The sequence below is a fragment of the Lolium rigidum genome, chromosome 4, assembly GCF_022539505.1.
Source record: "Lolium rigidum isolate FL_2022 chromosome 4, APGP_CSIRO_Lrig_0.1, whole genome shotgun sequence".
NCBI classification, from domain to species: Eukaryota; Viridiplantae; Streptophyta; class Magnoliopsida; order Poales; family Poaceae; genus Lolium; species Lolium rigidum.
In genome coordinates this window covers 17,047,493-17,118,290 of record NC_061511.1, presented here as the reverse complement: position 1 = coordinate 17,118,290, position 70,798 = coordinate 17,047,493, and the positions used below count along the sequence as shown (strand labels likewise).

Genomic DNA, 70,798 nt, shown 5'->3' with positions numbered 1-70,798 from the left:
CGACAAGACGAGCTTTGTAGCGCTCGATAGAGCCGTCAGCATGTTTCTTCACCTTGAAGACCCACTTCGAGTCAATGATGTTGACACGTGGAGGAGGAGGAACAAGCGTCCAGGTCTCATTCTGGAGAAGAGCCTGATACTCCTGCTCCATAGCAGCCCGCCAATGTGGGATGGTCATGGCGGCTTGATAATTGCGAGGTTCAGCAGTGGGATCATCCACAGCATGGGCCATGCAAGCTGCCAGCCAAGCAACGTTGCCGTCGGTGCGCTCCTTAGGGCAGACAATGCCACTGCGACTGCGTGTATGAGGACGCGAAGCAGCAGGTACGGGCGGAGGCGGAGCCGCCGGTGGTGAAGACGCCGACGTGGAGCCAGGCGCAGTGGGAGGCGGCGAGGTGGACTGCCCAGGCGTCGCAGACCTGGGCGATGCAGGCGGTGTGGACGTCGAAGGCGACGAGCGCCCAGACCCAGGCGAGCGAGGCTCGGGCGACGAAGAGGCCGGGGACGACCCAGGCGATGGAGAGGCGGCACGGCCCAGGGGCGATACGGGCCTGGCCGTGCGTGCCGAGGCCGTGGGCGTGACCGACGGGGAGTCGGCAGGAGGCGAGCGCGCCACGTCAGGCACAGATCCCGGTGCATGCACATGCATGGCCGGATCGACGTGAGACGCCGGCGTGGGGGCGCTGTCCGGGAGAAGCTCAAGGCGGGCACCGCGACCAATACCTGCACCATGATTAGGCAACAATACAGGCGCATATGCAACATCTTCAAATTGGCCAGGCAGAATGGAAGATGAATGCAATGGTGGATCACTGGTAGATGGTTGTGGCATGGTAGAGAAGGGGAAGCTGTTCTCATCAAAAACAACATCACGCGATATGTAGACACGATTTGTTGGTACATGAAGGCACTTATAACCTTTGTGAAGAGAACTATACCCAAGGAATACACATTTTTTAGACCGAAACTCAAGTTTGCGACTATTGTAGGGGCGTAGATGAGGCCAACAAGCACACCCAAACACTTTAAGAAAAGTGTAGTCAGGAATTTCATGCAAGAGAAGCTCAATAGGAGTTTTCATATGAAGCACTCGTGTAGGTAGACGGTTAATAAGAAAGCATGCGGTAGCAAATGCATCACTCCAAAACCGAAAAGGTACAGAGGCATGAGCAAGAAGAGTGAGTCCAGTCTCAACTATGTGCCGGTGTTTACGCTCAACGGTACCGTTCTGCTTTTTGAGGAAGATTTGAACTAAAGCTCTGACACTTTTTATGGATCGGAGGGAGTATTTCTGGTGGAGGCAATGAAAATTGAAGCATTTAGGTTCACTTTCCAGTAAACCCTGAGCCTTTTTTTTGATCCAACTGTGCAATTACACGCTCAATTACCAATTGATGAATTAGTAGTTGGTCATTAACACTATCACATGCTGATCACGCCAAATTTTAAATTTCTTTAGACCTGCTTTAATTGATCAAACATTGCAGATCTGCCCCCCTTAGGTTGTTTTATAGTGTTATAGATTTATCGGTCAGTTTCACCATGGGCCCATCAGGTAGGTTCAGCGACAATGACGGCGCTGAACACTTAGAGAGGCTCCCAATACTGGGAGCTTAGATCTCTTTAGAGATTTTCTTGTTGTGTGTTCTTTTAGTTTCAGCTGGTTATTAGGAATTCTAATATTACTAAAATGTATTAGTACGGCCATATCCATAGTCAGCTGTGAAGAAACGTTAGCAAATAGCAACATTGTGTTAGCAACCGGGTCCATGCCGAAATTGCCGCATTCCTATCTTCCCGTCCTTACTTCGACACAAGCTGAAGGATGAAACCGCCAAAAGAAGACACGGGAAGAAGTTGTGCCAACGTTACCACCGGTGGAAGGCTCAGTACACATGCATTGGGTGTCTACATACCACCTTCTTCACATCACCGCCGTCCCAAGGCGATGCCTCCGAGGAGGAAACGACGCCAGAATGACGCTGCCCAATCCGAGGGATTTAGGGTTTTCACCTAAGAGGGGAGGAAGGGGATGGGGGTTGGCCTCGACATTGCCTCCAAGTAGGGTAAATCGCTTGAAGCATCATCGTCTACGCGATCGTCACCGCCACCACTGGTCAAAGGTTTTCCCCGGGACAAAGCACCCAACCCTAACCACCTCGACTATGCTTCATATCCGGCAAGGCCAGATCCGAAATCAGCATGGTGGGAACAACACTGGCATGGGACCCACCGCACCGCGACCACAAACCATCATCTCCTTATCGCCCCCGTTAGCCGAGGAGAAGCCTTCCAACACCGATGAAAGCCTCCTACCGTCAGATCGATGTCGCCCTCGCCTCACAAGCACATCGCCCCATATGCCTGAGCTCTCCGCTTTTGGAGGAGCAAATGTTGGATAATTAGGGAGTATTGTCATGATTTAATTCTAGAATATTCAACATGACAAGAGCAACTACTATTGTGTGAAACTCAGACACACCAGATGCACTAATCAATATGATCAACAAGAGTGCAAACAATACAATATCCATGACTAAAATGAGGATCAGATCATGTCGCACGTACCAATTTTTGTAGACGGAGTAGTCGTTGATGCGGCGGTAATGCTCTTGACGACAACGTTGGTGAATACTTGTCTAAATAGACGACGATGAAGGCAGTGGTACGCATAGCCTCCCGACTTGAATGGAAGATGACTCGTGATTAAGACCGTGAATAGTTGCGTGGAGCTCTTTCCAAAACTAATTTTCCCTCTACCGTACATGATTACAAAAGGATTGGTTCCGGTGATCTGCTCTCTCATTTACCAGTGCACGTTGGCGGGTGGGCTGAAGTAGACGACGAGACAAGCGATCGGGGCGGAGGAGGAGAAGTAGTGTGCATACCACTTCTCTTCTCACTCTCTTAGCAAGTGATGGAGCAACTAACTTCCTTCATGTGAAACTAAACTTTACACGTGCACCTCTTTCTCACTTGTTAGCAGCCACCAACATGAGCTAAACTCACGCGGCTGGAGATGCTGATTGGAACAAATCAAGAAAAACTCTAATTGAAGACTTTTGATCCGTGGCTCCAGTCAAGTTATTAGTTTCAATGATATATCTTTTGGTGAAGGGTAGGATTTTTGTAATTATCTCTCAATGTTTGATGGACGCCCGTATCTTGCTGTCTCTCAATGATATATCTAGCTAGTATTTCAATCGCACACAACCAGAAGGCCTTGCGGGTTCCTACCTAGTACTACCACCATGCCATGATTGATCAAACCATCTCAAGAAGAAAAAGGCATCCTCATTGATCCTAGTTTAAAGGGATTGATCCAGCTGAGAAAATAAATCTGTCCGTGGAGGGAGCACGGCACGGCATCCGGTGGCGTCCGCGCGCAAAGGCGCGCGCGCCAAGGACGACCCTGCGCGCCTGGCTCAGCGCCGCACTGGGCAACCAGGACACCTGCACGGTGGGCTTCCACGAGACGAACGGCCGCCTGCTGCGCCGCGTCAAGGCGTACGTGGCGCAGCTGATCTGATCGATGCAGCTGGTGAGCAACCTCCTCGCCATGCACAAGAGGCTGCGAAACATCATGCCCCTGCGCCCCCGTGGCAAGAACGTACAACACAGCAACGTCCGGCGCCGATTCAGAGCTGCGTCCGTCGATGATGGACATCGCCGGCGGCATTATTAATGAGGAGATGAGGGGGTGGCAGCGTCTGTTCCCGCAGGCGAGGAGGACAGCTGCAGCTTGCTAGCGTGACGAAGATCTTAAGGCACTGCGACGTTCGTCCTTGCCACGGCTGGTGCACCGGAGTGGATGTCCATAATGTTTAATGGGCTCCCATCGGCGTGGAATTAAAACTTGAAACTCCCAAGACCGACCTAAATGAGTAACTCGCCGCTCGGCTCGCCTAACTCCGGTGTATAAGAGCAAATACAATAAAATCTAGTCAGCTAGCTACAAGAATTAAAATGATATATTCTTGTTTGGTTGGAGAAGAGAGAAAAAGAGTGGGTTCTAATGCAAGAGTTAGCTCTAGCACGTACTCCTAAGCACTTTGTGAGAGTAAAAGATAGACCATGTATTGATAAAATAGTATAATTTTATAGCTCACTATTATAGATATTGCTCTATGTTGACTATAGATGACATGACACTTTGCTTATAGCCGCTATACTATTGAACTAGCTCTAACGAGCCGAGCCGAGCCAAGTTTTAAATTTTTTCGTTAAATAAGTTCAAGCTAAACGAGTCGAGTTTATCGAACCCTTGAGTAGCTCATTTATCTCGGTAAAAATAAATAGTAGGCTGTATAATCTGGCGAAACAAATTAATCTAGCCTGAAATGAGAAAGTAGTGTCGTGTCGGCCCAAACCCATCATAATGGGCAAGTATATTTGTGATTTCTCGATATGGCGATCTTATGCTCATGATATATTAATGGTTGTAGTTTATATTGTTCTGAGAGTGGACACCCATGCGTGGGTGTACAAAAGTATTTCCCATTGTTCTGATGCGATAATTATAATGATTGTTGTGCATCATTTATGCCCAAATGTTCAGAAACAATGTATTATACGTTTTACATATTTTTTTGATAATTTTAAAGGAGCTAGTCGTGAGTTACTCGCGAGCTTTGCGAGTCAAGCCGAGTTTCAAATTTAAACTCAATTGTTAAACGAGTCGAGTCAAGCTAGCTCGAATTCCATCCCTGCTACCGATCGGTAGGGTAAAGTTTAGTTGACCGTTGGCACGTCGTGAATCATCATACTAATTTGATAAAAGATATCAGTTGATTTAATCAATAATTTAGACTTGATGGAACCGTGCCAATCACAATAAAAGAGCTCTTAGTTTCCATACGTATGAATTGTACCAATTAGATACATTTGTTAAACCCTGGCGAAACATGGACATTCAACTAGTATGAATATTAATGGAGAAATTGCATCACATTTTCGAAAAAGTACAACCAAGAAAATTCCTATACGCAAACATCAGACACGGTCATTCTTATATGTCTACTTGCCCCACACTAACATAACATTCTGGATTCGCCACACTAACATCACATTTTAGTTTGTGGGCGAGGACTGGTTTTGCTTGATTGATTTTAAGACTGGAAACTTTTCGTCACTTGCAGTCGGTTTGATTCTCTTTCGTTCTTATGCCCAATTTATGCCTTGCATATTTTCTAGGTGCTGGTATGCATGGCTAGGGGAATTCTGGCGACGACGACCACGGCGAATGCACCTCCCGACGTCAAGGATTCAGAAACGGGGGCCAAAAGTGGTCCAAGTGGGTACCGCTTGTATTTATACTCAGTGGTGGAGGATGTTCTAAAAAAAATTCATAAGCATAAATTATTATTTACTTTGAACCATGGGTAGTTTGGGGGGGGGGGGCAGATGCCCCCTCCCCTATATTTGTATTGTGTAAGTCAGTTTTTTCAACCTTTAAAGGATTTCAATCAAGATTTGATTGCATCACCCAACGTAAAAATTGTTTATTTGAATTGGTATACTATTTACAACGTAAGGTAATAGCAACGTTTTTAACTAGAAGTAGAACCTATGAACATACCAGAAATGTAATTTTATTTCCATCCAAAAGTCGTAGGCAGTAGAAAAGCTATACTTCTTTTTAAAATTCTTTCTTAGTTTCAGCACGATCAAGTCTTTTGAATATATCTATGTAGAACGCTCATATGAAACATATATATGTATTTTGATGTTTTCAATTTTATTATTCATGATACTTGATAAGTATTATTAACTGTCCTCGCTCGCCGCATGTCTGACCCAGCCGTGCTTGCTGCAGCCGTCCTCGCTCGCCGCAGGTCTGACCCAGCCGTTGGTGGGCAGATGCGTCGTGCTCGTCGCTTCCGCAAGCCTGTGTTGGCGTATCCTCCCTGCGAAGAGTTGCGTGGTGGTTGAGGGTCTCGGATGCCTGTCGCTGCTGCCGCTTGAGGTGTTTCCCCAAGCTCCCTCACCATCGCTGTCCGTCATGAACGACGATGTCTCCGGTGTTGCCCAATGCTCCGTCGGGGTGTGCGATGGGGAAAGAGCGCCGGAGAAGGTGGCTGGTTCCGGCGTTTTGCGCTCTGAGGAGATGGCGCCTGAGAAGATGAACGATGATGAAGAGTTGGCCCCGCGGACGCCATCGGTCTCCAACGGTGTTGTCCCTGGCTCGGTTTGCGATGCCGCTGATGTGCGCCATGGTGGGAAGATGCTAGAAGAGCTCTGCGACGGCCTCTCTCCTGCAGCTGCGGCTCTTGGTGTTGAGGAAGGTTGGGTGCAGGTGGGTCGGGGTAACCGCCCTGGTCATGAGCCATTGTCGTTGCTTCGTAAGGAAGGTCTTGAGCGCAGCTTCGCTTTCAAGCGTTGGGCTCGAGGGAGATGCTTCAGGTGCCTCGAGCGTGGCCACCAAGTCAACTCATGTCGTGAGCCCTTCAGATGCATCCGTTGTCGTCCTGGTCATCGAGAGCGTTTCTGTCGTGCACGCTTTCCTGCCGCTCGTTCTCGCTCTCCGGACACTCGTGCTCGCTCTCCGGACGCTCATGCTCCTCTCCAGCCGTCTGCTCAGCTCCGTCGTCCCATGTCGTCCCGGAGTTGGGCTGAGGTCGTGTCCCAATCTCCGTTGTGTGCAGCGGTGCCGCCAAGTCCCTCTCCTAGGTGTTGCGGGGAGTTCAAGGTCGACGCCAGTTTGGACTCCCTATTTCAGTCACAGGCTGCGTTGATGCGCTTGGAGCTCCTTCAGCTGGTTGAAGTCCGCATCGAGGAGGTGGTCCGTCCCCTTCGTGAGGAGGTGGCAACGCTTAAGCGGTTGTTGGCACACGATGGTGTTGCTTTGGAGCCGACAGATGCGCATGCTTTGGTTCCGCTTGATTCCGCTGAGCAGAAGTTGTCTGGAGTTGAGGATGAGCATCTCTACGGTTGTTTCTCTCCTCGTGGTAGTTTCTCTCCTTGTGTTGGTGCGAGCTCGACAGTCACGGCTCCGACAGATGTTGGCGCTGCAGTCTTGTTTGGTGGTGTGCTTACGCCTCCTCCGGTCGAGGAAGTGAGACCCGGCTCACACGAGTTCTCGGATTTGGCTTCTCCACCGTGTCAGGCACTTGCCTCTGAGAAGTGTGGTGATCTTGACGTTGCAGTCTCTTCCTCGGCTGAGTCCGGCGGACAGGTGGCTCTTTTTGATGGTATGGTTGCTAAGTCGGGGTTGTTGCCAATGGTGCCCGGAGCTATCGTTGCCAGAGAGGTTTCCGAGTTTCTCGCCACCTTGGCCGTTGCCTTCCAGGGATCGGCGGTTGGTTGACGGGTGCCTCCCATTGCCGTGGCCTATCTTCTTCGACGCGGTGTTGGAGTGTCGTGTTGAGTTTGTTGGGGTCGCATTATGGTCTATGTGGGTGTGTTGTTTGTGCAGACTTGGCCTGGTTGTTGTAGGTTTTTGCCCGGTTTTCTCCTAAAAACCGGGCACCCTCTTCTTAATTAATGGATGAGGCAAAACTTTTGCCTCCGTTTCAAAAAAAAAAGTATTATTATATTTATTAGGACTAACATATTAATAGTTATAAAAGTGCACAACTTTTTTAATTACACTTTGATATGTAAATATGTAAGGATTGCATAAATATTAGAATAATCACCAAGTTTTCTAAAAAAGTGTGCACAAATATTTTGTCGCTGCTGTCATGGCCAGATAAGGCCTTCCCATGGATGGAATGCCTGACACACGATACATAAGAGGATCGTACCTACCACTCCAACCTCCACAATGGAAACATAGTCGGTCTCATATTTTTGATTGGTAACGCATGGATATAAGGGCATCTCCAATAGTTCGACCCACTTCCGACATGATTTGTATTCATTTTTGTTTGTTTGGGTTGACCAAGGACAGGAAAATTACCATTTTTTTTTGTTAGAAGTTGTCTATTTGGGTCGAGGCCTGACGCATTTGTCCACCAATATCTTTTTTTAATAGAACGTAATTTACATAGTGCCAAAAATATTTAAAAAAATTAAAACCCTATCTAGGGTTCGCGCCATGGCCGCCTACTCGTCCTCGTCAGTGTCAGTGAGGTCCTCGAAAGCCGGAGGTGCCCACAGCCAGGGCTAGTGTGGAGCTGGCGGCGTTGGCGCGGGCAGAGTCGGAGGAGGTGGTGGTGGCGCAGCAGCTGGTGCGGGCAGAGATGGAGCCGCTGCGCGCATAGGAGTTACTGGCCGCATCACCGGCCTTCCCAGCGCTAGTGCGGACTGCCGTGGTGGATGACAAGACCATTCCAGCGACCGAGCTCCTCAAGATCGCTCTGGCCGATTGCCAGCTTGAGGGCCTCTTCCTTGCTCAGGTCCGCCGGTAGGATCTCCAGGTCGATGATAGGCTGAGAAGGCGCCCCTTCATTGGCAAACATGGCGTCCTCATGACCCACCTCGTCGTCGATGTCGTCATCTTCATCCTCGTCGTCGTGGCCGAGGCCGACGTCGAGCTCCCGGTTGAAGTAGCCCATGTCGCCGAGGTAACCCGCGCGGGTGGAACTCCCATGTCCTAAACGTGATCCAATTATACGAGTTCAGAGCCGAAGGATGAATCGTCGTGCAGATCTAGCGGCAAGATGAAGAGGCGGCACCGGATCACGCCGTGTCGTTCTTGTCCCTCGTGCGACACCAGTGGCACCCGCAGACGCCGGAAGTTGACATACCACCCGCTCAGCAGGCTAACGTCCCGCTAGGGGCACCGACATGTTCGTGTCGAATAGTTGGCGTGCGACGTCTACCTAGACGTACGTTGTGTCACCGCCGTTTTTTCTTCTTCTTGCTGGCGGAACGACCAACCCTTGTCAGGAATCTCTTCTCGAGGAAAACTTTTGAGTTACCATCATATTCTTGTGCTACTCTGACTTGTCAACAGGAGGAAACATTGTTTCATCGGTTTTGATATGTCTTTTTGCTTCAGTATGTTGGGGCTTCGTTTCTCCACAGAGAACAAGAAATCTTTGAGTATTTGAATCTGACCGGATCACAAAGCACCATGCTCCAGATCATGAACTTTTAACAAACGATGCATCAAAGTTGATTTTCACCCACTCGCTCGGTGGTTTTGTCTAGACTGTCGTTGATGGACGAGGCACAGTACTGGGCATTTCCTTCTGAAATTATATTTTCCATAGTGTTTGTTTTGAAAAATCGACAAGGTGCCGGTTAATTATTCCACACACAACCTCTGGTGGCCTCTCCATCTCACCAGCATTGAGCTTATTACGAGTAGTCCACCAATCCCAAAGCAGAATCAACACACGATCACGTTCCTCTTTTGGCAATATACAAATGGTATGAAGTATGACCATCGGGTTTGGTCCTTCAGCCAAAGTGATGCGCACGTCTTCGAGGAGGTACTGGCGCCAAACTTGCTTCACCTTTTTTACATTTCAAAAACAATTGCCCACTTTCTTCGTCAACACGGTAACACATTGGACATCGTGTATGAAAGTCAATCTTCTTTCCTTTTATATTCATCTGAAGTGGTACACTATTATGTGATAGCCTCCAGATGAAAATTTGAACCTTTGCTAGGAGTTTCAAATTCCATATTTTAGCCCACAACGGCGGCACATGTGATGGGGATGTCGATGAGCTTGTACCTCTTGCTCAATGATGATCGTGTAGGTCAATACCTAGCATGTATGCTGATTTTACTGAGAAGACCCCCGGCCTTCTTGTCAAAATGCCAGTCAACCGTATCCTCCATTCCCTGTCGCACCGGGATCTGCAGGATATCATCAACATCTTCCTGAAAAAAAATAGCCCGCGGAACTTCTCCATCCCACTGCCCGGTGGACTGATCGATTAGATCAAACACTAGTAGGTGTCATCCATTTCATTCGGCATCTGAACTCAATGAGTAGAACGTCTTGGGATCCATGGGTCTTGCCACACATCAATCTCCTTACCTGATCCCACTCTCCAAACAATACCTTCTTTCAACAAATCCAGTCCTCGTAATATACTCTTCCACATATACGACATCCCTTGTTTCGGCTTCGCCTCAAGCATGGAGGCATCAGGGAAATATTACAACATAGTGAGGCTGGGTTCTGCAGCAACCTCCAGCTCTGTCTTGCCAACATTGCCATATTGAAAATGTGGAGATCGCGAAAACCAAAACCACCATTTTCTTTCGACCGTGTCATTTTTCCAACCCAATCCAGTGGCTCTTATTCTTTTCGGTACTGACATATCACCGCACTTATATCCTCCCAAAGAGACTTGGTTAAGTCAAAACATGACATTGCATACGTGGGTATAGCTTGTGCAACAGCCTTCATCGTGATATCTTTCCCAGCCTTCGGTAGTAAATTTTCCTTCCCCTGGATGCACTGCCATATTCTTTCTTAGGTACTCAAACTCTTTACTTTTTGACTCCCCCAAATGAATAGGGAGTCCTAGGTATCTCTCATTTCTTGATTCACGCGGGATGCCAGCACACCAATCACGGCCTCCTTCACCCTAACAGATGTGCCTTTACTAAACATCGCGGAGGATTTATCTTTATTGATCATTTGTCCAGAAGCTGCTCCATACACAGCCAACACATGCTGTAACTTTGCTGCATTTTCCACATTTGCTCTCATGACATATGACAATAAGGAAATCATCCGCGAAAAAAAAAAGATTTATCTTAGGAGCATTCTGACATAGTTTGATCCCCTTCAGCATGGTATAGAAGAGCCGTGAGCCCTTCCTCACACAAGATTAATAGATAGGGTGACAAAGGATCCCCTGTTGGAGGCCTCTCTCCAGTAGAAAAGGATCCATCAGATTTCTACTAACTTTGACCCGGTAAGACATTGATCTAACACAGTTCATGACCACCTGTATCCACATATCAGCAAAGCCCAACTTCCCCCATGATCCTCTCCAAAAAATTCCATTCCACACGATCGTATGCTTTGCTCATATCCAACTTGACTCCAACCATGCCATCTCGACCACCTTTCTTTTTATGCATCATATGCGTAATCTCATAGGCTAACAAAATATTATCAGTGATCATTCGGCCCGACACAAATGCTGACTGTGTAGGAGAGATAATATGAGGGAGTATCACTTTAAGCCGGTTTGCCAGGACCTTGGAAATGTTTGTACAACACGTTGCACAGGCTAATTAGACGAGACTGGAGTTTCGGGTTCTCCAAATCCTCTGTTGTGTCACAACACAATATCTTGAATTGATCTTGATGGTTCCAGAATTGATCGCTTTTGCTTCGACACGATACGATACATTAAGGAAAGATCAGTGGTCAGTCACTGACCGTGTTAGGAGAAATTTCCTTGAAAGAAGAGACCACCATTACAAAAGAAAAAGAAGCAAGCAATGCATATATCTTGTGATAAAGTTCATTTCTCATATGCCGTTGGAATGTCCAGTTTTCCAAATCATGTATTGTGTCCATGACAAGGTGGCTTCAGACCCACGTGTCATCGGATGGATAGAACGAGTGGCCTGCAAATATCTTGTTGCTGCGGAATACTCAATTGGACAGCACAGCATCCTGAATTAATCTTGATGGTTCCAGAATTACTCACTATTGCTTTGACACAATACATTAATTAAGGTAAAGAAAAAGGCCTAGAAGACAGAATCATCTCTTTGTTCTGATCAGAAAATTTACATGATGTGGTGGAAGAAACCATAAACTGAAAAACCAAAATGAAGAGGCTCTAGGGCCTGTGACAGCGCAAAATTGGCACTAGGACTCGTTCTGATTATGTGTTGCCTAAACTTCAGATCCAAATGGACTCCCATGATTACTGAAATCATCGTCGAGAGATCTCCTCGTCGCCTCCCACAGCTGAGACTCGACTCCCAGCTTCTTCAGCTCATGAAGTCCTCTATCAACTTTTTTACATAGTTTACCAGAACAAGAAAATAAAAAAGCATGATTACTGTTTTTTAACAAGACATTAGCACAAAATAGTGTTTAGCAAGGTGATGGACTAAGATCATGGTACTTCAGATCATGGTTTAAGTCGATACTCTGAACAAACAAACTAGTCACATTTTCTTTGTTTAGAATATTATGCAAGCTGTAAAGAATTGTCGATTATGCAGAAGATGACCCTGATCTTGGTTGTAGTGGGAGGGAGGCTACCTTCAATGACATCACTTGTAGTAACTGGATGATTGCCTTGCTCTATCCAAAATTGTAGCCGCTCGTCAGCTATATCTTCCTCCACATCATGATTTTTGGCCCGCCTCCAAAAGTATGTCAACCATGCCTGTTGCATAATCGTTAGCTCTTCGACGTAACCTTTACTGGAAGTCAAAGCAAATGGGACATTTTTTTCCGAGAAAACGCAAAGCAAATTGGAGCACTGACAAGTACCAAGACACGCATCAGAGGAACATGAATAGGTATATGAGTTTCCATAAAAAACTTAACTTGCATATCCCTATGACAAACATAATTGATCATGTTTTGTCTTTGATACACAGAACCCCCAGAAAATACTAATTTAAGTTAATCTACAGAAAAATTGTCTAAACACATAGCATGGATGACAGATTATGTTTGTACCTGCTTGAAGCGTACATCTTCCCGCTCTTCCTCACTTAACTCTGGGAAAAGCAACATGACAGCACATAGTTAGGAAAGGGCATTGATTTAGGAGTAGTGTTTTTCACAGGTCATAGATGCCTAAGGAAATTAGTGAAGACAAGAACTAACCGAGTGGCTCTGAAGAGCTGTGATTTTCAGCGGGATAAACTGGGCCTGCAGAAGGGAGCTTAGTAATCATAAAAATGGCTACATTTATCTGTCCAATGCCATCAACTAGATTTAGCAGCATGAATTTTCAGGACATGTGACTTGGCATGGTTGATTCTAGGAACTTGCTCTAAACACACCAACATAAAATTGTTGGACTAAACAACTATTTTTTGTCCAGTAGTTTTCCTGGAGTGATTTTCATGTGCATCAATTATATTAAGAGACTGTAACTGCGCCTTTTTACCCTCTCTTTTTTTGCACTGTCAGCTTGCTGTAGCATTAGGAATTTGACGAAATCGGCAATTGGATGCGCATAGATGCTATGTGTTACCAAATTGTTAACACCGCCACCTAGAGTCCTGGAGTCTTTTGCGGAACTTTTACTAGTTTATCTTAGTAGACATATCATACAGTAAAATATTAAAGATAAAAGTATAAGAAATGAGTACATTTTGGAGAAGCCACCTGAGAGAGGTCTGAAACGTCGATGTTCTGCTAAAGCGAGCATGATTGCATCTTCTACCTTCAAAGGAAACATGAGATTATTGCTCCCGCAATAGAAATCAGAAACATAATACAGCTCTCTTCTTTATGAGAATATGTGAAAGCAAACTCAGTGACACAAAGTAGTAACTCTAATAGTTACAGGGCTCTGAAGATTGACAAGCCACTTTCTGTTTTAACCAAGTAGAACTGATATGATACATCAATTATTTTCTGTATCACTCGATGTAGTTAAGAAATAGTCAAAACAATGAACTAGACATCAAGATGAATTAACAGAAGATGACTTTCATCTGGGAATTTGCCACACCAACTTATACACTATCGACAATAATTTTGTTTATTATGTACTATGAATCTCATCAACTTCGATCAGTTAGGATACCTCTGAAAGAAACCCATAGATTGAGACAAGCATCAAACAGAGAAAGTATTGAGAAACACCTTGAGCGAAGCTAATTCGCGCAGTCCTTTCTCAACTAGAAGCATGCTTTCAATATTTCCGTCTCCAGCCGTATCATTTACGTCATTATCTGGTACCACATGAACAAAACATGAACAGAAGTGGTGTGATTGAAATCATGATATTATAACATCTCTGATATAATTAAAAAATTATACTAAATCCCTTTAAAAATGTCAGAAATATATTAAACCCTCCAGATGAGATCTTTTGCACCTACGGGCAAAATGTAACTAATTTACTCTACTAGGCAAAAATGTATTTAGAATTCATCTTTTAGTTGCATGTACAAAATACGAAGGGAAAATCCATATCTTCTGCGGCAAAAAAATATAATGTCCAACTATATGCCACACAGATTTATATATGTCCTTTCCAGTTTCATTTTTAGCTAGAAACCAGAATCCTTACAGGGATTTTTAATTTATCTATGTTATATCATGTCAGGGATTTTCAACTTGTCTACTGTATGTTATATCATGTCATGCAATCTGGCCTTCACCTCCATGTGTCATGACATAATGTAGAGTAATCTAAATGTTAGCTGCTTGTACCAACAGCTTCATGGTGGTACAATAATCATAATGAAGAGACCAAAAGATGGATTTTGAAAGGGATTCTGACCTGATAAAGTTCCATCTCTAGCCTTTTGTCCAATTGATAGGACAACTTCAAGTGCAAGTGGTGCAACTGAGGACCAGTGTTCTAATTTTTGCTCAGCTATATCAGAATGTATCCCTAAGATAGAAAAGTTTGCATTAGCCAACCATTTTAATACTTTCGACATCAAATGTTCTTACAAACTTGACTGCACATTTATGGATGAGAAACCTTTTCTCATGAAGAATATCAAATTTGTCCTGATAATAGTTCATAATAAAATGTGACAGGCCAGACAGATATACTAAGCTTCAGAGAATAATCATAGCCAAGTAATGAGCGAATATCGATATGGATACACCTAAACAAAATTCACTTGAAACAGGAGATAATGCTAGAGGACACACTCTTTAAAAGACAAACTATGTGAAATGTTTATGGCAACATTAGCTTCTGAATTCGTATGGACAGAACAAGCAAGGGAAATAATGCATCCTTTAGCCCTTAGTTTCTCAATGTCAGCAATTAAAATGGAGGAGATTTGCTTTCTAAGGTTTGACAAATATGTGTGTTGCCTGTTGCTTTTTTGTGCTGTAATTGAACTAGAGAAATTCAAGAAATTAATTAGACTGTACATTACAGGAAGATTATCTCAGTACCAAGTCTAACAGATAATTTCCAGTAGCGCGCAAGCCAACATCTCTTTAGCACCACCTCCTCCTGATAAAGGATTTTCATGAAAGGCAATAGATCTAAAAACAACGAAGCGTCAGAATATGAACAGGCTAGGAAGACTACACACCATTTCTTCTTGTGACAACATCATTCTATTGGATGTTGCATGAAGAGATCTCTGTTCTGATCCAGCACCTTTTACACGCCGAGATACAGATGTGACCAACTCGCTAGCAACCTACCAACAGTATAAATAAAAGTTTAGGCTTGCAAAGCATGACTCTGGAAAAATAATTCAGCAATGAGTCACCACATTTGGTAAAGTATTCACCTTTGCTTCTGATCGAAGGGCTGTAATCTCATCACAGCTTGCACTGTTAACCCTTCTTGAAGCAATTCTCATTGAAGCCTAAGAGAAAATAAATCTCAAGTTCAGAAAGAACTAGTAAGAAAAATCTTAGAATTTTTCAGTTATTTTTCGCCGTAATTTCTAACTTTGTTTTATGAAATGAAGAAAATTCAGTATTCCTGAAGGCCAACAACCAAGGCCTAACTGTGGGGATGCAATCAGCTTATCAAAGGGTTAATCATGAGGCAAATGAACCAATGGGGGCTGACTGCCTCCAATAGGCCCTAGAACATTACCCAAGAGACGCGGCTAAAACGCTTCGCTCGGCCCCCGCGTCGCTCCGCTCTGGGGCGACTCGGGTGGCGACGAAACCCTAGCCGCCAAGCCCCTCCTCCTCCGCCTTCCTTCCCCTTGCTGCCGCCAGAGGAGACCGCCGGAAAGCTGGCGCGTGCTGCCAAGGAAAGTGGCGGCAAGGATCTCGCGGCTCTGCTCTCGGGCGGAGCGCTTCGGCACCTGGGGCGGCGGCCTCGTCGGGTGAGGGCGGCGCGGATCTTGGCGGTGGGAGGCGCTCGCCGGTGCTTCTGACCATCCTCCTGGGTCGCGCAGGCGGCGAGGGGATGGTGGACGGCGGTTGCAGCGCGGGGGTCACCCCGGTTTGACCTCAGCCAGATCTGAAGACGGCACCTCCGCAACGCGTGGATCCCACTCCCTTGGCTCCGATTCTTCCGGATCTGGAGCTCTCTCGGGGTGGTGGGGCGGGGGCTCTGTCCGGGAGAAATCCCCGGCCGGCGGCGGCGGCCCGGCGTCGGTGACGTCTTTGACGCCGCTTTCCTCCTTGGGGGCTACGTCGAGGTACATCCCTTACCCCTCTTTCCTTTACCCGGGTGAAAACCCCAAGTCCTTCGGACTGGGCAGCGGGCAGCGGCGGCGCTTTGGCGTCGTTCTCCTCCTTGGAGGCACTGCCTTGGGTATGTGGAAGGTGGTCGGTGCCAGTGTGCGATTTGGTCTGCCTGTAGCGGCAGAGGAGCTACGGTGGCGTGGATCTTCTTGCCGTGTCTTCGGTGGTGACCTGGTCCAAAGCTTGTGTCTTGCCAGCTGTTTGGTGTGGTGGCCGGCGAAGCTGTTGGTGGAAGCTCACCTCCAGAGGTGGTCGTGCTCAAGTCTTTCTTCCCGGGCTACTTGGCCTATGTTGTGCATCCGTGCTCTCGGGTGAGCGTCTCTACCTCTCGATGGTGCGGCGCCCTACGAGCCAGGGCGAGAAGGCAGGGACCTTCTTCGGAGGTGGAAACGGATTCCACATCGGTGGTGTCGCGGTGGAAGGTGACGAAGGCAAGATCTTCTTCTGGCGGTGTGCTCGTCTTCACAGCATAGTCTACACCCTCTGTTCATGTCAGCAGTCAATGGCCTTGAAGCCCAATCTGTACTCCATGTTTATTTCTTTGCTTGCTTGTGGCTTTGAAACCTGTAAGCTGTTCGTTCAGCACCATGTACTTGCCGTTGTGGCGTTATTAATTTATCGCAGGGCTACGGCCTACTGTTTAAAATAGGCCCTAGAAGGGTCGACAGACCCGTGTGGGGGTTGAGTCGACAGTTGCTTCCAGTCAATCACGGTCTGGCAGCAATCTGCCGGCCTCCCATATGCCTACCTACGTCTTCTTTATACAGCTCCCCATTGGCCAATTGCCCCAGTCGGCCATTGATTGGCATACAGAGCTACATTATGAAATTTTGCCAAGAAGCAAATTGCCAATGGTGTGAACTGTGAAGAATCTATTTGTTCCTTAAAACGAACGAAGTATTGACCATCGAAAAACAAGAGCTTAGCACCTAAAGCAACACATCACGACACAAAACGGGACTAAAATTAAAATAAACTTTCACTTTTAGTATCTGCGCAAAGGGTTGAGCAGGAGAAGCTTGGTACAGAAATATACCTTTCTCTGTTCTAGTGCTGCAGCCCTTCTGATAGTCAAGACGGAAAACATGGTTTAAAATATGAAGAACATATTGATAAAAAAGAAATGGTGCGGTTTAGTAAATCACATACCTACTAATCAAATTGACCTCTGGTTCTATAGCATCACCAATAATAGAAGCCTGAAATTCAAATAGCAAAGCTCGATTGACACAAAACATGGATATAACAAAACGTGAGTGCCAACATACTGATGCAAACTGCTTCCATAATGTAGAAATTGAGCCAATGAGTTTGCATATTTGGTCTTGGCTCGAGGAGTAGGCCTGAAACTTGGTTTTCGTTCGTCGTACAGCTATTGACCACAGGCCAGTTCGATAGTAACAAAATCCCTCCTCTCTGTTGAAGCTTCTGGTTTGTTAAGTTATTTCTTTGTTTCGAGAACATTTGAGTTAAAGGGCCAAATGCCATAGTTAGTTTTGAGCAATTGAAGGAAATTCTAGAAGTTTTGTCTTTCTTAGATCTTAATTTCATTTCTGAGTCGCCACGTAAAAGATGAACTCAAATGTGACACTGAGTCATGCAAAAATCTCCAAATAGATTATGCAGACGTAGTAGTACTAGCCTCTATGGAAAAACCTAAAATAAAAGTACAGTAGGATTAAACCAGATAATCAACTAGTACAGAACTAAATATCATAAATTCAGCATTTTTAATGACAGAAATTAACCTGTCTCTCCATGTTTATGGACTTGGCATCTGCTTCATCAGATCTATCGTCTTCAAGCTGAAACTGGGAAGATGCATTCACATAACAGGGATGTTGAGTGCTTCAAACAAGTAAAAGTAAAATTCATAATCGTAATTTTATCTCACCTTGTCGTACATGCTATCATTTTCCATTTGAAGTGTGTTAAGCTGCAAGGGTGGCATCCAAGAATCACAGGAATGTTCCATATAATATACTACTTTATCTTAATGTATGTACAGGTTGAACGAGGATTTTAGCATACAGTGGAGCAAAAAAAATGTTGGGCAACCTAGAGAAGATTTTTTTTTACAATGCACCAAGATCCTCAGCTTTTGCTTTTCCTCGGGAAGAACATATCATGTTCTGGACATTCAATCATTATTATTTCTTACAAAAGTATTTTTCATGACATGAATTACCTCATCATTAAGAGAAGAAGAAGAGCGGCGTCCTCTCATCGAGCTTCCAAGATCAACCGATCTCCTAAGGATGATGTAGCCTATATTACTTACCATGTGATTATAAAGACATAATATTCGAAAGTTAACAAATACTTAATGAGGTAGAAAAATAACTCCAGAAAAGGATGTCACAAAAGTATAACGAGTGCACTTGTTATGTAACTGGACACTCTCCCTGAATTAACCCTTGCCTTAACATTTTAATATATTTTTTTGTTATAAATTAATTATAATTTAGTTGATGAATTTACCTTATTGTTCATGTGTGCATTAGAAAAATCTCCTAGCCGTGTTTTAAAAAACTGCAACAGATTCACTTCATTCAGTTCTATTCTTCCCGTGTCACATCAAATTTAGTCCCAAGCATACCATGTTTGTGAATTTGGATCGGCCATCTCCACATCAAGCAACCCAAATGTTTCAAGTTTACATAATCTAGGAGGTGGCGCTTCTGATACTCCCAATGCAGAAATTGTGAATCATGCTGTGTATTCCCATGTCTTGGTAATGTAGGAAAAATCTCAGAAAAATCCGATCCTCCATTCAGTAATGCCAAGAACAAAGTTATCATAGTGATTTGATCTGCAGCACAAATTCTCTGTCGACTAAACTACGAGATACTACATAGTACGAGTAGTTAACACATATAAATAAATTGTATCCTTGATAAAAACAATGAAGTAACAGGCATGAGTCCAGACATAAGCAATTCATTGTTGTTAATTTGTGATAAATGTTTTGTGTGCGACCTCTCTCAAATTACAGAGCGTTGCAATACTGACCTTTGCTCCCTTCGGCTTGGGGCAGACGATTCAGACCCTGGCCCGCTGGTCGCTGGTCGGTTTGTTTGCTTGATGGACGGGATCATGGGAACCGACTTCCCGGGCACATACCGGTTTGTCAGCGAGGGTGGACGGCTCACGGGCGCCTGATCCGCAAGGTAACGACCTATCTAAAATGCACACATTTGCATGCAAACCCTTAGTACATCAAACACGGTGAAAACCTTGTAAAAGTTCATCCAAATTTTATAAAAGTAGCACTAGCAAATCGAAATTCATCCAAATTTTGTAAAATAAGTACTGTCAAATCGAAATTAATTCATCTGAATTGCATCAGGGTCACATGAACGCATGCACGGGAAACCAGACATTAGGAGGCGTTTGATTCGACGGCGATGTCAAATAGGAGGTGACATTGAGAATTCAGATGCTGCGTGAATATATATGTGACGTCGCGAATGTGGGGGTAGTGCTGTTACCGAGGGGGATGGTGAGCGGTTGCCGGGGCGTCGCGGGGTGATGGAGAGCTCGATGGGCGGGCCGGAGAGCTCGTAGTCCTCGTCGTCGCTGCCGCTCCCGGCGTCCCCTCCCGCGCCCCCGCCCCCGCCCATGACGCGCGCGAGGCGCTGCGCGGCGGCGCGCGCGGCGCTGTTCCGCGCGGCGGCGGCGGCCCCCGCGCCCCGGCGGCCGACGGTGGAGGCGGAGCCGGCCCCGCCGAGCGAGCCCGAGCGCGAGTGGCGGTGCACGGGCGACGCCGTCGGGGAGCCGCCGGGCGACGTCTGCGCGCTGCTGGCGCCGTGGCTGTGCTGCTGCGCGTACGCGCCCCGCCGCCCGTACCCCGGGCTCGCCGGCCGCGACGACGAGCGATCCATCGGACCGGATCGATCGGAGAGAGAGGCCGCGATTTCTCCGTGGGAATTTTTTTTTGGGGGTGGCTCGCGATTTGGTTGGAGAGGTGACGGACGGGAATGGGTCGTGGTTCGTTCGTCCGTTCGTCGGAACTCCGAAGGCGGTGGCGGGGGCGAGCGTTTTGGCTTCGGACCGTAACGGTCTCGAGGCTCTCGAATGGACTGGGGATCTTCTGCGGCGCGGTGCGGTGCGCCACGTGGCAGCTTCTCCGTGGGGTTCAAGTTGTTTTTTCCATGTACATTTTTCTTTTTGGAATTTCCTCCATGTAGATGAGTAAATTACCCACTACATAAAATATGCATAACGAATAATACTCATTTCATCCCAAATTACTTGACTTTTGGGACGGAGAGAATACATCAAACACCAAGTACAGGCTGTAAGTGGGCCTGTCCGTGGGATACCACTACTTGGCCACCTCGGGGAATTTTACAATTTGCCACACTTTTCATTTTGTGTCTCATTGACATGTGGTGGTCCTGTGACAAATAATAGACACTTAGAAAAAAATGTGGCAAATCATAAAATATTCCGGCCACCTCTGTCCGTCAGCCCAAAGAGGAATGCCACTAGCTGCACTTTTATTTTCCTGATAGAAAGCGGCGTCCAGTCGGCACACTTGAACCCGCCAAGCCCAAGCACATAGGGCCGTTGGCGTGGATCGCGCGGTAAGGCGCATCAGCTTGCAGAAGCGATCTTTTAGTTGTTTATTTCTTCCACTGTCCCAGCAAATTCAGAAATATGGCACTAGCTGTTTATTTCTTCAGACGTATACTTGCTATAATACATACATGTATAAGCAGCGTCTAGAAATTCAGAGTATCTAAAAACAATACAAAGGAAAAATGACAGGAAAATGTCCCAGCAAATTCAGAGTATCTCAAAACAACACAAACATAAATGACAGGAAAATGCCTCTCTTAAACACATGAGCATCTCTTTTAAAATGAGTACACAATATTACACAATCAGATCTAGTTAGTACATTGATCTTCTGCAACTGAACAATGTTACTAGTTTAGTCAAGAAATCTAGAATACACGTGATATTAATTGCCTGATAAAATTACTAAGAAAGAAAAACAAGGGTCGCGACCTATGGTTTAAGGGCATCTCCAACGGGGCGACCCATCCCGCGCCCGCGCGTCCGGATGGGTCGAGCCGGACAAAAAACCGGCCCAACGCGGCGACGCACCGCATATGCGGACGGCCGCGGCGTCCGGAACGACGCAAACCCGGCCCAAATCTGGGCCGGATTTGCGTGGCCGCGGATGGCACGCGGCGTCCTCGCGTGTCCGCCTGGTCCGCGTGGCTGGCCCAGCTGTCGGTGCCCCAGTCCTATTAAATGTGGACTGGGGGAGGGGGACTGTCCCTATCCAGTCCCCACTCTCCACTCCGGCCACACGCACGCCCCGCGCCGCCATGGCCCCGAAGCGCGAGTTCGAGCCATCCGCCAACGACCACGAGGCCGGCAGCAGCCGGCAAGTCGCGCCGCCGGCGTTCGCCATGGGGGCGCCGGCCCCTCCCAGACGCGATCGGATCTACGTCACCGTAGCGGTGTGATGTCTACAGGTGCTTCTATTCTTGTAGACAGTGTTGGGCCTCCAAGAGCAGAGGTTTGTAGAACAGCAGCAAGTTTCCTTTAAGTGGATTACCCAAGGTTTATCGAACTCAGGGAGGAAGAGGTCAAAGATATCCCTCTCATGCAACCCTGCAACCACAAAGCAAGAAGTCTCTTGTGTCCCCAACACACCTAATAGGTGCACTAGTTCGGCGAAGAGATAGTGAAATACAAGTGGTATGAATGAATATGAGCAGTAGTAACGGCGCCAGAAAAGTGCTTGTCGGCGTGCGATTGATGGTAGTAATATTGCAGGCAGTATAAATGCAGTAAAACAGTAAACAAGCAGCAATAGCAGTATTTAGGAACAAGGCCTAGGGATCATACTTTCACTAGTGGACACTCTCAACATTGATCATATAACAGAATAAATAAATAGATGCTAGACTCTACACCCTCTTGTTGGATGATGAACACCACTAACTGTGTAGGATTACACGAACCCTCAATGCCGGAGTTAACAAGCTCCACAATATTCAATGTTCATATTTAAATAACCTTAGAGTGCATAACGGATCAACATAACCAAACCAAGTACTAACATAGCATGCACACCGTCACCTTCACACTACGAAAGGAGGAATAGATCACATCAATACTATCATAGCAATAGTTAACTTCATAATCTACAAGAGATCACAATCATAGCTCGCGCCAAGTACTACACGATGCACACACTGTCACCATTACACCGTGCAGGAGGAATAAACTACTTTAGTAACATCACTAGAGTAGCACACAGATAAATTGTGATACAAAACACATTGCAATCATAAAGAGATATAAATAAGCACTTCACTATGCCATTCATAACAGCGAATAAGTATTCTGTGAAATATAGCCTAAGAGACCCACACGGTGCACACACTCGTCACCTTTACACACGTGGGACAAGGAGTCTCCGGAGATCACATAAGTAAAATCCACTTGACTAGCATAATGACATCTAGATTACAAGCATCATCATATGAATCTCAATCATGTAAGGCAGCTCATGAGATTATTGTATTGAAGTACATAGGAGAGAGATGAACCACATAGCTACCGGTACAGCCCCGAGCCTCGATGGAGAACTACTCCCTCCTCATGGGAGACAGCAGCGTTGATGAAGATGGCGGTGGTGTTGATGGAGAAGGCGTGCCGGAACAGAGACTCCTGTCCCCCAGATCTTGGCTTCGCGATGGCGGCGGCTCTAGAAGGTTTCTCGTACCGTGGCTTTTTCCGTCTCGAGGTTTTAGGTCGAGGAGGCTTAAATAGGCGAAGAGGCGGAGTCGGAAGGTCGACGAGGCGATGACACAACAGGGGGGCGCGGCCCAGGCCCTGGCCGCGCCGCCCTATCATCCGGGCCCACCGGGGCTCCTCTCGGTGGCTCTCGGGTGTTCCGGAAGCTTCGTGGAAAAATAGGATGCTGGGCATTGATTTCGTCCGATTCCGAGAATATTTCCTTACTAGGATTTCTGGAACCAAAAACAGCAGAAAACGACAAGCGGCCCTTCGGCATCTCGTCAATAGGTTAGTTCCGGAAAACGCATAATAATGACATAAAGTATGCATAAAACATGTAGATATCATCAATAATGTGGCATGGAACATAAGAAATTATCGATACGTCGGAGACGTATCAGCATCCCCAAGCTTAGTTCCTGCTCGTCCCGAGCGAGTAAACGATAACAAAGATAATTTCCGGAGTGATATGCCATCATAACCTTGATCATACTATTGTAAGCATATGTAATGAATGCAGCGATCAAAACAATGGTAATGATATGAGTAAACAACTCGAATCATAAAGCAAAGACTTTTCATGAATAGTACTTTCAAGACAAGCATCAATAAGTCTTGCATAAGAGTTAACTCATAAAGCAATAAATCAAAGTAAAGGTGTTGAAGCAACACAAAGGAAGATTAAGTTTCAGCGGTTGCTTTCAACTTATAACATGTATATCTCATGGATAGTTGTCAATGCAAAGTAATATAACAAGTGCAATATGCAAGTATGTAGGAATCAATGCACAGTTCACACAAGTGTTTGCTTCTTGAGATGGAGAGAAATAGGTGAACTGACTCAACATAAAAGTAAAAGAAAGGCCCTTCGCAGAGGGAAGCATTGATTGCTATATTTGTGCTAGAGCTTTGGTTTTGAAAACATAAAGAGAGCATAAAAGTAAAGTTTTGAGAGGTGTTTGTTGTTGTCAACGAATGGTAGTGGGCACTCTAACCCCCTTGCCAGACAAACCTTCAAAGAGCGGCTCCCATGAATTATTTTTATTTTTGGGTGGCACTCCTTCCAACCTTTCTTTCACAAATCATGGCTAACCGAATCCTCGGGTGCTCGCCAACAATCTCATACCATGAATGAGTGCCTTTTTATTTTAGTTTTATTATGATGACACTCCTCCCCACCTTTGCTTTCTCAAGCCATGGCTAACCGAATCCTTCGGGTGCCGTCCAACAATCACATACCATGGAGGAGTGTCTATTTAGGTTAATTAATTTGGGACTGGGAATCCCATTGCCAGCTTTTTTTGCAAAATTATTGGATAAGCGGATGAAGCCACTAGTCCATTGGTGAAAGTTGCCCAACAAGAATGAAAGATAAACACCACATACTTTCTCATGAGCTATAAAACATTGACACAAATCAGAGATAATAGCTTTTGAATTGTTTAAAGGTAGCACTCAAGCAATTTACTTTGGAATGGCGGAGAAATACCATGTAGTAGGTAGGTATGGTGGACACAAATGGCATAGTGGTTGGCTCAAGGATTTTGGATGCATGAGAAGTATTCCCTCTCGATACAAGGCTTAGGCTAGCAAGGTTATTTGAAACAAACACAAGGATGAACCGGTGCAGCAAAACTCACATAAAAGACATATTGTAAACATTATAAGACTCTACACCGTCTTCCTTGTTGTTCAAACTCTTTACTAGAAATTATCTAGACCTTAGAGAGACCAAACATGCAAACCAAATTTTAGCAAGCTCTATGTATTTCTTCATTAATGGGTGCAAAGTATATGATGCAAGAGCTTAAACATGAGCACAACAATTGCCAAGTATCACATTATCCAAGACATTTTACCAATTACTACATGTAGCATTTTCCGTTTCCAACCATATAACAATGAACGAAGCAGTTTCAACCTTCGCCATGAACATTAAAAGCTAAGAACACATGTGTTCATATGAACCAGCGGAGCGTGTCTCTCTCCCACACAAGCATTTATTCAAACAAAAACACAAACAAAAGCACACAGGCGCTCCAAGTAAAGTACATAAGATGTGACCGAATAAAAATATAGTTTCAAGAGAAGAAACCTGATAAATTGTTGATGAAGAAGGCGATGCCTTGGGCATCCCCAAGCTTAGATGCTTGGGTCTTCTTAAAATATGCAGGGATGAACCACGGGGGCATCCCCAAGCTTAGACTCTTCACTCTTCTTGATCATAGTATATCATCCTCCTCTCTTGACCCTTGAAAACTTCCTCCACACCAAACTCGAAACAAACTCATTAGAGGGTTAGTGCATAATCAAAAATTCACATGTTCAGAGATAACACAATCATTCTTAACACTTCTGGACATTGCTCAAAGCTACTGGAAGTTAATGGAACAAAGAAATCCATCCCACATAGCAAAAGAGGCAATGCGAAATAAAAGGCAGAATCTGTCAAAACAGAACAGTCCGTAAAGACGAATTTTTAAGTGGCACCAGACTTGCTCAGATGAAAATGCTCAAATTGAATGAAAGTTGCGTACATATCTGAGGATCACGCACGTAAATTGGCAGATTTTTCTGAGTTACCTACAGAGAATTCTGCCCAGATTCGTGACAGACAGAAATCTGTTTCTGCGCAGTAATCCAAATCTAGTATGAACCTTGCTATCAAAGACTTTACTTGGCACAACAATGCAATAAAATAAGATAAGGAGAGGTTGCTACAGTAGTAACAACTTCCAAGATACAAATATAAAACAAAGGTACTGTAGCAAAATAAACACATGGGTTATCTCCCAAGAAGTTCTTTCTTTATAGCCATTAAGATGGGCTCAGCAATTTTAATGATGCACTCGCAAGAAATAAGAGTTGAAGCAAAAGAGAGCATCAAGAAGAAAATTCAAAACACATTTAAGCCTAACATGCTTCCTATGCATAGGAATCTTGTAAATAAACAAGTTCATGAAGAGCAAAGTAACAAGCATAGGAAGACAAAACCAGTGTAACTTCAAAAATTTCAGCATATAGAGAGGTGTTTTAGTAACATGAAAATTTCTACAACCATATTTTCCTCTCTCATAATAACTTTCAGAGGCATCATGAACAAACTCAACAATATAAGTATCGCATACAGCATTCTTATTCACATGCATAAAAGTATCATTACTCTCCACATAAGCATAATCAATTTTATTAGTTGTAGTGGGAGCAAATTCAACAAAGTAGCTATCATTATTATTCTCATCAAGTGTAGGAGGCATAGTATAATCATAATCAAATTTACTCTCCATAGTAGGCGGCACCAAAAGACCACTATCATTATAATCATCATATATGGGAGGCATATCATAATCAACATAAACTTTCTCCTCAACACCCGTAGGGCTAAAGAGATCATTTTCATCAAAACCGACCTCACCAAGCTTAAATTCTTCCATAGCATTAGCAACAATGGTGTTCAAAGCGTTCATACTAATATGTTCCATATGTTTTTTAATTTTCGCATCAAACCATCCATGTCTTAAATCAGGAAATAGAATAAGAAGCTCATTGTTGTCCATTATGCCTAACTAGTGTAAACAAGAAACAAAAAGATGCAATTGCAGGATCTAAAGGAAATAGCTTCGAGCACACACACAACGGTAACAGAAAAGTACTTTACCTGGGACCGTAGTATGAGTGCCTTTTACCTTTCCTCCCCGGCAACGGCGCTAGAAAAGTGCTTGATGTCTACGGGTGCTTCTATTCTTGTAGACAGTGTTGGCCTCCAAGAGCAGAGGTTTGTAGAACAGCAGCAAGTTTCCCTTAAGTGGATTACCCAAGGTTTATCGAACTCAGGGAGGAAGAGGTCAAAGATATCCCTCTCATGCAACCCTGCAACCACAAAGCAAGAAGTCTCTTGTGTCCCCAACACACCTAATAGGTGCACTAGTTCGGCGAAAAGATAGTGAAATACAAGTGGTATGAATGAATATGAGCAAGTAGTAACGGCGCCGTGAAAAGTGCTTGTCGGCGTGCAGTTGATGGTAGTAATATTGCAGGCGAGTATAAATGCAATAGAAACGAGTAAACAAGCAGACAATAGCAGTATTTAGGAACAAGGCCTAGGGATCATACTTTCACTAGTGGACACTCTCAACATTGATCACATAACAGAATAAATAAATAGATGCTAGACTCTACACCCTCTTGTTGGATGATGAACACCACTAACCGTGTAGGATTACACGAACCCTCAATGCCGGAGTTAACAAGCTCCACAATATTCAATGTTCATATTTAAATAACCTTAGAGTGCATAACAGATCAACATAACCAAACCAAGTACTAACATAGCATGCACACTCGTCACCTTCACACTACGAAAGGAGGAATAGATCACATCAATACTTTCATAGCAATAGTTAACTTCATAATCTACAAGAGATCACAATCATAGCCTACGCCAAGTACTACACGATGCACACACTCGTCACCATTACACCGTGCGGGAGGAATAAACTACTTTAATAACATCACTAGAGTAGCACACGGATAAATTGTGATACAAAACACATTGCAATCATAAAGAGATATAAATAAGCACTTCACTATGCCATTCATAACAGCGAATAAGTATTCTGTGAAATATAGCCTAAGAGACCCACACGGTGCACACACCGTCACCTTTACACACGTGGGACAAGGAGTCTCCGGAGATCACATAAGTAAAATCCACTTGACTAGCATAATGACATCTAGATTACAAGCATCATCATATGAATCTCAATCATGTAAGGCAGCTCATGAGATTATTGTATTGAAGTACATAGGAGAGAGATGAACCACATAGCTACCGGTACAGCCCCGAGCCTCGATGGAGAACTACTCCCTCCTCATGGGAGACAGCAGCGTTGATGAAGATGGCGGTGGTGTTGATGGAGAAGCCTTCCGGGGGCACTTCCCCGTCCCGGTGGCGTGCCGGAACAGAGACTCCTGTCCCCCAGATCTTGGCTTCGCGATGGCGGCAGCTCTGGAAGGTTTCTCGTACCGTGGCTTTTTCCGTCTCGAGGTTTTAGGTCGAGGAGGCTTAAATAGGCGAAGAGGCGGAGTCGGAAGGTCGACGAGGCGATGACACAACAGGGGGGCGTGGCCCAGGCCCTGGCCGCGCCGCCCTATCATCTGGGCCCACCAGGGCTCCCCTCTGGTGGCTCTCGGGTGTTCTGGAAGCTTCGTGGAAAAATAGGATGTTGGGCATTGATTTCGTCCGATTCCGAGAATATTTCCTTACTAGGATTTACGGAACCAAAAACAGCAGAAAACAGACAAGCGGCCCTTCGGCATCTCGTCAATAGGTTAGTTCCGGAAAACGCATAATAATGACATAAAGTATGCATAAAACATGTAGATATCATCAATAATGTGGCATGGAACATAAGAAATTATCGATACGTCGGAGACGTATCACGGTGGCGCAGATGTTCTGGGACGCCGGCGTCCCAATGCCGTGGGGGTACGTGCACCTCCCCCACGGCTGGCACCTGAGCCCAGATCGGGTTCCGGTGCCGCCCATCCCGGGCTCCAGCCGCGCCCGCTTCACCGAGATCCGGAGGCGTCGCGCTCAGCTGCCGGCGGACCTCCAGCAGGACCCCGCGTACGGCGACGCAAGTCCCAACTGGGACTTGTGGTTCGAGGTGGAGCATGATGCGCGCCAGCGCACGTGCTTCACGTCCGCGACGGCGCGGCCTCGCGCGCAGCCGCGCACACCAGCAAGGCGGGCTGGCCGCCGCCCCGGCGGCCTCTACATCGGCGAGCCCCGGCCCCAGCCCCAGCCCCAGCCGCAGCCCCAGCCCCAACCCCAGCCCCAGGAGGAGGAGGACGACGCGGAGCTGCAGGCGGCGCTCGCGGCGTCCCGCGAGCAGCGCGACCTCGACGAGCTGGCCAAATGGCCGCACCTCGCCGAGACGCTGCGCACCTCCGCGCTGGAGGAGGCGGCCAGGAAGGCCCAGGAGGACGCCCAGGCGGAGGCGTGGTCCTTCGTGGAGATGGCGCGCCGGCAGGAGGAGGCCACGCGCCAGGCGGCGCTCCGGGAGGAGGAGGAGTGCCGGGCCGCGCTCCTGGCGGAGGAGGAGCGCCGGGCCGCGCTCCGGCTAGAGGCGGAGCTGCAGGCCGCAGCGGAGGAGCAGCTCCGGAAGGAGTCCGCGCGGAGGGCATGGCTGCGCAGGCCGGCGAGCCCTCCGGACCCACACTCCGCCTGGGAAAGGGCGCAGTGGTCGCCCTGGCCGGAGGCCCCGGCGCCCTCCGGCGTTTCGAGCCGGAACAGCGCGTCGCCGCCGGGGGGCGTCGTCCTCATCGACGGCGACGACGACGAGTACTACTGGGAGTAGTACTACTGCCGGCGGCCACCGTGTTTGCTTTTTTTTTAGTTTAAAGCCCATATAGGGCTTTCTTTTGTGTAAAAATTGCCCAAAATAGGGCTAAGTTTAATTAACCACTAGTTTAAATTTATTTTTGGTTGTTTTCCTTTTTTATTTTCATTTTTGTTTTTTTAATTACATATGCGGTGCGTCCGCGCGTTGGGCGCAGCGTGCGACCCAAACGGACACGCGGACGCGGGCCGCTGTCCGGGTGTCCATTCGGCCACCCAAACGACCTAAAACAGAAGGCCCAGCGCGTCCGTTTAGGTCGCTCGGTTGGAGATGCCCTAAGTGCAATCAACTCAACAACAAGCGTTATCGTTAGCTGCACCTAGTATTCACGGTGGGAATGGGCCACTTCAACCCATCGGGTCATTGGCTTGACCTAGGAAAACAAGGCCGTCAATGGGGTAGCTGGGTCGGCCTCGTAAGAGAATTGGTTTAGTGGAGCCGGCACCGAGTGACCCACTGGGTTAGCAGGATTTAGACTCCATCACTACAACTACCCCTAACTTTAGTTATATAAAGGGAATATATTAATATCAAAAGATACCAATTACATCCAGCCTCTGCAACAACGCACCACCCTAATGGTACTACGGATGCACACATCTAAAAAAGAAAAGAAAACTAAGAAACAAAAGTCCCGCTATAGTATCTCGGGCCTAACAACAGCAATACATCCACCACTAAGACAACACCTGAAATACAGACTCTCCAAAAACGACGCCTCCAAGAAGGAAACAGTGTTCTAACACCGTCGTCGCCCGATCAAAGATCTTAGGTTTTCACCCTGAAGATAGTCCCCGCTCTCAAAACAATGCCTCCAACAAGGTCATTGCAAGGCACAACCAGTTAAGGCCAAACCTTGGGTTTTCACCCTGAAAGGTAGGACTCTGAACTTCACCTGTGTTGTCGCCCCCACTTTCATACCGCTGTTGTGAAGCCCGGAACACCAAGCAAGTCCCTCAACAGCGCGGAGACTTGAATCTCCCTTAGCTAGTCCTCCCCTCCATCCTTCATGAAATTCTCTTCTTCCGACTTTCATCATGGATCCATAGTCACTTGATGTCAACATAGAAAAAGAGCTTCGCGCCGCTCCCTCCAGAACCAATCGGTCGGAATAAAAGCATGGGTGCGCACGACCGAATACCACCGATCCAGCAAACTCCAGGCAAAAAGCACTGTTACATTCGCCGGCGGAGCCTTCCGGAACTCAACACACCTGCCAGATCACGAGTCCAGGCCTCCGGTAGGTCTTTCTCTTCACGCAAGAGGGGCCCTAGGACCGCCGCCTTTATTCTGCAAGACATGAGATCCCAAGATCCACCATATCTTGGTGGCCATCTCCGGCGAAAGGAGGAGGCCGCCGCCAAGGTCGGGGTCGCCGCCCCGACGCCCAAGTGATGCGGGCAGAGCCGCAGACCATCGATGCAACCCGCGCCGGAACAACATGGTGCAGGAGCTCGGGGCCTTCCAGGCCCATGCGGGTCCAGATCGAGCCCATCCACCCCACCGCCGTCTGCCAACCGCCTGCCGTCACCGCACCTCCGGCCGTTGTTGCCACGCACCACCACAGCAAGGCCTGAGAGCAAGCGCTGCCACCGCCAAGCCATGCCGCGACCAGCAGGAGCCCCGTCGCTGCCACGCCGCGCGAGCTTTGCCCGGCAGCGCCTCCGGCGGTGGCGGAGGGAAGGGAGTGCGTGAGGGGAGGGGTACTCGAGCGGCGGCAGGTGGAGCCCCGGTGCGGCGCAGCGCCGCCGCACGGGGGGACGGGTGGAGCGGTGATAGGTCAAGTTGATTTGTTCTCCCAGATAGGTCAAGTTGATTACTGCTAAGAAAATAAAGCTCCAATCGATCATGTTCATTGCGATCGCTAGCTTTGGTGACTAGTATTAGCGAGTTGCAGCAGATAGATCAAGTCGATACATCTAGGCAGAGTAACGCGTAGGTTCAACAAATCATGACTCTAGCAAATCATGTTTCCAGCAAGGGGGCGAAGCATGAGGGTTATTGTTGTTGGACCCAACCACTAGGGCCATGTCATGGGCTTTCATACCTGAAACAAAATATAAGCAATCCACGGACAAAGCCTTTAACAAGGGAACACAAAGAATTTGTCATTATCAAGCACAACCAAAAAAAAACCGGTAAAACCAAGCTCAACCAATGAAGGTAAGAAAAGGAGTTTTCGGGTTGTAACTCGAGACCTGGTACTCCAAAAGAATCACCAAATAGAAGCAAACCCTATGCAACCTCCCTCATTTGTCTAGAAGAAGTCGTTATTGCAATGCCTTGATCATCAAGATAGCTACACATGCGCCATTGACACATGCTATGCAATCTTTGATCCGATCCAAGGCTTATGCAACCGTGGACATCCACATGTGCACACTCCTACCATGGGCATCACCACACAATCAAAAATCGCACATTGAAAGAATCTTTGATGTAGAACATGTTTGACAAAGAGCAATCAAGTGACAACAGGGAAGAGCCATGGCGATGCAAGAGTAGATCACAGTAGAGAAGGACAAGGTAGCGCTTGAGGGGCGGAGAGTTTCCGTTGACAGGGACAAGGGGGCGAAGAGGGTTGTCATTGATGCAATGAGGGTGGTGACAAAGGTGGAGCAGGTTGGACTCATTAGGTTGACCGATGAGTTTAGGACCATAATGGCTCAGATGAGCATCATAGATTCTAAGACAAAGTCGTTGTGGCATGGTAGGCCAATGGTCGTCGCATTTGATCATGTTGGCGTGTTGGACTATGTTGTATGATCATCTCATGAACTATGTTTGATGATTTGTGGTGATCAAAACTTTTACCTTTCCGATTGAAAATTTCTATGAGTTGTAGTCGAACTATATGTGTTCAAATATTAATCTTTGAATTATTGTAGAAATGAGAAGGAAGAATATATTTGGACAAACAAGGTGGACAAAAGGAACATCCCATTGAATACCATGGTATTTGGGGGAAAACGAGTACTCACCCTTGGATATGCACTTAGTAGCTTCCTTGCATTAGCGTTTACCATTTCAACATGTCCTTGTGCATGATTACTTTTTTTTTTAACAGGGGACGGTCCCAGAGGGACCTAGAAGCATGTATTCATCGGTGGCAGCACAATTACATGTAGGACCGAAAGAAAAAAGGAAATTACAACCAAGTCCAGACAATAAGCACTAAGGACCCTAATATTGATGAAGAAAACGCCATCGGGTCCAGCTCCTCTACCACCGCAACAACACGCCGCAGCACAGTCAAGCACCTCGCCGCCGGGGACAGAATCACTTGGGGCGAGGCACCGGGAGCTAACTGTACTGGAGCTGAGAGGCCTCCTTGATGGCATAGCAGCCCGGAGGTTGAACATCTCCTTCAAGCGCCGGTTGGAGAAAGCCGCAACCGGCAGAGGAGGAGGGAGTGGTCGCCCTTCGATCGGAAGAGAAGGCAGCCAAAGACGAACTACCTTGGATGTACTCCCGAGCATAGCTTCTGTGCTCCCCTGCTGCAGACTCGTCACCCAGTGACCACCATCTTGGAGAAATCCTTCCTCAACATCACCACAACGAGATGGAAGAGCCCCAAAATTGCAACCACCAGCAACAAGCCTGCAAGCCAAAAGCGAGCTTATTGAAGGAGATACCGGCACCACCCACCCTGGCCGCTCGCAGCACCCCGCCACCAGCACCAGAAAGAGCAACACCGAATCCCACCGTCCGCTCAACAACGGTGAGAAACTCCAAAGCAACGGCAGAGCGCCAAACGAAGAAGTCGGCATCACGCCAAACCTGAAGCTAACACCTAGATCTACACTACTACTATACATGGGAGGGGTCCCTCACCCACCACGACGCCGGCCGCCGCCGGAGAAGGGGAGGGGAGGGGCCGACCGGCCCAGATCTGGAGAAGCCTGGAGAAAGCGGTGGGAGAGATGAGACTGTGCATGATTACTTTGTATGCTTGTATGAACATTAAATGATTACCAAACGTGGATACTCCACCTTGGTGCAAGGGTTTCCCTACCGCTTCGGTTGGTGATAGCGCCTCCATTTAGGTTCCCCATTTCTGGTATATCTTTTTTTTCGAAAATGGGCTCTTTATTACTTGCGCAATAGACCCGGCCTCTGCATAGCTAAGATGCACACAGCCGCACACGAATCCGTTATAAAACCACACAATAGGGTTCAAAGATAAAACATAGTCGAACGAACAGTAACAAGAACTAGCTAGGTGGGTCTAGCCGAAGTTCACGCTGCCACCCATGTTGGGAGAAAATATCCCTCGCCGTATTCTCCAACCGTGAAGACACCTCCGTAAATAGGTCTCGGTGCTCCACACGCTGCAGCGGTATCCATGAGCGAAGCAAAGCCGTGCACCGGTAGATGACCTGCAAAAAGGAAGAAGAAATATTATTGAAAATCTTGTCATTTCTACATAGCCATAGCGACCAAATGATTGCAATCGCTCCCATCCTAATAAGACGTTTAAACCTAACATCCACACCATTAAGCCGGTTACCAAATAAATTGGCAACACTACGCGGTGGGTATAAGGTAGACCCAATTTGGACGGCTGACCATATAGACCTAGCAACCTTACATTGGAAAAATAAGTGTTTAATAGTCTCGTCCCGATGACGAAGACACACTTTTTACTTCCATGCCAGCTTGCGTTTGGCAAGATTATCTTTCGTAAGAATAACCCCCGACGAAGATACCGGGCAAAGATTTTTGTTCTCGGAGGTATCTTCATTTTCCAAATCTTGGAGTTATTATCGACCGGGATAGTAGGCTGAATTAGAGCATTGTACATGGAAGCCACTGAGAATGAACCATTCCCGGTAAGATTCCAGCGAAATTCATCCGGTCCTTGCATCAATTGAACTAACTCAAAACGCTGTAACAAATCCTGCCAAGAGGCTTGTCTAGGACCGATGAGACTTCTTCTGAACTCCACATTTGGTGGGAAATTTTCCAACACCTTGGCGATAGTATCGCCTTTGTGGCGCACAATATTGTACAAAGCCGGATATTGTTCTCGGAGTGTGGTATTACCCAACCATTTATCCTCCCGTAAACGAATTTCCGATCCATCCTTTATAGAGAAAGAACCATATGGAAAGAAAAACTTCTTTGTTTCCATAAGACCAGCCCAAAAATGCGAATCTCCTGGTCTCCAAATAACCTGAGATAAAGCCTTTGAGCCAATATACTTCCTCTTAAGGAGCGTTTGCCATATGCCATCTTCGGTAAGTAGCTTATACAACTATTTACCGAGAAGTGCCCTATTCTTGACCTGGAGATCTTGAATACCAAGTCCTCCATGATCTTTGGGCCGACACAGCACACTCCATCTAGCCAGCCGATATTTACGCTTCTCGCAATCCCCTTGCCGAAGAATCTTGATCGGAAATAATCCAACCGTTTTAAGACTCCTCCGGGAAGTTGGAAGAAAGATATCATATAGAGTACCATATTACTCGGTACCGCATTTATGAGAACTAATCTTCCACCCAAGGACAGCAATTTACCTTTCCAACTACTTAATCTAATCTGAAGCCTTTCCTCAACTAATTTCCACTCAGCATTGGTAAGCCTCCGATAATGAATCGGAATTCCCAAGTACCTAATTGGAAATTGGCCTTGGCCACAGCCAAACGAGTTCAGCATATTCCGCAACATGCTCTTGGGCCTCGCCAAAACAGAACAATTCACTTTTATGGAAATTTATTTTCGGACCCGACAAGAGCTCAAACGCAGAAAGAATTAACTTTAGGTTCCGAGCCTTGTCCATGTCGTGATCCATAAAAAGTATTGTATCGTCGGCGTATTGAAGAATGGATAGCCCTCCATCAACCAGATGAGGAATGACCCCTTCAATTTGGCCCTCAGACTTTGCCCGTTCAATCAAGACAGCAAGCATATCAGCCACTATATTAAATAGCACTGGCGATAATGGATCTCCCTGTCTAAGTCCTTTCTTAGTCTGGAAATATTTGCCAACATCGTCATTGACTTTAATGGCAACACTTCCACCCGAGATAAAACTATTGATTAACGCACGCCACTCAACAGAGAAGCCTTTCATTCTGAGAGTTTGTTGCAAAAAGACCACTTAACCTTATCATAGGCCTTCTCAAAGTCAATCTTTAAGATGACGCCATTCAACTTCTTTCTATGCAATTCATGAACAGTTTCATGGAGGACGACAACCCCATCCAGAATATTCCGTCCTTGCATAAAAGCAGTTTGAGAAGGTCTAATGACATGATCAGCCACCGAATTTAATCGGATCGTGGCAACCTTAGTGAAAATTTTAAAGCTCACGTTAAGAAGACAAATAGGACGGTATTATTTCTGGTATATCTAGATATTTTTTTCCATGTTTCCTGCCTCCCGTATCCCCATCCTTCTGTCCTTGTCCTCACCCTGGTGTGTTTGTGTTCACAGGAGCCTATCTCTCACGCCAGTGTTTGGTAGCGGTACAACATCCTACTTCTAAAACACAAACCCGGCCACCTATCAAAGCCCTTCATGTTCAATGGTGCACGTTCGTAATACACATCAATGCCTATGTGGTTCTCTCTATACAATTCTAGTTAGATGGCGATCAAAGGGGTTGAAGGGCTGGTGAAGAAACTCGAACTCTCGGAGTCAGAGAAAAGGGGAGCGAAGATTGGTTGGACCATATGCAGGAAGGTGTGAGTACACCTGGCAAAACTCGGGCCGAGCCGGGATTCGGGCCAAGTCCGAAAAAGCCCGAACCTAAAATGCCAAGCCCGAGCCCGGCCCGACTGTCAGGCCTATAAATTGAGCTTGAACCTGGCCTGAACAGGCAAAAGCCCGGCCCCGCCCGAACCTTACTAAAATGCGAAAACTTCAAGCCTGGCCCGACCCGACGTTCGGGCTCAAAAATCAGGCCCGAACCCGGCCCGAAGTGTAAGCCTGACCTGGCCCGGCCCGAAATTATTGGGCTGGGTCGTTCGGGCCGGGCTGCCCATGCCCAGCTGTAGGTGTGAGGTTTGATCCCAAACCTTTGGAGAGCTCTTCTCTTGTAAAGCCACACGAAAAGCTCTTCGTTTAGAAACCAGTGATGGCCGATGTTCGAGGTTATACCGTAGGGCGGATCTGATGTCTGCTAAGGGGTTTGCTGTGAAAGGAAATCTATATCTATACTAATAATAAAGGGAAAAAGGTTTCTCCCTCGGTCGTTCGTTCAATTGAAAGTTATCCTAAAAGTTGGTACAAATTACCCACCACTGCCACCCGTAAGTTAAAATCTATACGTTTCCCTGGTTTGGTCCTCAAGTTTTGGTCGTCCGCTCCGCGTAACAGTCCGGTCGTCTATACAGAGATGAGTTCGTTCCGAACAAAAAAAGTCAGGCCTGCATCATATATATTCTAGGCCCGTTCCAGATCAACTCGTTGCATCGCATCGAGAGAGCTGATCGATTACGATTAATTGGGTCTCCAGCCTAAGCCAGGCGGCGACAATAGATACGGCAGGGAAACGGGCGGGGGCGGCCGTAGAGGCGACGATGCTTTAGATCGAAGGTTTTATGAACCGACTCAATCAAGCCAACGCCGGAGAAAGTTCCTCGCTCGCATGTCTTGGCCCTGCCCAGCGAACCGTTCGAACCTTCCTGGACGGTGCCCATGCCGTCGCAGCTTGGCCACCAAGAAGTAAGACGAGGTGCTGATCAGAATCGCCCTGCCGCCCGAAAAATACTAGGAAACGGCGAACGACCGATCGTACTTACGTACAAGCAGATGGCGTGCTCGAGGGGGGCGCGGCCATCATCGTCGGTGGCGCCTAAGCAGACGCGGTACTCGAGGAGGTCGAGATCACTGCTTATCTATTCACAGAGGATGAGGATGAAGATACGTGCTTGTCAACATGAGTACCGGCGGAACCATCGGCGGTGCTAGCTAGCTTTCGCATGTAACCATCAAGGCTTATGGAGATACGAGGTAACCTTTGCGTCTGCATGCGGAACGTTGCCAAGCAAAACATCCTACTCTACGGTCAGGGCTGCCGGCACCGGCCACCGGCCAGTGGGACTGTGGGAGTAAGTTTGCGTCCTCGCCGACCAGCAAAGCTCGTCGGCTTTCTGTGGAATAAAGCTTCGCATAGCATTTGGCAATGCGGCGGCGTGTTTTGCTCAGCCTGCATGTAGGATGTGTCTGAAGCTGTTCGCCGCCTAGCACGTCCATGGTAACGACGAGGGCCATGGCGAACGACCAGAGCAGCACCCGCGGAGCAGAAGGCGCGAGCCACGCTCAACATCTCGTGCCAGGTCGCATTCAGGTGAGCAGACAGTTAGCTTGCGGTCTGCCATGGTATGGGATCCTGCTGGCCGATGGAGTGGTGACGTGCGCTGCTTCATTTGGCCGAGCGCGCGGGCCTAGGTGAGGGCAGGGCAGCGTGTGCACATGCTGGCGCTCGAGCGCGCACAAGGAAAGGATGCGGCGGCATGGTATTGGATCTATCTAAATCATCAGGTATTGGATCGAGATGTGCCGAATTATACCTCCTCAAAAAAAAAAAAAAAAAGAGAGATGTGCCGAATTATACGAGAACAATAGTGTCGTCAATGCTGAGGGCAGTCTTGGGCCCTTCCTCTAATCTGTACGAGGTGTGATATATGCATTAAAGGGCTAACAGATTATACAAGTTAAGCATCATTAAACAATATAAATGGAGGATTTGTACGCACACCACGTCAGCCCGTAAGCTCATTTCATAAACAAAATGCACGTAAGTGTAGCATTACTCTTATAAAAGTGATATAATAGCTTTATTACCTCCAGATCTCATCGGAAATGTTTGATGCCTTTTGGGGTTTCTTTGGCGACCCTAACGTCACTGGATGAATTAACAAAATTACACCAGTTTTGAGCAAGATTACCCCTGACAAATTAACGTGAGAAAAAAAAAGTTTGCATGAGATAAGAAAATATAATCAAATCCCAAAAAATGAGTGGTGCAACACAATATACCCTATATTTTGGATTTTTTCTCAAAAAAATATACATCATATATCAACGAACGAAGGGAGTGTATTTCTCTTTGCCCTTCGGTAGTTTAAGTATCCTTATTATAGTATTTGACAATGTCACTAGGCCTAACTTCCAAGTGCATTCGTGGACACGGTTGTACCAATGAGAACGTACAATGTGCGTCTCTGTGTCGATCGAAAAAAAATTCTCCCGATGCAACGCACGGGCTTGTTTCCTAGTGAGAGATAATGCTGTTTGGTTGTATTCCCCTTCATATCTGGTCAACAAAACAGACCGGAATTCTAAACTAACAAAACAATGCCAAGTAGTTCCCGAGAAGAAAACAATGACGACTCGTGAACAGTTCCAATTTCGTTTTCTTTCTAAAAAAGGTTAACATCGAGAGAGCATGTACAAGCAAACAGATCAACTAGTCAATTAAAAATACTACATGCAAACAGTATTGCCAGTTTGCCCCCAAAGATGAACTATTGCCAGTTTGACACCAAAGATGAACTTCCATCACCTCTGGCAGAATGGTCATGCACTCATGCTTGCCGCCAGGATCAGCTAGAGAGGAAGGACAGAGAAGACAAAGTGGAGATTGGGCAAGCAATGACGATTTGGGTAGATAACTCGAACTTCAGGATTAGCATGGTATACCGATTCGTTTTAAAAGCGAAAGATGCGGGAAGCCGCGCCAAGCCCCTCCCGACGTGCTTGCAGGCTCTTTTTGTTTTTGTTGAGAGAGCTGCTTGGAGAATCCCAGACCTAAAAGTTAGATGTTTGTCTAGGCTTATACTTTTAAGGATCCAAAAGCAGGCGGAGCTCAAGACCCCAGACCAAACAAACAGGTACTTAGACATCCACATGTACAAATTACAGTAAATAAACCATCACGCATACTTGCACAGTCAAGTACACCCTGCAAATATTTCAGGAAGTTTCAAATAGTGCAATTGATAAAAGATAAAACCTGATCTGCCATACTCGGATGTGCAGAAAGGGTTTAATTGATACCGAGATGAGATACCCAACTACAAAACCACATGGATAAGCGACAAGCTGGTGACGTAGTCTTCTTCAACATGCCAAATGTTCTTGGAGAAGCAGCGGTACGGGTGAAGTGCACGCGTTAAATTTCAGTCACACTTGGTTCTGTAGCTAACTTTGCTACGACTACATCATGCACTGTTAAAAAAAGACTACATCATGCAAAATGGGGCCCTTTCATGCATATTTCTGGCCTACAAAAGCTATGTAGCATCTGGAAGTACTCCTTGGCCTTGCTTTCAGCGACTGAGCGATGGAAAATTACTGTCATCTTTTCTAGCACAGGTGCCCAATCAAATAACCGTTTCGGAAGAGCAGCTTCATGTTCAGTTCCTCTCGAGTAAAGGATTACTAGAGTACTTCTTGGAGGCAATTCAGAGCGAGTCCCTCGGTTTTCCAGTTTGATGGCTGATCACAAACACAGCCTGATGGGCACGCAGTTTGCGCCTGAAACAAGGAGCAATTCAGCTTAATAAGGTCAGACAACATTATTTTATATTTAACGCCATGAAATAAGAATGATGGAACTAGAAATTCTAAGATTATGCGATATATAAAATGTCCCTTAACAAATCTACAACAGAATAACACGTGGAAGACAGTTTAAAGTCGGCCCATTGCAGAGAATATGATTGTTCTATCCAAATACGAGATCAAACAACAAACAGTTCAATATTTGCAGTCAAGTACTGTGCTATCAATTAAGCATTAGGGCATTGTTATTGTCTTACTGATGCAAATCTTTTTTTAAACGCCTAAAGAATAATGTATATTGATGGAGCAGCAGCTCACCTCATCTTTCTTGATGGAGCAGTAGCTCACCTCATCTTTCTTAGTCCCTGGCGGCTGGTGTGGTTTTTTCTGTCTTAGGGTTAGCTCTCCTCCAGCTTCCTCCTTTTATAGGTCAGCACATACATGGGCTTGGGCCACTTGAGCTAGAAACATGTCCAGTGTTTAACACTCCTCCTCAAGATGGTAGATATCTATCAATCTCATCTTGTCACATGCCAAGTTGCATTCCCTTGTTCCCAATCCCTTTGTCAAGCAATCAGCAATCTGCTTCCCAGCTGACATGAGTAAAGCTGATGATCCCAGCATCAAGTTTCTCCTTAATGAAGAAGCGATCAATTTCCACATATTTTATCCTATCATGTTGGACTGGATTATTTGCAATACTTATGGCTGACTGATTATCACACCAAGATCTCAATGACTCTTTCTCAGAAGCTTCAACTCGCTCAGGAGATGGTTCACCCAAAGCATCTCACACACCCCTTTAGATAAAGATATGCATTCAGCTTCTGTCGTTGATCTAGACACAATTGTTTGTTTCTTGCTTCTCCATGACACCAGATTTCCTCCCACAAACACACAATAGCCTGACGTTGATCTTCTATCATCTCGACAACCAGCCCAATCAGAGTCACTATAGTCATCCACCTCAAGGTGTCCACTCTTTGCAAACCACCCCCTTTCCCGAAGTTCCCTTCAAGTATCTCAAGATTTTGTGCACTATATCAAGATGCCCACTCCTTGGTTCATGCATGTATCTGCTCACCACACCCACGGCATATGTAATGTCAGGCCTGGTATGACACAAGTACAAGAGTCTCCCAACCAATTTCTGATAATTTTCCTTATTCACTAGCTCACCTGATTGTGCAGTCATTTGATGATTTTGTTCAATTGGGGTAGGGGTTGCACGACATCCCATTATGCCCATGTCACTCAAGAGATTTAGGGTGTATTTTCGTTGACATAAAGATATTCCATTATCTGTTCGAGCCACTTCTATGCCAAGGAAATATTTTAGGTTTCCCAAATATTTCACCTCAAATTCCTTGCTCGGACACTCCTTCAATCTCTTTATTTACTCTTGGTCATCTCCAGTGATGATAATGTCATCCACATAAACTGCAAGAATGGTGATCCTCCGCTCAGCGTGTCTATAGAACACTGTGTGGTCACCATTGCATTGACCATACCCCATACTACACACAGCTCGTATAAACCTATCAAACCATGCCCTTGGAGATTGCTTCAGACCATACAAGGATTTCTTCAGCCTGCATACTTTTCCCTTGGTCTGTAGGTACCAAAACCTGGTGGTATCTGTACACTTCTTCCTGCAGGTCACCATGTAAGAAGGCATTTTTGACATTTAATTGATGCAACTTCCACCCAAAGTTAGCAGCACATGAAACCAATATTCTTATTGTGTTCATCTTCGCCACTAGAGTAAACGTCTCATCGTAGTCAATTCAATAAGTTTGACTAAATCCTCTAGCGACCAATCTGGCATTATACCTTTCTACCTTCCCTTCGGGATTCTGCTTCACAGTATAGATCTACTTACAACTCACTGCCTTTTTCCCTGCTGGTAGTGTGGTTAGCACCCATGTCTTGTTTTTCTTCAGTGCTTCCAACTCTTCTATCATTTCTTCGCGCCACTTCGGATCTTACTTTGTTGTCTTCCAATCGTTTGAAATTGACACGGTTTGTAGAGAGGCCACAAAAGCTCTATAGGAATGAGACAAAGCCTCGTAAAAAACAAATTTGATATGGTTAATATTATCACTTCTCTCACTTCTCAATACTTTGACACATCCTAGGGCTCTACTCAACATATGATGATATGATCTTGTAAATATATGGTCTGCCTAGGAATTCTACCTTGCTATCTTCTGTAGCTTGTTCTTCAGGAAATCTGATAAACCTGCATCTTGTGGTGTGCCTCCACCTCCTAGCTTCTTCATCTTGATCCTAGCTAATGTATGGGTGGTCTCAAGGTTTTGGTTTCCTTGTAACATGGTAGTAGATGATCAAATGGATGAAGGGTGTAGCTTCTTTTATAGGCTTGGGCAAGCTCTAGTATCATGACACATAGGTGGGTGACTCTTGTTTTGGTTTGATGAGTAAGGTGCTTAGTTGTCATGCCCTCATCCATATCAATCCTTTGGGCATGAGGTGGCATAGCTTGGAATGCAAGTCATGTAGATATTTTCATCCTATGTGGCATGGATATTATCCTCTCATATGATTTGTTTTTGGATAACCAAGTGGCATTTGTTACTAAATATCTTGTGGATGGTTTTATTATTGTGGATGAGGCACCATATCATATTTGATTGGATTTATATTATAATATTGGTCAAAAGGTCAAGGTTGAAGGTTATTCCTCAATTTTGGATAGTTGGTGTTTGATTTCACCAAGGCATGATCATATGAGTTTCAAAATACTCATAGTTAGTTTTATTCAAATAGTTTGAACTATAATTCGTAATGTAAACGGATTTAGTTTTATGATATTCCATATATTTAGTAAGTTATGATTTAAATAAGAATGTGTGGTTTTTATGCACTTTAGACCCTGTGGTTTACCTGATTTGGTAATAAGTTTAGAAGTAAATTAAATTACACACAAAGGTAGTTGCTTAATTTTATGTGTTAATAAGTTAGGGTTTGATTCTTAAAAAATGTGTTGTTATAAGGAGTACCATGTTATGATCCGTTATAGGATTTGGTATTTGATCCTCACTTAAAGTGTTGTATAATAGTTCTAATTCCTTTTGATCCAACCTATGGATCAAATTATGTCTACCCAAAATAAGGGTTTAGCAAAGGTCACATTGAGGTTTATAGCGCTTGACTTGATGAGCTACTTCAATTCCATCAAGTCAAGTGAAACTTCAATTACTGTGACAAGTTTTATTTGAAAGCGCGAAAATTCTCCGGATTTTCTATGCATGAATGCAATGCACACATCTATATTCCCTCTTTTTGTAGCCTCTAAACCTGGGATATTATAGCCAGCCATGACGTTGCCGCCTGTAACACCCCGACCACCCCCGGTCGGGCCTGTTACCCCTGGCAGGTCTCTAGGATCTCTACACTAGCCCCACAGACCAACACATGTCTCTGCTGCGCATTTTATCCTCACTCGTGCGCACCCGGGAACTACTTCCCGGTCGGTCACCCATCCACAAATTACTCCGGGCCAAGCACGCTTAACCTTGAGTTCTTTGCTGGTGAGCTTTCGGAAAAGAAGTTGCAACATGTTGGTATGAGTATCCTATCAATCCTATTAAGCCCTGGGCCAGGATGTCACACTCATCCCCCCTTAGAAGATCGACGTCCTCGTCGATCAGCCCCAGGCCAGGAGCGTCCCCTCTTGGCACACGTCTGTGCGTTCAGTGTCGGCACATGTGCAATGCCGTGTGCCATGACGGGCCACACCAGCCATGCGCCACATGCCCGAACCCCTGACCCGCACACGCCCATGTAACCGCGAAGGTCGGCTCTGATACCAAATGTAACACCCCGACCACCCCCGGCCGGGCCTGTTACCCCTGGCAGCTCTCTAAGATTTCTAGACTAGCCCTACATACCAACACATGTCTTTCATGCGCACTTTGCCCTCACTCGTGCGCACCCAGGAACTACTTCTCAGTCGGTCATCCATCCTCAAATTACTCCGAGCCAAGCACGCTTAACCTCGGAGTTCTTTGTTGATGAGCTTCCGGAAAAGAAGTTGCTACTTGTTGGTATGAGTATCCTATGAATCCTATTAAGCCCTTGGTCAGGATGTCACACCGCCTTCCTTCCCTCGGCCACTTCTACATCCATTTCTAGCTTCAAATCAATGTCTCTCCTGCGGAATCTGGTTTTCTTCTCCATGTCCGACGAAATCATGTTCCTCCTAGCTTCCGATCTCTATGGGGCACCCCGGTACAGCCACAGCAGCACCACAAATTTTGCTCCACCTCCATCGATTCGGCCTCCTCCGCCCACTACACCCATGACGGCCCTTTCAGTCACCCCATCATCCATCCTTCCCAGCGCCGCGGCCATGCGCGGCTGACAGAGGCGATGCAGAACCCCTCATGATGAACTGTTTGTGTATTGGTACTTTATTAGTAGTAGGGGTTGTGATGACATGTTTGCGCACAACTTAATTCGTGGTAGTTAGGGTCTCGAGGATGAACTGCTTGTAAACTATCTACTCTATTATTTTATCTACTATGTGTGATTATGGTGGTAAGATCACCACTTGCGAGAAGTGATTAGCAGACACATAGACCGGATGCACTCAAATAGATAAGTTTGCATCACCCATGTTAGAAGTGTTTGTTTGCAGTTCACTGAAGAGGCTGCACAAAGTGATCCAGCTTATACTTTACAGGCTACTAAACGGATTGCTGAACATGATCTAGTGTATGTATTTGCTCAGCTCTGTCCACCCTAGACTACGAAAATACTGCAGTCTACCAAACATGTTCTTAAGCTGTCACCATCCGAATGACATGGACCTACCGGCTTTGCATATGCTTGGAATACCGACGAGAAGCGTTTACCGTAATGCAAACAATGACCATGAACAATTTCCTACACTGGGGAAAAAGTTCAGTAATCAGTGGTTATGAACCAAACATTCATCACGCAGTCTCAGCGAGGACTTTGCATTTTCCAAAAGTAAATTCTCATTTTCAACCTGTAATTTAGTACAGTACATATAAATGCTAATATCCAACATCTGACTGTTATATCTGCGCAACAATGAAATTTACAGGCAAAATGTACATCTGGAATTGCCCCAGAAAACTACTTAATCACCTTCCGTAGGTAATTCTGTGTAAACTATCTGCACAAGATATACCGACAAATCCGTCAACAAACTCGAAGAACAAAATTGTGTGGTATCTGAACATTTACACACAAAAAAAAACTTGCACCTTCTGAGCTTCAACTCAGCTATGGTCGTCTGCCTCTGTCACAGTGTCCAGGCTACCCAGGCCAGGCCCATGGGTGCTCCGCTCCACCGGCGAACCAGGGACAAACGGTACAAACCCTCGTCCCCCGAACATCGGGCGCATGAACCTATCATCGAACTTGCGCCACACACGATGAACAGAGCGTGTTTGTATGGTGAGAAGAAGCTGAAGGTTGGTTTGAGGTGGGTATTGGCCAATATCCAAGTCGGAGCCCAATAAGCTACTCAGAAGTGGGTCAAGGAATGACTGGCTTGAGCCATCAGCTGTATTGCTAGGCCTTGGTGGGATGAGGAGATTAATCAGAGGCTTAGTCAGCAAGCCAAAAACCTGGATCAAATATATGGCATATACATTAGCAAAATGAAGGATCATTCCCCTTCTTGAGGGAAGCAAAAGAGTATGATACTATCATCGAGACTCCTTCTATGACTACTGTATTATCCATTGACCTATCAACCGATTCAAATAAATCATATAAAGAACAAACAGCAATATTGTAGAACGTTTTACATTATCACATATAATATATTTTGTCTGAAGAAATCATAACATAAGAAAAAGCCACTATAAACATCTGCATTGTGCATAATATGATTTATAATGAGAAAGTTATAGTAGTATTACCATTGTGCTGAACAGAACAACAATGACTGTGCTAGTGATCATGATAGCATTTACCCGGACTGCAGTATGACCAGATGTTGTAAACTGCAAATTTTTAGAAATGTATGTTACACATCAGAACCTCTAGATACTCAAAGATAGCTTCATAAAACATGTGATTTCAGTTCCGAGTCAATTCACGAGAGATGATTATTCAGCTCATATTTGTTACTGTCATGCATCACCTTGTTGTAAGCAAGTGCAATCGAAACTGCTCCTCTCATGAGACCTGCCCACCATATTATTACCTAGCGAAAAATACCAACAAACTTAACTCCCTATGGTTTAAGGGACACAAAATGACAGAAGTCTAAATGAAGTTAAATACTAACCTGTTGTCTCATGGAAATCTTCAGACGGGCCTCCTTTTTACTTAAGTTGGATATAAAAGATAAAGGGAATACGAATGCTGCTCTTCCCACCATAACCAAGCCCAATATAATAGCACTTAAAGCAATTGGTTTTTTGGGGCTGCACCATAGGGGCAATGACACTTGAATTAGTTGTGAGGATAAATGGTTAGAAAATCTGCAGAAATTGTTGTACCAGTATGTCTTAGTACCACTACATTATTCATGGACAGCAAAAGGTACCTGCTACTAGCTAATCTCCATTTTTCAATGTCCAATGCATCCATCCCAACGTAGAGAAAAAGAAATAGTTCAGCAATGAATGATAAGGTTGCAAAAGTATGCCTGCAGTATGCATAGAAGAATATCAATAAAGCTAGTACACATATTTTTAAATGGATCGCAATGGTTGCCAGCAAAGCTGGTTAGCAGACAATACATACTTGGTAGTAACCCTAGAGCTTTCTGTCACATTATGCCAAGTGTAATGCGACATTACTATTCCACAGAAGAACACAGTGAGAATACCACTTAGATCCAGCAGCTGAAATACCCGAAAAGGCGGATTAGTGATAATTGCATGCTTCTGAAAGGAGAAACTAAGGCCCAAAATAGAAGAAAATAAATAAGTGAAGTTTATAAATATTGTATCAATCTCATATGATAATTATTGTGTCCCCAAATTTTTTGAAATACAAGAATTGCCTATTTTTAAAAAGATATATTCATAGACACCCACCATTGACAGCATATAGGAAAGGTATGCCATGAGCATCATGATAGCAACTTCTCTGTCAGTTGAGTGTCTGCACATAACACCACAAGCATGCCATAATAATAATCAAAAATCTGAAGTAATTCGTACTGTAAACTGTAAACTAACGAATTCACATTTGAGAGCTCTGTACAGACCTTGCAAAACAAAGTTTCTTAATAGTGTAGGCACTGAGCAGCCCAACCTGGAAAAAAAGTGATACCACTAGTCAGTCAGAAATGAATCATCAAGAAAGAATGCTTAGAAAAATATATATGCTCTCACAATCTAAAGCAACATTATTAGTGTTGGTGTCACAAAAGTGGCAAAGGTAACTTACAGCTATTCCAAGAACAGTACTGGTGAAAAGTAGGTAGAGGAATTTTCCAATAAGTTGTAGTAGAACAAAAGCATCGAAATGATCAAGATCAATGTTTTCAATTGCATTGAAGAGCACAACAGATGTAGCATCATTAACAACACCTTCACCAAAAACCAGACTATATAGTAGGGGTGTTTCATCCTGGTTAAGCACCTACAGATAACAACTTCACGAATTAAATGGTTTGTTGCATCATTTTGCAAGACAAGAATGACATATTGTTCAACTCAAAACCTGTAAGGTGCAAACAGAATCTGTTGCTGAGAAGATAGCCCCAATTGCTGCGCATATGAATTAAAGTCAGCTAAAAGAAAGATAACATATTCAGTGGTATCTAAAGTCCAAACAGTTCATATATTGAAATACATAAAGAGTAGAACAAAATATCCAACCAAGATAGTCCCCAAGCTGGAGTGGATCAACATCAAGTTTGCTGAACAATCCCATGGCACCTGATATGTCCATTAGACAAAAATCTTAGCACCTGAGCGAGATATCGAAGTTCGAACAATGCAAGGTTTGGACACATCATGCTATCAGTTCCTATATGATCCTATATGAAGGTGAGCTCCATAAATTCATGAACATAAAATTGTGGTTCTTCAATATGTTCCAGGAGCAATTCCTAATGGGCAAACTGTTTCATCATACAGTAAACTATCAGCTTTAGTTTTACCATTTACCTCAGGTATTTCCTTATCTCACTAGTTCTTTAGATTGTATAGAAAAATGTGTGCTTCACTCTGTTTGAAGTTATGAAAGTGCCTTGTTTTCTGGCTTGAGTCCACTACCATCTCAGCCGGTCCTAACTAGTACGTACTTAAAATAGGGTTTACATTTTAATGTCTATGGTAGCCATGCACCTCCGCTCAAGGACATGAAATACTACAACAGCTTTGAAGACAAACCAATCCTGAGAGGTACAAGCTGTCAGATTACAGCAAATTTATTGATTTGACGTTCACAATTGTGACAGTACTCTCTGCTTTTAGTCTCTACTAAGGTGTGTACCAAGTGTGTAGTACGAGAAGCTGCAGTACATAATCAAGCAAAAAAGATGGACTTTGTTAAAAGCACCTCCAACCTTTTCTAGTTAAAAAAAGGCTAGCTGGATTCTACGTAGTGTGTCTTGATTTATTTCTACGTGTGCACCAACTAAACCTATGAGTAACACTGAAATGCATTGAGGAGTAAGAGATTGTCACTGTTAATACAATACTGATGGACAAAAATGAGGAATGATTTAGTAACTTACCAAGGCTGATTATTACAAAGGATATCAATGTCCCAATAGCCCCAAACAAAGTAATTGTTGCAAAATTGCGGAAGAACTGTTTTTTCTTTACTTGAAACCTGATAGTTTGTGGAAATATTCACAATCAACACTTGAGAGTTGAGACGAAGACTAATCATATGAAATATAACTTCAGACTAATACAGTATTGTCCAAAAGATAAAAGAACCTGAACTAAGACACGCCAATGCATTTTCTTGCACGGAAAACGAAACAACAAGGCAGTAAGACAACTACTGGGAGTACTAGTTAGTGCGCTCACCCAGCGTTAAAGATGATGGGCGGGAGCAAGTAGATGAAGAATATATCCTCGCTGAAGACCAGAATGCGCGAATTGACCCCGTTGGTGACGAGCAGGATCACCCCTCCAGTAATCAGCCCCTGCAATCAAGCAAACAAGAACGAATGAAGAAAAAAGTCAGCGCTGCCACCCAGCCCCCGCGAGACAAAACCGCAAGCACCTGGAGCGCGCGCGTCAGAGAGAGAGAGGAGTGGTCACCATGACGAGCGCTGTGGTGGACTCGTTGACCCAGCGGTTCCCCTCGAGCAGGTGGCCGAAGACAATGCAGCCGCAGAGGAGCGCGACGAAGATGTTCATGGCGACGATGGAGTCGTAGTCCGACACCGACAGCGACATCCCGGTGTACTTGAGAGCGAGCGCCCCCAAATCCGTCCCCATGATGCCCATCGGCAGCGGCACCACCTCAGCGGTGGTTCCCCGGCGTCCAGCGGCCTGCGGAGAAAGGGGGAGAATTTGTAAGCGCCGAGTGGATTTCTAGCTTGGCTCGGTCGTCACCGGAAGCAAGCAGGCAGTAAGCAGCTGGAATCGCCAAGAAAACAGAGAAGCAGAGACCAGGAACGACGGTTAACCGCCAAGAATGAAACCAGCGTGCTCAAGAAACCAGAGTTTGAAACACGCACACATCTCCTCAGCTCGCGAAGAAAGCAAGAATCTTACGGAGCAAATTTGATCAGGATCCTTTGGACCATCGAAGAAAATTCCGTGCCAAAGCGGAAGACATGACAAAAAGAAGAGAGATTTCCCACGCTCACCTGGACGGCGCCGATTCAGGGAGGCCTACTGCCTGCCCGTCGGAGGGATCTGGAGAAAGGAAAAATCTGGGGGATGCGCGATTTGATTCGGAGAGAGACGTGGTTGGGGGAAGGGGTGGTGGAGACCCATCTGGCCATGGAGGGAGCGCCATGAAAGCGAGATGAGAGGGGAATGGATTAAACAAACCAGTGAAGCGCCGCGCTCAACGGCCAACCCCAAACACGAGCTGCGGTAGCGGCCCAGGCAATGACGAGTGGGGCCGGATCGCCCGGCCCCACGTGACGGTCTCTGGGGCTGGGTGTGGCCACGGTGACAGTGTGTGTATCTGGAGGGAAATGATGAGGCCGACGTGGCATGTCTGAATAGCTGGACAACGTGGGGACTGGCAGCTACGTATGTGACTGGCGGCCCACTACGGTATTCCAATTGCTGCGATGCCGACGTCTACGTCAGCGTACGCTTGTCTTGTAGTGCTACGTATACGGCAGCTAGCATGACCACTTGAACGCTAGTATAGTCCTAGGATGAGATATGTTTCGGTATCTCGGGCCATTTTCTACCTTCTCATGATATTATCATTTCTTACTGCCGGCAAATTGAGTAAAGTATGTTGAACAATTTTTTTCTTTTGGCAACCCTTCGAAAGATGATTCTTGAGGTATGAGTTCGAGAACTAGGCATTTTCAAGGCTCCCCGCTTGAGATTTTCTGTTACACTAGGTGAATCGCAATGCTATTCAATGAGGAAAACATTTATTTTAGCTTTCATGTTTGTACATTTGTAGAACATGCTTTCGTCACAAGTAAGTACTTCTTAAAATAGTGGTGACACCGAACATAGTCATGTCCTTAAACTTCGTTAATGCCCCAAATAGGTTGACACACCTTTTTTAAGGTGATGTGGCTTCATGACCACTTGAACACTAGTATTGTCTTGTAGTGATACGTACGGCAACTAGCATGACCACTTGAACGCTAGTATTGTCCTAGGATGAGATATGTTTCAGTTTCTGTGGGCATTTTCTACGTTTTCAAGACAGTATCATTTCTTAATGCGGAGATTTACACAAAAATAACCCTTTTAGCTAGAATTGCACAAAATGATCCTCCAGCCAAACTATTTCACGCTTCTAACCCTTCTGTGTGGCGTCCTTCGCAAGGGCGCCACACCCTTCTGTGTGGCTCCCTTCGCAAGGGCGTCACACATTCTGTTATACGTGGTGGCTCGAGCTTGCCCACCGATAATGTGTGGCGCTCCCACGGGCGCCACATAGACAGGTGTGGCGCCCTTCACAAGGACGCCACACAAAAAGGTTAGAGGCATAAAATACTTTGGCCGGAAGGTCATGTTATGCGTTTTTTCCCACAAAGGGTTATTTTTATGTAAATCGGCAGGAATTGAGTAAAGTATGTTGAAGAATTGAGTAAAGTATGTTGAAGATATCGACAAACTATTTTTTATCAAACCTCGCAAGATGATTCTTGATATATTAGCTCGAAAACTAGACATTTGAAGGCTCCATGTTTGAGATTTTGTTTTGTACTGCGTAAACTGCAATTTTATTCGATGAGGAAAATATTCATTTTAGCTTTCGTGTTTGTACATTTGTAGAAGGCGCTTTCATCACAGATAAGTACTTCTTAAAATAGTGGTGACACCGAACATGTTCCATGTCATTAAACTTCTTTAATGCTGCAAATAGGTTGACAAGTCTTTGAACTTCATTAATGCCGCAAATAGTGGTGATATGGCTTCATGCATGTCAGCAGTACTTCTAAGCGTTCAAGTCACAACATAGTTCACATGGTATCTCCTTGATCACATAGTCCACATGGTATCTCCTTGATCGAGTTACATCTCTCAACCAACATCTGATCCAATTGCCACATCCAATATTGCCAAGCCAAAGAGTTACTTGGCAAAAACATTTTTGGCGGCTTGCTTAATGTTTGTTATTCTAGTGTGCCATGCTTTGTTATGGTTATCCGCCCGCGGGGTAACTTTGTCCTCTCATCTGATATTTACCTGAGACGAACGGTTTGAGTAGATTATGTCGTGTGTACCATCAAAAAAATAGATGTGTTGTATTTGTAAATTTGGGAGATGATTCTTAAGGTATCAACTCGAAAACTTGATGTTTTAAGGATCTATTTGTGATTGTTATGTTAAACTGCATAAATAGTGCTATTATCTAACCAGGACAATCTTTAGTTTAGCGGTGATTTTTTTTTAACTTCATAGAATGTGCTCCCATCAAAATAAGCGTTTTCCCTATAAAATCATGGTGATGCCAAACATAGTACATACATGTCCTTAAACTTCGATAATGCTACAAATAGGTTGACGAGTCTTCTTTTTTTGGAAAGTGACATGGCTTCATACCTATGTACTTTTAGGCCTTTAAGTGGAAACATAGTCCACATGACATCTTCTTGTCAAGTTTCATCTCTTTTTTTTTTTGCGGGTAAAACTAGATCTTTATTAAGCAAAAGGGGTTACAAGACGCTCCAATTCCAGCTCCTGGAGAAACACAGGAGGACCAGAACCGAACGATAAAAGAGATTGGCGCTCTGTCCTTGCCTAGTTAGCAAGACAGTGACTAACCCTAACTTGCCTACGATCCACTTTTACAAAGTTGCAAACACGAGTAGAACTAGCTAAATTCTTAATCCATGTGATAATATGCAGGAATGCCGAACGGTCCTGCGCTGGATTCTTCGTAGCTGATATGAGTTGTGTGCAATCGGAGTCGATAAGTATTGGTAGGCGACAAGTGCTTGGATGGCAAGGCCTAAACCTTCAGAGCAAGCCAATAATTCGGCTTCCAAAGCTTCCTCACAAGAATTAATAAACTGGCAAGCTGAAAATATAACTTCGCCTGTATCATCCCGCAGTACCATGCCGATTCCTGCTGTGCCATCCTCTGCACGGAAAGATCCATCAATTGTTAACTTAACCCAGCCCGCCGGGGGCTTAACCCAAGGAACATCAGGTGCCTGCTCCTTAATTGGAATAGGCCTGGCTTGCGAATCTGGGAAGAGTAACGGTTGTTTCCCTTTCAGAATCTGCTCCGTGGAGAGCTCCTTGATATCACGAAGTGTTTTGGCGTAGCTGCACAAAAACCTCTTAGACCCTTCCACCGATGGGAGTGGTTTGTCATGTGTTATTTCATTCCTTGCATACCAAGCCCTCCAGGCCACCAACGATAAATGATCCACCATATTATTTGGAATCTCCATCACAATTGTTCTAAACCAAAGGGGTGAAGAAACTTGAAGCTCTTTAGCAGATGGTAGATGCCAACAGGTTCGCATCCCATTCCATAGATTCCTGGCATGAGGACAATGACAGAGGGCATGCGCCACATCCTCCATCTCATCTTCACAGATTTTGCATCGACCTGAAACCTTCATATTTCTTCTCAGTTTGTTTGTTTCCGCAGCAAGCGCATTAGACGCAGCACGCCAAGCGAAGGTTTTCACCTTAGGAGGAACCGAAGAGCCCCAAATCTTTGACCAACATGGATCCTTCTCTGTCCGAGTGCTAGAGGATCCGTATGCACACTCTGTTACGGTAACTCGCTAAAAGCTAGCTTGTATGCCGATCGCATCGAAAAAATACCCGAACGTTCTGGCTGCCAAGCTAAAAGATCAGAATGACCAGCCCTTGATGGCTTGATTCTTAATATTGCCTCCACGTCAATAGGGTAAAAGGTTGCATGTATTAGCTGGGTATTCCAATTACCTTGAACATCCAGGAGTTCTGATACTCGCCGAAGCCTCCGATTTCTCTTAGGAGTCAAAGTTTTGCCATACGCTTGCCTTGGTAACCAGCTGTCCCTCCATATTCTTATTCGTTCGCCATTTCCTACCCTCCAGATAAGGCCCTTTTTCAAGAGTTCCAAGCCATATGAGATGGCAGACCATGAAGATGCTCTTAACCAACATTTGACGGGAGACAACCCATTCGTCACTACTATCATTATTATTACCATGCCTACATCCAACATTGTCGGACACTATTTGTTTGGTGGTTTACTTGACGTTTGTCATGCAAGTGTGCCATACTTTGTTGTGGTTATCTAGCCATGGGCAGTTTGGGTTTATCCCCTCTTATATTTTTCAGTCCCAAACTTCATGTAACAATAAGTCCACCCATCATCAAGTACGGTAGTCTCTTTGAATTTTTAAGCCCCGTGACAATTCTTTGTGGTAGGATTGTTATATTTTATTTTTTGTTTGTTCTGCATGAGTGATCTTGGCTATGTTTTTTTAGCCCAATGGTTGTTATGGTTTTTCCAATATGCATGCTAATCTAACTTCCTCCACATAACGGACATTTACACTCGTTGCTAAGAAAAATTTATACTTTATCTAGGTGTCCCATCTTTCGTCAACTAATTCAACGAGTCCGTAAATCTAGTATAGATTATTGTCTTTTCCAACTACGAAGACTTTATTTATTTGCAGAATTCATGTGTGTTTCACTATTTGCTAGAATCTCCTTGTGAAAGATTCTTTCGTCAAGTCTCCTACAGATTCTTTTGTAGAACATTTTGTAAGTGATTATTTTGGATGATTTTTTTTTTTTGAGGGAATTTTGGATGATTCTTTGTCCGAGGCAACTTGGTAGCCAAGATACCAGAGGACAGTCAGATACCCAACGTTGTGAGAGCAACCTCTTCAAAACCAGATCCGACGGCTGTGGAACACTCACACTCCTCCTTCTCCCATCGCAGCCTATCCACCTAACCACGACGCAGGCAGACGCGACGCGCGCACCATCACCACCGAAAAACCCTAATCCCCTCGCCGCCGCCAGGCCCGCTCGAACCCGCCGCCATGGCCGACGACGCGGCACCGGCGCCACCGACGGCCGAGCTGGCCGCCGCCTCCATCTCCCCCGCGCCCTCCTCCGACCTCGAGCCGCCGACCACCCGCACCCGCATCCGCGCCATCCTGGACGCCGGCGACTCGCTGGCCGGCCAGAGCGTGGTGGTCGGCGGCTGGGTCAAGACCGGCCGCCAGCAGGGCAAGGGCGACTTCGCCTTCCTCGAGGTCAACGACGGCTCCTGCCAGGGCAACCTCCAGGTCATGGTCGACAAGGAGGTCTACCCGCTCGCCCGCCTCACGCACACCGGCACCTCCGTGCTCGTCGAGGGCCTGCTCCAGAAGCCCCCCGTCGAGGCCAAGCAGCGCATCGAGTTGAAGGTCAAGACGGTCATCGAGGTCGGGGAGGTGGACGCCGCCGCCTACCCGCTGCCCAAGACCAAGCTCAACCTTGAGACCCTCAGGGACTTCGTTCACCTCCGCGCGCGCACCAACACGGTATGAATTTTATCAAGCTTGGTTATGTTCTAATAACGCGTTAATTTTAGTTTAAGTCGTGGTGACAGATGCAGTCGTATTGTGGGGATCTTGGGTGTGATGTTATTATGATGTTATTGTGATACAAAACCATAACCGCAAATGAGTATTTTATTAGAATCCGAATCTAATGAGATCATTTTTATGCCACATATTTTGCATGGTAATAATAGAGTAATTGTTTGCCAAATGTTACCCGATGTATTTTGGGACGGAGCGAGTATCGTAGTAACAGATGATGTAGTGTCTGCTTATTTCTAGTTACCCTTGCTGTGATTGCAATTGTACAGTTGCGGAATTTATGTTGTGTCTTTTGGCTTCAATCACGCTACTTAATCATCAAATGAATAGTTTCATTGATTTTAGAAATTCTCTAGTGAGAGTTATTGTTAATCGAAGCTACCGAGTACTCAGCATACTAGCGTTTTGTAGGCTTGCTTGCTTGGATGCGGTATGTTATTATAAATGCAAGTGGTTGTGCTTGATATCACATTTTTCAAAGTATCTGCATATAGAATTGGTATTACAGGTTTCATTATTTTCTTGTTACTTCAATGGCAATAGACTGTTTTGTGAAAATCTGGTTACTATGGTATGAAATTTGCTTATTTACTGGCATTCTTCACTGCAATCCTTTGCAGATAGGCGCGGTTGCTCGGATAAGGCATCAGCTTGCATACGCAACCCACACTTTCTTCGATAAAGAGGATTTCTTGTATATCCATACACCCATAATAACCACCAGCGACTGTGAGGGTGCCGGTGAGATGTTCCAAGTCACATCCTTGTTCAGCCAGGCTGAAAAGGTTGATAAGGAGCTTAAGGAGAACCCTGCACCATCTGAAGCTGATATTGAGGCTGCTAAGCTTGTTGTCAAGGCAAAAGGGGATGCAGTTGCGCAACTTAAAGCAGCAAAAGCTAGCAAGCAAGAGATAACTGCTGCTGTTTCGGAGCTTACAAAGGCAAAAGAGGTTGTCTTAAGGCTGGAAGAGAGGTCTAAGTTGAAACCTGGAATTCCCCACAGAGATGATGGGTCCATTGCGTTTGAGAATGACTTCTTCAAGCGTGCAGCCTTTCTGACTGTTTCAGGCCAACTTCAGGTTGAGACTTATGCTTGCGCTCTCAGCAGTGTCTATACCTTTGGACCGACATTCCGGGCAGAGAACTCACATACGTCAAGACATTTGGCAGAATTTTGGATGGTTGAACCAGAAATTGCATATGCAAACTTGCATGTGAGCTTATCCTAAACTAAACTCAGTTTTTCTGGTTTGGCTTGTTTATATAGATTATTACTTGAGACTTCTTTGTTCAAAGTTTTAACGTTGTACTTGTAAAAAAACTGTGCCACAGGATGATATGAACTATGCAGAGAGGTACGTAAAATACCTCTGCAAATGGTTACTCGATCATTGCCGTGAAGACATGGAATTCATGGTGAAACATGTGGACAAGACTGCAATTGAGCGCCTGGAGCTTGTTTCTTCTACACCCTTTGAGCGCATCTCATATACAAAGGCTGTGGAGATCTTAGAAGGTACAGGTAAGAAATTTGAGAACAAGGTTGAATGGGGAATTGATTTAGCGTCTGAGCATGAGAGGTATGGAGATTATAACTGATATTGCGACTTTTGTATCAATTATTGTACCTTGTTCAGATAAATAATTCTTTCTTTCAATATGAAGGTATTTGACTGAGGTGATATTTAAGAAGCCAGTTATTGTTTATAACTACCCGAAAGGAATAAAGGCATTTTACATGAGGCTGAATGATGACCAGAAGACGGTGGCTGCAATGGATGTACTTGTTCCCAAGGTAGAGCGTCTATTAAATTATGGTACCCAGTGCTCTTTTAGACTGTTTGCAAAGCAATTGTCTTTCAATGATGTTTAGTACAGGCTTCATGTTTTTTTTTCTCTGCTTCTGTATTTCCGTTAAGCATGACAGTGGGCATTGTATCCAGTAGGTTCTGTTTCTACTGAATTGAATGATTGATCATTCATGCCTTAATTTTTAGTCAGGATTACATACATTCTGAATACTATGTTTCCTAGGTTGGTGAATTAATTGGTGGAAGCCAAAGGGAGGAGCGTCTTGATGTTCTTACACAAAGGTGCCATCACCCTGCTTTTGACCGAACTATTTTATATCTTATTCGTTGCTGCTTCTTTTATGAATTATTACTCCCTCCGTTCCATATTAGTTGTTGCAGTTTTCGATGTATCTATGCACAAATATACATCCAAATCAACGGCAACTAATGTGCATGGATACATCCAAATCTGCAACAACTAATATGGAACAGTGAGAGTTCTGTTGAGTGAAGATCTGTTATTTGCACATGCATCGACTACTTGATCATTTACTTCTTACTTTTCTTACACACTATACATTTTGTAGTACTAGCACCCTTTTATTTGAGAGTTGTTGACTACTTAACTTTCTACTTAAAAGGTGTTAGCTTTTGCTTATGGCAAATATTAACTTTGTGTTGTTAACGTATGATATTTGTTGGATGGTGTCTGATATTAATGAACTCTGTTTTGGATCTACACACTCAACACGAAGATGAACAGTAGTTACATCATTGGAACATGCTCTATGATTTAGGTTTTCTATACACTAACAATCTGAAACCGTTTTACATTCTTTGCTGACATGCACATCCTTTTAGTCTGTGAAATTCTTTTCATTCACCTCTTTCTTGTGCAAATCGATGTCAATGAATTAAAAACTTACATCAGCACCCCCTCGAGTGACGTAGCTGTGAATAGCCCAACATATAGAATAGTACAGTTCATGAACTATTTCTGTGTATGACTGTTGACTGTTGTGCTGACTACCTTAATCTTGTTCTGCAGAATACTCGACGCAGATCTGCCCTTGGAGCCTTATGAGTGGTACTTGGACCTCAGGCGCTTTGGATCTGTGAAGCACAGCGGGTTTGGCCTTGGCTTCGAGAGGATGATCCTTTTCGCCACTGGTCTCGACAACATCAGAGACGTCATCCCATTCCCAAGATATCCCGGTAGGGCTGATCTTTAAAGGGTCAAAGATATCTGCATCAAAATAGAAGAATGTGAATCCCGCCCTTCAAAGCCATCTGAAGGATTACCCTTTTTTGCTTTAAAAATAGAATATGAAAATATCGTGCTTGATTGGTGATTTTGGACAGTGTGCCATGCTGCCTTGGGTTTGGCCGGTGCCTGCTCCACGATTATGTCACACTGATTTGGATCTGTCTCTAAGTCTCTTTTACTTCTTTTCGTCCTCAACTGTTGATTGTCAGGCTTGTATTTTGCTATTATAGATGTTGAAACTACCGTCCAACTTTTTTATCTGTCTACTGTAGTACATCGCTGGAATTTACATGAACCCCTGGAAATTGAAATATGTAGATATGTCTGAAATTCTTTCAAGTTGCTGCATCCCAATTTCCAACCATGTCCTTCGGCCGGGGTTCGTTTCACAACAAACGCACGCGGTGTTTGTCACCTCTTCCCTCCTTGGTGAGAAATTTTGACAAAAAGAACCACCTACCCTAACGAATTGTCAAAAAAGACCACATGTGAAATTTGACAAAAAAGACCACCTCACAGTGGCGGCACGGCCTGCCACGTGGCACGTGCCGCCGCTGCTGGTGGCGGCAGGCCTTGCCACCGTTACCTGTGGCGGCACGTTAGGCCGGTCGTGGTTGCCGCCAGGCACCGTGAGATGAAGTGGGCTCTGCCACCACAGCCCTTGGCGGCACCGCTGAACCTGCTGCACATACTACTCCTGGCCGAATCGATCCTAGCTACTACTTTCTTTTTAAAACGCTTGCCGGTACTACTACTTCATCTCTCTTCCTGTGTATATGCAATGTGAGCAGATGAGATCGTTGGGATCGATAGACATACCGGCATAGCTAGCGAGGAAGAACACTGACTGACATTGTGCTACTAGTTTCGGCACAATATTAAGGCCATCTCCAACGGAACCGACGTGGAACCGTTTGCGTCCGCGTGGGTTGAAAATGCGTCCGAAACCAGGTCCAGCGGGGCGACGCATAGTGATCGGGCCGCCCGCAACGACGCAAATGCGACGCATATTTGCGTCTGGGATGCGTCGCGGCAGACGATACGCGGACGTCCCAAGTGACCGCTCGCTTTTCAACCGGGCCTGCCTGGCAGCGAGCCTTATGGCTGTATCGAAGGCATCGCTTCCGTGGTCATCGTTTTTGCAGTCAGCGCTTCCGCATCTGCGGCGCAGCCTTTGCCATCAATGTCGGGTCTGCCTCTTCTGCGCGCGCACTAGCGGGCGGCGGCTGGGCTTCTGCGCCGCCTTCAATGGCATCTTGTCCCGCGCGCGGCCGGCCTTAAAAGTTGACCGGCATCGTCCCTGGCATCTACCACAACGAGGAGGCCAAGGACGACAACGAATACTACGTCGCCCACATTTTCCAGGAATGGCAGTTGGCCACGGCGGAGGGCCGGAAGTTCGAGTACCCGGAGACGATGACGGACGACGAGATTGCGAGGCTCGGCGTCCTCGTCTCGGAGGTGGACCGACGGGCGCTCGAGGACTCGGCCACGCAACCGGTGCAACCGCCGCCTCCACCTCCACCGTACAACCCGTGGGGGCCTCCACCTCCACCATCGGCGTGGGCTGCTCAACCTCCTCCACCGTAGTGGGCTTCTCAACCTCCACCACCGGCGTGGGCTGCGCCACCACCACCACCGGAGTGAGCTGCTCAACCTCCACCACCGGCTTGGGATGCTCCACCTCCACCACCGCCGGCGGCACCGGCACCGGCGTATGTTCCGCCGCTTGCCAACTGGCCGTGGCCGGTACCGGAGCTCGCCGTGATCGACATCGACGACGACCAGTAGGCGCATGCGTTCTTAGGTTTTTACTTTATTTCCCTTTATTTTACTATGTAAATTATGTTTTTATGTTGAATAAAATGCAAAATCGAAAAAATGTGTCGTGCCACTGGAACCACCCTCCAACACAAACTGACGCCCGTGGATCTTTTGAACGTTTGAAATGCGTCGCCCCGTATACCCTAAATGTAGGAATTGCGCAAGCAAGATCTGGGGGAGGCAGAACCGAATTAAAAGATGCAAGGCTGTATCTGTATGTATGCCTGTAGCTAGCTAGGACCTGCCCGCCAGCATAGATACAATCTAGTGATCTAGTCTATTAATTGATTTTGTGTGATTTACCAGGGATGCCGCCAGGGGCTATGGCGGCAACGTCCGCCACCTTGCCACAGCGACCACGGCCGGCCTAACGTGCCGCCACAGGTAACGGCGGCAAGGCCTGCCGCCACGAGCAGCGGTGGCATGTGCCACGTGTCGCCTGGCAGGCCGTGCCGCCACTATGTGGTGGTCTTTTTTGACAATTTCATTTATAAGTGGTCTTTTTTGATAATTCGTTGGAGCAGATGGTGCTTTGTGTCAAAATTTCCTTTAGCGATGGCCACTGCCCCTCTCTACTCCCTGCACCCCCCACCCCACCACAATGTTGACGTCAGATACATGTATGCATGACCCTGACTATGTTGTTCTATCGATCTTAGAGCATCTCCACTCGTCTCCCCACAGAGCCCCCCACGGCCACTTTTTTTCATCCGGACGGCGAAAAACGGCCCAGTCAGGCCCCCGGTTTCTCGTTTTGGTCCGGATTTGAGCCTATTTTCGTCCGGACTCCCCATGCCATCCTCGGTTTCCCGGGGTCTCCCGGGGACTCCGGATGAAGCTAAACCAACCGCCCACGCCCACGTGTCTCCTCTTTCGTCCGGATTCCCCGAGCCATCCTCTTTTTCCCCGAGAAACGCCGCTTGGGGAGCACACGACTGGGAAACTACTCCTCCCCACGCCAAATCTTCCTCCAATCCGGACGAAAATTTCGCCGGATTTGGACGTGGGGAGCGCCAACGAGTGGGGATGCTCTTAACACGTTTGTTGAAGTTACCCGTGGTCTTTTCAAGTGTATCTGTCACCACCGCGTGCTTCTGTCAAATATTGATCTATCCTGACCCAATTTTCCTTGCTTTAGCTAGAAGTGCTGAATGGTATGAAGTTTGCAATTGGAGTAATTTTATAGAGAGTAGGTCAATGATGTTGATTGATTGTTGTCTGACCGAAGAAAATTGATCGATGGAATCGGAAACCAGTCGGTTCCTTCTTGCACATCAAAGCTACTAGTGGTTGGGGTGGTCGTCGCCCCTCCATAGCTAGGCAGAGCAGGCTGACGCTCCATGCCGCCGGGAAAAAGAAATTTAGGCAGCGCGACCACGACTGGCAATTTTCGACAGGTGGTGTGAGCAAGAGAAGACCAGAATGCGATGCCATGGATCGGGACAGTGTTGATCTACACCCAAAAATTTCAGGGAAGAGCAACGCAAGCAGTGACGCCGCGCCCACACCTCGGTCACCCCACTATTAATGTCAGTAGCCGCAACTCCATTAAGCAGCACCAAGAAGGATCTCAACAGCAAGCAAGCAGGGCTAGAGAAACCGGAGAATGGCGCCGGCCGTGAAGGTGTACGGGTGGGCGATGTCGCCGTTCGTGGCGCGTGCGCTGCTGTGCCTGGAGGAGGCCGGAGTCGAGTACGAGCTCGTGGCCATGAACCCCGAGGCCGGCGACCACCTCCGCCCGGACTTCCTCGCCAAGAATCCCTTCGCCCAGGTGCCCGTCCTCGAGGACGGCGACCTCACCCTCTTCGGTATGCACTCCCTCCCACCAATCTTTCCACATCAAATTCCTCAAGGTAATCTTGCAGACTTGCACTACCAACAATCTGACACCGCGCGACATCGCGCACGCAGAGTCGCGCGCGATCGCGAGGCACGTGCTGCGGAAGTACAAACCGGAGCTGCTGATAGGCGACGGCTCGCCGGAGGCGGCAGCGATGGTGGACGTGTGGCTGGAGGTGGAGGCGCAGCAGCACCACGCCCCGACGGACGCCATCTTGCTGCAGTGCATCGTCGTCCCGCTCCGCGGCGGCGTGCGCGACCAGGCGGTCGTGGACGAGAACGTTGCCAAGCTGAGGAAGGTGCTGGCGGTGTACGAGGCGCGGCTCTCGGCGTCGAGGTACCTCGCCGGGGAGTCGCTCACCCTCGCCGACCTCAGCCATTTCCCGATGATCCACTACTTCATGGAGACCGAGTACGCGGCGCTGGTGGAGGAGCTCCCGCATGTCAAGGCCTGGTGGGAGGAGCTCAAGGCCAGGCCCGCGGCGAGAAGGGTCACCGAGATCGGAGTTCAGGCCGCCGAACGTTGGACTCAGGAAAAAGGCAGAACAGCAGTGAACTAGTGATGACAACAAGACTAGCTGGCCGGCGACGGTCACCGGTCGAAGAAGTCACGGTCGAAGAAGTCACCGGTCGAAGGAGTTTTCGTGAGATAAGAAAACATAATCAAATCTCAACAAATATCTCCAAAAGATTGGTGCAACACAATAGATCTTATATTTTATTATAATCTTTGTCGAAAAACTATATAGCTTATGTCAGCAAAGGACGGAGTACTAAATTAGAGGCAACTAACAGGGGAGTTTCGTATATTTGAGCATGTCCAACAGATAATGAAGATAAAAAATAACTGCAATTATACATCAAATTGGTTAACAATAGAGATCGTCCAACAGATATAGATGTAAAAATGGGTCAAACTTTTTATAGTGGTGATGGCGCCCTAGAGGTGGAGGAATTGCATCAGTGTGGATGGTTGGTGGCGGCGCTGCCAGCTGCAGCGCGGCGATGGGGACTTTGCGGGCCATATTGGGCCTGACCGGGGCAGTACGGCCCTAGTGTGTCTCTGCTGCCACGTCCGGTCGGCTACCGCGAAGGCGGTCGATAGTTCCCTCCCATGCGGTTGAGGTGCTGTTCCCTCCCATGCGGTTGAGGTGCTGCTACTCCCGGCCCTAATGTCCCTTTTCATTCCTCTAGGCCTCGCGACGGTGACCATAGTGAGAGGGCGAGGATGGATCCAAGACTGTGGCCGCGCGTGCTTGTGGACAACAGGTTGGGTGGGGAGAAATCCTTATCGGCCCGTCCGTCATCAACGCAGTGACGTCTACGGGTGCCATCGTTCCTTCTGCGCAGGCGTCGGGTGTACCCCTCCTCACCCTCTTCCACGTACCGGGAGAACCCTAGGACTAGTCTGGGCAGCAGCGTCGTCGCCGCTTTCCTTGTTGAATGTGTTGCTTGGTATGATGTGATTCGGTGTGCTAGGAGCGTGGTGGAACTTTTCCGGAGGACGCGGCGGTGGCGGGCCATCTTCGTTTTTCGTCGATCTGCCGGTGTCGGTATTTGTTTCTATTATCTTTCTTTGTCTTTTCATTTAGGCTTGGTTGTGTTGCGGCTCTACCGTGCTCGGTGTATCGTGTGGTTGCTATATTAATATAGCGTGGCGAAACCTATTTCGAATAGGGTGTAAAATACATCTGCTGGAGCATATTCCGAGAATAGGTGATGTATTTTACTTCATCTGAGTTTTGAGAAAATTTCATGTGATATAAAAGCTGAAAAACTGCAAAAATAGGTGATGTATAATTGCTTCATCATCTATTGGAGAAGATCTTAGACGTGTGACTCTGGATGACAGTCTGATTCAAGCCGCATTCACAGTGTGTGAAGGCCTTTGGCTATAACGGGTGTCAAAAGCATGATTCAGACGGTGTCTCCAGTGCTTCGTCTCCAAGTGGTTTGTCCCCGAGAGGTTGGTGCAGTCCGTCGTTCGAGCTCGATCTGGAGGAGGAAGATGGAGGACTTGATTGCGTTTTAGTTTTTTCTTTAGGGTCCTCTTTGCTTATTTCCTAGACCCCTGTGTAATTTTGGTATCTCTTAGGGCCGTCTTGTACTCCAGTTTTTAATAGCAGCTTTGTCGGGTTTTCACCCGAAGGAATTTCAAAAAAAGAAGAAGCATGATTCAGATCGCACCTCGATGACTTGCAGAAGAAGAAAATAAATTTTGTCAGCACAACGACGAACTGATCTCGAGACACCTCGCCGGCCCATGCTGGCAAAAGAATAACGTTTTTTCGACAGGTTGGTGTAAGCCAGAAGACGCAATGCAATGGACGACCGCGCACACCCGACGCAAGCAGTGACGCCGCGCTCACACCCCATACGGCGACACGCACCACTATTAATTCTGAGCTAGCGGAGTTGTCAGTAGTAGTCGAAGCCACAAACAAGAACCGCCTCGAACAAACTCATCGATCAATCTCCGGGAACCAAGCTAGCCGATCGAGAGAATGGCGCCGGCGGCCCTGAAGTTGTACGGGTGGGCGATGTCGCCGTTCGTTGCCCGCGCGCTGCTGTGCCTGGAGGAGGCCGGCGTCGAGTACGAGCTCGTCCCCATGAGCCGCCAGGCCGGCGACCACCTCCTGCCGGACTTCCTCGCCAGGAACCCGTTCGGCCAGGTGCCTGTCCTCGAGGACGGCGACCTCACCCTCTTCGGTTTGTAATCATTCCCTCCCGCCAATCTCTGTCCTTCCTTACCGAAGGAAAACTCGTACTAATCGCAACCTGAATCTTCTGGCACCGCAGAGTCGCGCGCGATCGCGAGGCACGTGCTGCGCAAGCACAAGCCGGAGCTGCTGGTCGGGGATGGCTCGCCGGAGGCGGCGGCGATGGTGGACGTGTGGCTGGAGGTGGAGGCGCATCAGCACCACGCCCCGACGGCCGCCATCATGGTGCAGTGCATCCTCGCCCCGCTCCTCGGCGGCGCGCGCGACCAGGCCGTCATCGACGAGAACGTCCCCAAGCTGAAGAAGGTGCTGGAGGTGTACGAGGCGCGGCTATCGAAGTCGAGGTACCTCGCCGGGGAATCGGTGAGCCTCGCCGACCTCAGCCACTTCCCGATGCTGCGCTACTTCATGGAGACCGAGTACAAGGCGCTGGTGGAGGAGCTGCCGCACGTGAAGGCGTGGTGGGAGGAGCTCAAGGTCAGGCCGGCGGCGAGGAAGGTTACCGAGTTCATGCCGGTGGACTTTGGTCTGGGAAAGAAGGCAGAGCAGTGATGGCAACAACCAAGACGACGGTCGACGAGCGAGCAGTAGTCTCCGGTTTGTGCTGTGTAGAACCGGCGCCGGCCTGCACCTGTGTATGGCTCCATGTTTTCCATACAGATCGATTTTCATTATTGAAAACCAAGACATGCATGTAAAAAAAGAAAAACCACGACACTGTCCGACCCACCTCAACTCTGATCCCCATGAATAAAGAAATGTTATCCAGGTTGGGGATTTGGTGCACATGGGCACCAGTGCTCCCTTATTGATTCTCACATGGAAATCATCAAGATTTTGAGGATTGAGTAGAAGAACAGAGAGTGGGGTGAAAGGGGAATTTTCTGGATCTTGCCCGATCCATCTCTCATCTCTTCCCTATATAATTTGTACATTTTACATTAAAAACCTTTAACAACTATTTTATTCCAACCCACACCAACACTCCCCCTCAAGATGGGGCGAACACATCAAATAGACCCATCTTGTTACAGAAGATAGAGAACAATTTATCCGGCAGACCTTTTGTTAGAACATCTGCTATCTGATTTGCTGAAGTCACATATGGCATACAAACTACTCCTCTATCCAATTTTTCCTTGATGAAATGGCGATCAACTTCAACATGTTTAGTACGATCGTGTTGTACTGGATTATTTGCAATATCAATTGCTGCTTTGTTATCGCAGTAAAGCATCAAAGGCTTACTCTGACACAACCTCAATTCCGATAGCAGAATATGCAACCATAATAGCTCGCATAGACCATGTGCCATGGATCTGAACTCAGCCTCGGCAGTTGATCTAGCTACCACATTTTGTTTTTTTACTTCGCCAAGAGACTAAGTTTCCCCCAACAAATACACAATAGCCAGAAGTGGATCGCCGATCATCTAGAGAACCAGCCCAATCCGCATCTGTATAGCATTCAATTTGTAAATTACCTTGCTTCATATAGAGAAGACCTTTTCCCGGGCACCCTTTAAGGTACCGTAGGATTCTATTAACAGCATCCATATGAGCCGTTCTCGGATTATGCATGAATTGACTCACAACGCTCACAGCAAATGCAATATCAGGACGAGTGTGGGAAAGATAAATTAACTTTCCCACAAGTCTTTGGTAGCGTTCTCTATTAACCGGATTCCCCACATCACTACTTATTAAGTGATTTTGTTCAATGGGAGTAGCTGCTGGTTTTGAACCATACATGCCACTTTCCTTGAGCAAGTCTAAGATATACTTTCTTTGTGTTAAAAATATACCTTTTGGACCACGCAAGACTTCTATGCCAAGGAAGTACCTCAAGTGTCCCAGATCCTTCACTTCAAACTCTTGCGCGAGATGATGCTTCAATCCAGAAATTTCTTTGTTATCATTGCCTGTAATCACAATATCATCAACGTAGACTATCAAAATTGCAACTTTTTTATTAGCATGTTTATAGAATAATGTATGGTCCGCGTTGCTCTGTCGATAGCCTCTTTTCTGCATAGCTTGTCTGAAACGATCAAACCACGCCCTCGGTGATTGTTTCAACCCATACAAGGAACGATGTAGGCGTAGTACTTTTCCTGTATTATGGCTGGACTCAAAGCCAGGTGGGATTTGCATATAGACCTCTTCGTGAAGGTCACCATGAAGAAATGCATTTTTTACGTCCATCTGGTAGATGCTCCAATCAAAATTAACTGCACAAGATATGAGAGTCCTCACAGAGTTCATCTTTGCCACAGGTGCAAAGGTTTCCTCATAGTCTATACCATACGTCTGTGTGTACCCTTTGGCTACAAGGCGTGCTTTGTATCTGTCTACCGTACCCTCTCGGTGTATGTTTAATAGTAAACACCCATTTGCATCCTACCGGCTGCTTACCTGGCGGTAGATCCACGAGCTCCCAAGTTTTATTTTTCTCCAATGCTCTCATCTCATCCAACATCGCTTCCTTCCATTTTGGGTCTTCTAAGGCTACTTTCCAGTCATTTGGTATGTAAATAGGATCTAGAGAAGCAATAAAAGTTTGGAGAGATGGACTACAATATTCATAGGAGATATAATTGGCTATATCATATTTGTAGTCTTTAAGATATCCTGGTGTGTTTCGGGTTCTAGATGATTTTCGCAAGGCAATAGGTAAACTATCTACAGAGGTAGAAAGTTGATTATCACTGGCCCCAGAAGTGCTAGTAGGAGCTACAGAGTTAGAAGGGATAGTACTGGTACCTGGGTCCTCATGCATTTCGGATTCCTCACCATGAGATGGAAGCGATAAGTGTCCTGTAGCATCACCCTCATCTCCACAACAAGAGTTATCATCTCTAACACCATCATTTTCCTCCCCCTGATTTTGAGAGTTATTAATAGACGGGGAATTAGCTGAAGTGGGAGCAAGAACAAGGACGGGACCTTCACTCCCCCTTTCTTGCTGCTCATCAAGTGGAGACAAGGAAATACCAGACCCAACATTTGACCCATAATACGGTTCATTTTCGCGGAAAGTTACATCCATGCTCACAAAAAAACGATGCTCCGAAGGGCACCAACACCTATAGCCCTTTTTTGAGGGAGAATAACCCATAAACACGCATTTAAGAGCACGAGGATCTAATTTTCCAACCGAATTTCTATAATCATGCACAAAACAAACACTCCCAAAGATCTTCGGAGGAACCACAAATTCATTAGAATTCAAAAGACACTCGGCAGGAGTTTTGTAGTCCAGAACACGAAGAGGCATGCGATTTATCAAGTAAGTGGCAGTCTTAACTCGCCTCACCCCAAAGAAATTTGGGAACATTCATTGTAAACATCAATGAACGTGCAACTTCAAGCAAATGTCTGTTTTTACGTTCAGCAACACCATTTTGCTCTGGTGTATTAACACATGACGTTTGATGTTCAATACCATTCGAAACAAGAAATGATTCAAACTCATGATTAACATATTCAGTACCGTTGTCTGTTCGTAAAATTTTAACAGTAGTTGCATGCTGATTTTTAATAAGGGCACACAAGTCTTTGAAAACAGACAACACATCGCTCTTATGCTTCAAAAGATAAAGCCAAGTGTATCGACTAAAGCAATCAATAAAGTTCACAAACCAGCGATGTCCAGAAACTGAGTGAACCTCACAAGGTCCCCAAACATCAGAGTGAATTCTTTCAAATGGTTTCTTACTTCTAAGGCCAATACTAGGATAGGACCCCCTAGTATGTTTAGCTAGTTCACAAGCATCACATACCAAATCCTCTTTAGGACATAACTTAAATAAAGCGGGATAAACACGGGATAAAATAGCAAAAGAAGGATGTCCAAGCCTGCGGTGTTGCAGCAATAACTCTTGACAGGAAGGCAAACATGATGCAAGAGCCACTTCATCACTTCCATCATCAAGATGATAAAGTCCTTCATGCTCGGTCCCAGTCCCCAAGATTTTCCCAGTCCCTAGCTCCTAAAAAGCACAAGAAGTAGGATCAAACCAACTTCTACAGTTGCGAGATTTATTAAGAGAACTAACGGATAATAGGTTAACCGGGAACTTGGGTACATGTAGAACATGAGATAAAGACAATGACTTGGTGCACTGGACGGATCCACGCCCCGCAATAGGTACCATGGATCCATCTGCTACACGGACTTTGTCTTTACCTGAACAAGGTGTATAAGAGATAAACAGTGTCCGAAGCCCCTGTCATATGGTTTGTGGCTCCGGTATCAATAATCCAAGGTTTTGATTTGGTGGTGGTGTTGGCTTGATAAAGTTTCATACCTTGATGAGAAGTCGAAATGAGACCGGAATCAACCTTAGAGTTGCCCCGTGAGGAAGCCGAGCTTTACGAGAGTTTAAGCTTGGAGTTGAACTCCTCAAGAGCTCGTACATCTACCACTGGTGGCTCCCGCAGAGATGCGATGTGGTTAGCTTGCCTTCTATTCACATTTTGAACTCCCCCTGGCCGAGTTTTTCCTTTTTCCCACCAAGAGGGGTATCCATGCAGCTCAAAACATACATCCTTTACTCCTGCTGTTCCCCGGTGGGGGTGTCGTGGATCCGAACTCCATGGAACTTGGGAGGTGGGCGTTCGAGCCTCTCGGACACAAGGTACAAGTCGCGCTCGAACACCAGACTTCCTCCGTTCTCCAGGTCGTAGGTCTCCGTCTGGACGTAGGGCTCCATCTGATTCAGGAGCATCGCATTCATTTGTTACTGAAGATTTTGTGAGCACTAGTAAGATTCAACCCATCAGCCTGAAACATGTCATGATAGTTCAAATACCTGGATCAACCACTAAAGCTAGGAAATTTTGCAAAGAAGTACCCATCAAAATTCAAGAAATAATGTTTTTCGCAAACTTAATTGTTCTGGGAACAAAAGGATTGGAAGTAGTATTGGGTATGGATTGGATGGCGAAACATCATGGAGTGATAGACTGCGCCAAGAAGGCCATCACCATGACTAGTAGCACTGGAATAACAATAGAACATGTGTCTGAAAAACTGCCCAGAAACTTCACCTGCAACCAAGGTGTAGCCAAACCAACTCTGGATCAGATCAGGGTCGTCTGTCGATACGCTGATGTGTTTCCGGATGATCTACCCGGTATGCCCCCGGATCGGGATATCGAGTTTATCATTGAGTTAATCCTCGGGACCGGACCTATAGCCCAAAGAGCTTATAGCATGAACCCAGCAGAGCTAGTCGAGTTGAAGAAGCAACCTGGATGATATGTTGTTCAAAGGTCCGATTCGACCAAGTGCGTCGCCTTGGAGATCACCGATGTTGTTTGTGGATAAGAAGGATGGTGCCAACCGGTTATGTACGGATTACCGTAAACTTAACGATGTCACCATCAAAAACAAATACCCCTTGCCAAAGATAGAAGACCTGTTTGACCAGCTTGACCGGTGCCACGTTGTTCTCTAAGATTGATCTTAGGACCGGCTACCATCGACTGAAGATTCGTGCATCGGATATTCCCAAGACTCGCCTTTACCACCGGATATGGGTTGTATGAATACAATGTCATGTCATTTGGATTAACCAATGCCCCTGCCTATTTCATGAACCTCATGAATAAAATTTTCATGAACTTCCTGGATAAGTTTGTCGTTGTCTTCATCGACGACATCCTCATCTACTCCAAAACCGAAGGGGAACACGAGCAACATTTGGAGGTTATCCTAGAAACCCTTAGGCAGCACAAGTTGTACGCCAAGTTCAGCAAGTGCGAGTTTTGGTTGAAAGAAGTTGGATTCCTGGGACACATCTTGTCTGCATAGGAGGAATTGCTGTAGACCCAGCCAAAATCAAAACCGTTGAAGAATGGAAAACCCCAACCACACAGACCGAGGTCCGTGCATTTCTTGGATTAGCTGGATATTACCGCAGATTTGTTGAAGGATTCTCAAGCATTGCCCGACCAATGACACAACTGTTGAAGAAAGACAAGAAGTTTGAATGGGCTGATAAATGTGAAGACAGCTTCCAGCAACTTAAAACCAGACTAACCACATGCCCCCATCCTAATCATGCCGGACATCACCAAGCCCTTTGACGTCTATTGTGACGCATCTAAGATTGGTCTTGGATGTGTGCTGATGCAAGAAGGAAAGGTGATATCTTATCTGTCCCGGCAGTTGAAACGAGCATGAGCAAAACTACCCAACCCATGACCTCGAACTTGCATGCCGTAGTGCTAGCCC

At 46.1% G+C, this 70,798-nt stretch overlaps 5 protein-coding genes across 6 annotated transcripts; 3 read left to right on the top strand and 2 right to left on the bottom strand.

Moving 5' to 3' along the window:
• Positions 1–11,765: 11,765 nt before the first annotated feature.
• LOC124646719 (coiled-coil domain-containing protein SCD2-like) lies at positions 11,766–19,870 on the bottom strand. The gene is made up of 16 exons (XM_047186797.1): positions 19,739–19,870; positions 18,142–18,183; positions 17,996–18,052; positions 17,397–17,446; positions 17,284–17,311; positions 15,332–15,409; positions 15,128–15,238; positions 14,985–15,045; positions 14,350–14,463; positions 13,707–13,795; positions 13,224–13,281; positions 12,717–12,761; positions 12,567–12,607; positions 12,109–12,267; positions 12,001–12,026; positions 11,766–11,880 (listed from the first exon to the last, which is right to left on the bottom strand). The coding sequence occupies exons 1-16, from the start codon at positions 19,868–19,870 to the stop codon at positions 11,766–11,768; spliced, it is 1,206 nt and encodes a 401-aa protein (XP_047042753.1).
• Positions 19,871–45,037: 25,167 nt separating this feature from the next.
• Positions 45,038–49,368, bottom strand: LOC124706778 (sodium/hydrogen exchanger 2-like). Of its 2 annotated transcripts, XM_047238446.1 has the most exons (15): positions 49,174–49,368; positions 48,937–49,055; positions 48,636–48,733; positions 47,773–47,832; positions 47,615–47,661; positions 47,339–47,533; positions 47,157–47,203; positions 46,984–47,050; positions 46,688–46,788; positions 46,488–46,589; positions 46,227–46,365; positions 46,080–46,142; positions 45,856–45,939; positions 45,193–45,558; positions 45,038–45,101 (listed from the first exon to the last, which is right to left on the bottom strand). In XM_047238446.1, exons 1-14 carry the CDS (start codon positions 49,360–49,362, stop codon positions 45,208–45,210), a joined length of 1,662 nt encoding a protein of 553 aa, XP_047094402.1. In that variant the 5' UTR covers positions 49,363–49,368; the 3' UTR covers positions 45,038–45,101; positions 45,193–45,207. The 2 variants fall into 2 exon arrangements, with proteins under 2 accessions (XP_047094402.1, XP_047094401.1); XM_047238445.1 differs by having other exon boundaries at positions 45,038–45,558.
• A 5,201-nt stretch (positions 49,369–54,569) lies between these two features.
• On the top strand, positions 54,570–58,514 carry LOC124707049 (asparagine--tRNA ligase, cytoplasmic 3-like). Its single transcript, XM_047238710.1, has 6 exons — positions 54,570–55,055; positions 55,736–56,329; positions 56,448–56,695; positions 56,781–56,910; positions 57,150–57,208; positions 57,957–58,514. Exons 1-6 carry the CDS (start codon positions 54,570–54,572, stop codon positions 58,138–58,140), a joined length of 1,701 nt encoding a protein of 566 aa, XP_047094666.1. The 3' UTR covers positions 58,141–58,514.
• A 3,057-nt stretch (positions 58,515–61,571) lies between these two features.
• On the top strand, positions 61,572–62,448 carry LOC124707051 (glutathione S-transferase 4-like). The gene is made up of 2 exons (XM_047238711.1): positions 61,572–61,807; positions 61,911–62,448. Exons 1-2 carry the CDS (start codon positions 61,606–61,608, stop codon positions 62,396–62,398), a joined length of 690 nt encoding a protein of 229 aa, XP_047094667.1. The 5' UTR covers positions 61,572–61,605; the 3' UTR covers positions 62,399–62,448.
• Positions 62,449–64,342: 1,894 nt separating this feature from the next.
• On the top strand, positions 64,343–65,129 carry LOC124707052 (glutathione S-transferase 4-like). Its single transcript, XM_047238712.1, has 2 exons — positions 64,343–64,547; positions 64,638–65,129. Exons 1-2 carry the CDS (start codon positions 64,343–64,345, stop codon positions 65,108–65,110), a joined length of 678 nt encoding a protein of 225 aa, XP_047094668.1. The 3' UTR covers positions 65,111–65,129.
• The last annotated feature ends 5,669 nt before the right edge of the window (positions 65,130–70,798 follow it).

Excerpts from the sequence above, each read along its gene's own strand:
- LOC124707051 (XM_047238711.1), top strand. The coding sequence starts at position 61,606 with ATGGCGCCGGCCGTGAAGGTGTACGGGTGGGCGATGTCGCCGTTCGTG. Across the intron at positions 61,808-61,910 it reads CGGCGACCTCACCCTCTTCG|AGTCGCGCGCGATCGCGAGG; the intron begins GTATGCACTCCC and ends TCGCGCACGCAG.
- LOC124706778 (XM_047238445.1), bottom strand. The coding sequence starts at position 49,362 with ATGGGCATCATGGGGACGGATTTGGGGGCGCTCGCTCTCAAGTACACC. Across the intron at positions 46,789-46,983 it reads TTTCCTATATGCTGTCAATG|CTGCTGGATCTAAGTGGTAT; the intron begins GTGGGTGTCTAT and ends CGGGTATTTCAG. Across the intron at positions 45,940-46,079 it reads TTGCACTTGCTTACAACAAG|TTTACAACATCTGGTCATAC; the intron begins GTGATGCATGAC and ends AAAAATTTGCAG.
- LOC124707049 (XM_047238710.1), top strand. The coding sequence starts at position 54,570 with ATGGCCGACGACGCGGCACCGGCGCCACCGACGGCCGAGCTGGCCGCC. Across the intron at positions 56,696-56,780 it reads TTAGCGTCTGAGCATGAGAG|GTATTTGACTGAGGTGATAT; the intron begins GTATGGAGATTA and ends TTCAATATGAAG. Across the intron at positions 57,209-57,956 it reads CTTGATGTTCTTACACAAAG|AATACTCGACGCAGATCTGC; the intron begins GTGCCATCACCC and ends CTTGTTCTGCAG.
- LOC124707052 (XM_047238712.1), top strand. The coding sequence starts at position 64,343 with ATGGCGCCGGCGGCCCTGAAGTTGTACGGGTGGGCGATGTCGCCGTTC. Across the intron at positions 64,548-64,637 it reads CGGCGACCTCACCCTCTTCG|AGTCGCGCGCGATCGCGAGG; the intron begins GTTTGTAATCAT and ends CTGGCACCGCAG.
- LOC124646719 (XM_047186797.1), bottom strand. The coding sequence starts at position 19,870 with ATGGGCGGGGGCGGGGGCGCGGGAGGGGACGCCGGGAGCGGCAGCGAC. Across the intron at positions 12,268-12,566 it reads AAGATGTACGCTTCAAGCAG|GCATGGTTGACATACTTTTG; the intron begins GTACAAACATAA and ends ATTATGCAACAG. Across the intron at positions 12,027-12,108 it reads CCACTACAACCAAGATCAGG|AGTATCGACTTAAACCATGA; the intron begins GTCATCTTCTGC and ends TTGTTTGTTCAG.